We start from the raw sequence: 71089 nt of genomic DNA, 5'->3' as shown, positions 1-71089 counted from the left end.
GCTGCGGCTGGGTCAAGTGGTGGGAAGAATCAACGTGCCGCAACATGCCGGTTGCCTCGTCGTACACCACTACTGGTGACCCATCTCTGTGAGCATCCGGAACACCATCCTCCCTACTGACTTCTGGTGGATTCTGCTGATAACGCTGGATGACTGCCTGCGGAGCCGATGGTGATGGAGGTTGTACTGGAGATCTCGCGATCGGAACAAATGACCCTAGGGCATCCCATATCTGGTGGCCGGATTCCAGACAGGTCCAAATGGCATCCCTGATGCCCCCTATGGCGCCGATGCTGGGAACGGCGATGGCACGGTGTACGCTGGAGCAGGCTGGTTTGCTGTCTAATTCAGCAAGGGTGCTGCAGCATTGGTGTTCTAGAGTAGCACAGTAGCACAACCCTCACTTGATATCTGGATCGGCTGAGAAGCCTACTATCCTACCATAGATGGATTCATCCCGCTTCCGACCAGAATGCTCCTGGGTAGCCCGTACGCTGGACCGTGAAACCCCTGAGAGCTTCCACCATAGAGAGTGTTGAGGATGGCGTTGTGCACGATGTTGGTCATTACTGCCGTTTGGTTGATCAGCGCGTGATTGAGAGCCTAGTCGATCATCTCTGGCATCATTCCTGTGTCTTCAGCAATGGTGATTTGATGAGAAGTTGGAAGGGCGTGCTTCTTGACAGGTTCCCCTTTCCTAGTACGGCTGAAGGGTTTCAGGCATAGCAATCTGAACTCTTCTACAGCCCTTGCCACCTCGCTCCTCTGATCTTCTTGGAGTTCACTCTCTGTGTTCTCGATGATGTTGTGATCTGAAACTTCGGCAGTCTTCGGTGCAGACATGTTGAGGCTTTGTATGGTCCCACCGGGCATGCCAAAAGTGTGTTGACGCAAAAATCAAGAGACGACTCCCGTGCACTAACACACGAAACCCAGGAGAATCTGCTTCACTCTTGTTCGGGTTGTATCCCTATCGATCCATGGCGTGCTAGTCAATCTGACCTGTTGATTGACAAGGACAGGTAAAATATCAAATACAAGAGCAAATCAGCTGGTGTTCCAAATCACTCCACAGGATGTATCGGCAAAGCTGCCAACATGAGAAAAGACAGTCGGCTAGAATAGCCGATGTGGATGTAGTAGATGTAAAGGAAGCATAAAGTACAACCTAAATAGTACTGCGTGAACAACACTTAAAACAGATCTAACCGGCTGTGTGACAGTAGATTAGTATGAGAAAATACAGAAAAAGCTGATTGGAACGTGTTCTAAGCTGGATAACCGTGATAAAAACTAAAACAACAAGATTTAACAAATAAAACTTGCAGATCTAAGTAAATATCAATAACTTGTGAATAAATTTAGACGAAATGATAGCGATGCGCCCGAAGTTAAAGCCTAGGAAGTATTCGGTAAATGTGGAACTTACAGTCTAGCTGGAGATCAAAGCTATGCAGCCCAACTAGCTGGAAGAACTCGTGAAGAAAAGAAAACGATGGGGAAGTCGCCGACTTGAAAGTAAATTGCGAAAATAGTAGATTTGTATTGATTGTGATGTGTATGTCTTTCTAGACCTTACAAGACCCCCTATTTATGCCCTATACATCAAGATTTCTAATCCTAGTCAGTTACGACAAATCATAAGATCTATCTCTAAAGAAACAAACTTTCTAAATAACAATGACTCGCACAGGAGTCAAAAATGAACTTGGCCTCTACCGGCCAAAACCTTCTCCTCATCGGCCGAACCTCCAACATTTCCAATCAGCTAGAACCCTCCTGCTCGCATCGGCTGACTCCATCAGCTACGCCTCCATCATCTCCCATCGGCTACGACCCTGTGATCCCATCAGCTACGCCCCTGTGATCCCATTGGCTAGGCTTCTGCCTTACTCTATTGGCTAAACCCTCTGCAACCTTATCTACCGATTCCACTATGCATTGGCATCTCTGCTTCTTTTTGATGCCATCTTTGATGTATGTCAAAAAATGGTGTCAACACCAGCTATGCACCATCCGGTGGAGAGGTAATTGCTTTATACATCTCATTCCCCTTTATTTCCTTAATTTATTATAACACTTCATATCTATCCAGGAAAATGATATTGAAGCTCCTCTCATGAGTTTAAGTGGTGAGCCGATTGCTTATGCTCCCTCCCACAATAGATCCAATCTTGGGAGCCAATGCCCCCCGAGTTTCTGATCTACCCAAGGCTTCTATGGCAGATAAGCGTAAGTTTCCTTCAAAGCTATTGAGCAAAAAGAGGAAGGCCATTGCCTCATCAAGCACATCCCCACAACCTGAATCCCTATCAGCTTTGGTAATAACTGATAATACAATCTCCTTTCATCAATTCACTCTCTATATTAATACTTTCTCCTGATTGGTCTTTGTAAATAAATTCTCCTAGAGAAATCCTAATGCCACTAATCAATGATACAACGGTAGATCGCCAACTAGAGAATGCACCAATGGAAGAAGAAACCCATATCCAACTGAAGAAATTTGTAACAAAGGTATAATCCTGACCAACTTTTTCTGCTCATCATACTTGCACACTAATACCTTGTTTTTGTTCAGCTGGTTCTGGGAATATCGGCTTCAGCAATGGCATCAGCATCGGCATTGGCTCCTCCCTTGAATACAGAAATTGCAGAAGATAGCATTGTGCCGAGCTGACAGCAATTGTCGATTCAAGAAAACATCTTGGTAATATCCATTTTACCTATAAAGAATAGGCCTCTATCCAAAACATGTTCTGATTCAAATCCATTTACAGGAAGAACCATCAGCTGTAGAAGGACCAAATACAACTCTATCGGCCATGGAATCACTAGAATTACAGCCAATGATGAAGAACCCCAAGATGAAATTCCAAGAAATCCTGCTTAGGTATGTAGTTCTCATATTTTTTGTTTGAGATCCCACATTCTCGATCTAATCAATTTTCTCCACAGCCTGCCAACCCATCTTTGTTAGATTTCTTTTCATTCAACATAGAAGAATTTGTAGATGAAGAAGATACCAGCTCAAGCCATCCAAGCACAATATTAACCAAATATTAAAGATCAGCTATTAGTTATTCTTCAGTTGCTTCGTCAAGACACATCAGCACTGCTTGAAGATGCTGAGCCGATCCAATGGTTGCACAGGCAAATCAGGACCCAGCTAACTGAAGACTTGGTAGCAACGTTGACTCCTGCAGTCTTCATCGAATCATGCTATTTCCAAGTCCAGGAAGCTAAGAAGCATATAGCCGATCGGCAAAGTTATCAGCAAGCTACGAATCAATTTGAAACCAATCGTCTGAGGGCCAAAGAGCTTAAACAACAAGCTGATGAGCTAGTTGCCTCTTCTCTTGCTGCAGAATAGAGACTGAAGGATCTTGAGAAAAAATGGGATGAATTGATGAAGGAGCTGAACCAAATTGAGCAGGATATCGTGTCAGCAAGAAATCAAGTTGACCAATATTCCGCTGCTATCCAGAAGAGCAAGGAAGAACTACCTAGCTTCATCAAACAAGTTCGCAAACAACATCAGCAAACTAATGAAGTTTCAGGGTCTGACGAAGAAGACCTTCAATTAATTGCTGATGTTGACAAAATTCGCCTGCGTGCGATAGAGGTCATTGAAAGGGCCTTGTAAAGAACAATTAATTTACTTTTGAATTCGCCTGCAACCTGTTATGTAGTTACCTTGCCCTTTGAAAGTGACCTTTCAATGCCGTCTTTACTTTTCCTAACCGGATGCAATGAATTTCTTAACCACCCTAGGCTAGGCCAACCATCACAAGAACACTATTGACCTTGGTGAATTGCAAAAGTTGAAAGATCCCTGCCATTATTCCTCACGAGCTCTCTATGTTTCCTTGACCACACACCAATCTTGCTATAAATGGACCACCAGTGCTAGCACTCCTCGCAACCAAAAACCATGGCTCAAAGAATAAAACTTGTAGGCTGGAAGCTCATACTATTTGAAGCTCATAGAGGATTCATGATCACCAGATGCTAGAAGAATTCTTGTGAAATAGACTAGGATGCTCCTTGCCTTCACAACCTCTTATGTGAAGCTAGGCGGTCACGATGCAAAAAGAATCCTTGTGATGTACCTTCATTACCATCTCCAGCGAGCTTCTCGAAGATGCCGAAATAGAGGGACTCCACCCCTTGTAAAACTTGCACTTCATCTTATACCTTCTTTGTATTTTCGTTCTAAAGGTGATATCCCAAGATATTGGCTATTTGGAGATGATGAATACAATCATCGGCTTTGTAATCCACCAATATGAAAAAGTTTGCACGATAAAGTTTATTCTGATGTACTTAACTTTTATCAGTAATACTCTTTAATGAAAACTAATTTATTTATATATTTTGTTGTGCTAAAGGGGATATCAATAGATATCAGCTATCTAAGGCGATGAATTATTCATCAGCTTTTACATGCTGTCAGCTTTGACCCATTATTAATGAATATTACGATCTAATAGGTCAGCCGATAGAAACGCTTGCACTTGCATTACGCTTCCTCTTCATCTGCTCGACCCATCTGGAACAAGAATTTTGCAGCATCCATGAATTCATCCTCTTCCCAGACTTTTCCAGATAAGCAGCGTACTTTGTTAGATTTCTAGAAAGGAAAATCGGCTGCATCAATGATAGCAATTTCATCGGCTAGCATGATTTCCACCATATCGCCATCTCATTGAATTAATAGCTGATGTATCGTGGACGGGATATAGCAATTTGCATGAATCCAATCTCGATCCAGAAGAAGATTGTATGAACCTTTGCCATCGATGATGAAAAAGGTAGTAAGTAGGGTTTTGCTATCAATCGTCAATTCGACATTCAGGACCCCTTTTGCTTCTAACCTCTTCCCTTCAAAATCCTTCAAGACCATGTTTGTCTTGATCAAATCCTCTGGAGTCTTCCCAAGCTTGCGGTAATTAGCACATGGCATTATCATGACAGCAGCACCACCATCAACCAATAGCTTGGTCATTGGTCGACCATCAACATGACCTTCAGGTACAAAGGCTTGAGGTGATGGTGTCTCTCTTCCTCCAGTTTCTCAAATACAGCTTGCTGAGCCTGCAACACCAATTGGCTAGCTCTTCTTCATCACTATGATAAATCCCAAACTCAGCAGGTAGAATAAAAACCATATTAATTTCAGCCGATACCTCCTTGCCTTTATCAGCTTGCTTGACACGCCATTCCTAGTTCTATTCCTTGTAGTGAAGGCGTTGGACCCTCCTTCTCTAAGTCTTGGTTAAACCTTCTAGACACCAATGCTCTCCAAGAATTAGCTTCTCTTGATTGATATGCTTTTTCCTATATTCAACAATGATAATAGATCTGCGCCTTGCAGGGTAACTCAGCCTCTCATGCACAGATTGTACTTCCTTCTATTCATCTGATCCCTCGACTACACGATGGTACCTTGATGACTAATACTCCAACCATTCGTGCACCGACCAACATTGTCTCTTGGAATCGCGATACTCTTGATATTGTGAGCTACACTCTGGGCAATTAACAGCTAATGTTATACTCAACTTCTTGCTCTAGCAGTACTGAAAGAAAGGATAGTTCCAATGTGACTCAAATTTGCTCCGGTCATCATTTGTCCTAGCCTCCCGAACATCCTGTCTGTGCTGGTACTTGTTGATCAACATTTTGGAAGTCAATTTAGGATTTTTACCATCAGCTGGCTTCAGCCTCCTCAACTTCTTGGCCCCAGCTTACTTTCTTATTGAATTATTCAGCTGATATCTACACCCGTGGATCCACCATGCCAGATTCTTTTGCCCTCCTTGATGTAAGCAGGATTGATCAAAGCCTTGATTCATCTTGCTCATCAACTGGTGCAGCCTCCACCATATTGACCGCTGGGAATGAATATTTGTCAACCTTTATCGGCTTCTTATTGTCATCAACTTTTTGCCTCCCTTGTTCTGTAGCCATTTGAATCTGTTGTCGAAACACTTTGCAGTCATTAGTATGATGCGTAACAGAGTTATGCAACTTACAATACTTCCTCTTCTTAAGCTCTTCAGCCGATGCTATCTTGTGACCTAGAGGCAACTTTATTTGTTCCTCTTGCAACAACAGATCAAAGATCTTATCGGCCTTGGTAATATTGAAGTCATATGTCTCTGCATTAGTTTTAATTCATGGACACGAGGCTGGCTTCTTGCTCTTGACCCATTCTGCTACACCAATTTCTCCCTCTACGTCGGAGTCCTCATCAGACGAATCATATGCGTTGAAGTTGAAGACTCCAAACTTGCCCCTACGTGTGTTCTGGAATCAACTCTCATGACCTGAGACCTTATGCACCAGATGTGCTAGGCTTTCAAAGTCTTGAGGGAAAAACTTCTCTTTGATAGGATCCAATAGTCCTTGCTAAGCCAATTCAACCATCTATCCATCGGTTAAGAGTATATTATAACATCTGTTGCACACATCCCAAAACCTCTGGACAAATGCAGCTGTTGTTTCCCCATTTCTTTGCTTCAACGTCATAAGATCTGTGAACTTCATCTCCTGGGTTTCCATATAATAATGCTTATGGAATAGTCTTTTCAAGTCTTCCTAGTTGTCGATGGATTTGGGTGCTAGAGTCAAAAACCACATGGAAGCAGGCCCTGCCAATGATAACGGGAACATTTGCACTTTAAGAGCATCCATGGTAGCTGTCGGTGTTTTAGACCGGCAACCCACCTAGGGGGTACCCTAGGTGGTCTTTTGTGCGGTGAGTGTCGTCGAGAATCAAGGAGTCGATGGTGGCGCAAGGAACACGATTTAGACAGGTTCGGCCTGCTAGATCACGTAATACCCTATGTCCTGTATGTTGATTGCATTGAACTTGGATGAGTTGAGTTGTCTGGAGGGTTCCCTGCCCGCCCTTATATGATCGGGGGAGCAGGGTTACAGGGTCGAAACATAGTCGGGTTTGATAAAGAATCCTACTCGGCCTAGATGGAGTAGTTTCCTTACATATTCCGACTAGTCTTCAAGAGTCCGAGTGGGCCAAGCTCCTCTGCCGCGTAGCCCCCGAGGCTTTGATCATGTCTGAGTACGCCCCTGAGTGGACCGCATAGGGCCTACTCATGGGCCTGGGATGTATGCCCAACAAGCCCCCGATTATTTTGTAGTAGAGTAGAATAGTTCCAAGTACTCAAAAGTCGTTATCCAAGTAGATCTCGGTGCTTACTAGGTGGTTGTGATGTCTTCGAGTACTTGAGTATTGTCGCGTGGCTGGAAGGTACTCTGCCTGTCTCTGCTTCGAGTTACTTTTGCCTTGGAGATTATATGGCAGTGCGATGACAATCGCACTCCATATGGAGTAGCCCCCGAGCCTTAGGTTGAATCGAAGAATCAGGCTGAGGGTCAATCCTATGTTCTGATTTTTGGCTTTTAGTAGTCTTCAGAAAAAAGAAAACTTTGTCCAATGGGTATGGTATCCGCAGCCCCCGAGCACTTAGGCGATTATTCGTGGTCGATGAAGCGGTCAATCCTCTTGATTTGAGTAGCCGTTGGATATTATGGTGATAAATCCGGTTTATATCTGATCGTTGCTTAATTGACGCTTGGAATCCGGAGGTGATGGCGATATAACAGGGCGGGCCCGCTGGTGGTTTAGCGTTACGTTCTTTTTTAGCAGATATATTTTGTGCGCCTTTTTCCTATTCATCTTTGAGCTGCCGCCCTTTCGAGTGATGCCGCCGCCATTGTTGCATTCTTCTTGCCCTTGAGTGAGATCTGTTGCTGATCCTTCTCTTCTTCACTTCCCCCAAGGCTGACTGATGCGCATTAAGAAGATGGGGAAGAAACCTGAGAAAACTCAAGGTCAGGCCGCGGCTGGAGGTAAGGTGAGATCCAAATCCAAAAAGGGGAAAGATCTCGTGCTGCCGGTGCTGAAGTGTGGCCCCACAAATTAGGTTGTGCCGCCGCCGCCATGGATCACCTGGCAGCACTCTGTGATGAGGTAACCCGCGGTCTAGGCTTCTTCAATCAAAGCTTCAACTTGAGTGGAGGCCTGCTTTTGGCAATGCGTGGCAGTTCGAGGAGCACCTGAAGGAGACTATTATGCTTGCACATTTTGTCGAGAGAGGATTGGCAGTGCCCACTTCCAACTTCTTCAGAGGTATTCTCGGGTACTACAACCTTCAGTTAGTTCACTTGAACCCCAATGGCGTGCTTCATATGTCTATCTTTGTACACTTGTGTGAAGTATTCCTGGGTGTCCCTCCTAGTCTTGAGCTTTTTAGAAAGTTATTTCGCTGGAAGCCGCAGCCTAGTGCGACTAAGACGGAGGTTTTTGGAGGGGCCTGTTTTCAGCTTAGGAACTCGAATGCTTATCTTGAGTATGTTTTGCCTGACTCTCATGGCGACTGGAAAAAGAGATTGTTTTATATTGGAAACCATGATCCTGTCTTACCAGTAGTTACTAGTCATGCTCCGAAGCATGCGGAGAATTGGGTGAGCGAGCCTGAGGACACCCCCTGAAATTGCTAACTTGATGACTTAGATTGCTGAGTTGAGATCATCGGGTTTGACTGGCATTAATGTGGCCGCCAGTTTTCTTAAGCGGAGAGTTCAGCCTTTGCAGCAGCGAGCTCGCTCGGGCTCGGAGTACTTGGGTTTTGATGACCTGTCACGGATGTCCTTTGAAGACATATGTGATGATGACGTGGAGGCATTGCTGGGGAAGTTTTTTAGGAACTATCAAGGGGTACCAGTGCTTCCAGGAGTTCTTCGTCAGTTTCATAGTTGGTATGGGCCAGGAGAGGTATGTTCTTTTGCTTGACTTGTATATTTCGAGACGTGGCAAAATTTTCGAGTAACAATTTTGTTTTCAGTCCCGGGTTCTTTTCGGCTTCTTGCCACAGTCTGAGGGAGGAGAGATAGTCGTGGCTGACTCTGATGATGAACCTTCTCCTCCTTCTAAGAAATGGTGAGTAGTCCGAAAGAAAGCTGCTGTGTAGCCTGTTTCGTCGTCGAGTTTGACCCCTGAGGGGTCACAGAGTACCAAGGTACGTGTTTGTTGTATAAGGTAATTTTTTGAAGAATTTGCCATTGAGCAATGCTAATGTTTTAGCTGATTGTGAAGGCCGACGACTCGACTGCGGGCGGCAACGAGGCTTCTTCTGGTGAGGTAGTCGCTATTGCCAAGGATGCCATTGTTAGTATCGCAGCTGTTGAAGAGTTGCCGGTGGGGGTGCCGCTTGTAGACTCGGGAGCAGCCTCCGAGCCTACGGCCCCGGCGCCGTCAGTTACCGAGTTGCCAGTCCTTTGACAGGTTGTCGTGGGTGCATCTTTTGAGGTGACTGACGTCGCGAAGACACCGGTGATTGCTGCTGGTGCTGTGTTATCCGATGTTATCGCCAGTGGTGAGTTTTTCTGACTATTTGGTAGTCTGAAGTTTCATAGTCTCATCCTTGATTTTTTCAGGACTTGGCGAGAATATCGTACCTCTGACTGACCCTGTGGTGCCGAGTACTCAACCGGCAGTCACTGAGAAGAAACATGTGCGATTGCCGCCGCGGTCATCTCGATGAGTTTTGTGTAGATCTTCCTTTGTGTTGTATTTTTTGATCTTCTGAAAAACGGATAATGATTTTGCGTTTTGATCCAGGGATGCTGAAGATACCATTCCTGTGGACGCAGAAGTGGAGTCTGGTGTTCCGACTACACTTTATGGTCCTTTGGTTGATTTAACGATGGATGACGCACCCGAGGTTGACACAAACTGTCTTGGTATCACTATTTCCATGCTTCAAGAAGCTATCCGCTCAGTGGAGAACCCTGCAGTCCCTTCGAGTTCAGGGGGTGTGCGATCTTCAATGACTGTTGGTGGTACCCTGGCTTTAGTTGATATGACTAAAGTGGATGAGGTTGGCGCACCAGGTATCTAGTATGAATACAGGTGCTTCTCAAAGTTGACGTATTGTATCTTGTAATGATTCATGAGTATCGTTTTTGAGGGGCTGTCTTCGGTGGAGCTCCGGAGCCTCAGATTGCTAAGAATACTGAGGGTCCAGTGCTCGAGCTGCTGTCGGAGTCGGAGTTTCGGAGAGCTATCCAAAGCTTTCAGATGTGTGATCTTATTGTATTTTGACTGTTTTTTGCTGAAATTTGACGACTTGCTTTTTGATTTGCTTGCAGGATCTGTATGACAGAGCCCAAAGGAACGCTTGAACCCTCCAGGAGCGAAATGACACTGTACAATGAGTGGTGCAGCTGGAGCAAGAATGTGGTCGTCTTACAGAATCCCTGAAAGTTCATGAGGAGGCTGCGAAGTCTTTTGCCATAGAGCGGAGGGACCATGAAGTTTTGCAAGAGAAATTGGAGAATCGCTATAAGTCCTTGAACAGGAAGTATCAAGGTGAGTACTCGTGAACTTTGAGTATTTTTGACTTATAGTCGAGGGTTCTGATATGTTTGTTCTTTGTTGCAGAGCTTAAGAGAAAACAGGCTGTTGTGAGTAGTCAGCTTCTCGATTGGAGGAATGCTCATGATCGGGTAGCTGATGAGGCTAACCGTCTTTGGGCATCGCTGGCTGAGGCTCAGGCTGCATGTGAGCATTAGAGGGACAGAAAAAATCAAAACGGAGTTATGCTTGCTATGGCCATGGTGGCCTGTAGAGACCATGGTAGGACTATAGGAAGGCTTTGAGGCGAGCTCCAAGAATTGACTAGTGCTGCACAGGCCGTAGTTAATGCCATCGCTCCTCTTGAAGATGATGCTGAGCCTCGCTCACTAGTTGAGCGGCTGAAGACTGCTCCGGATAAGGTTGCTAGCCTCTACAAGGCTGTTTGCAAACAAGTCCTTGCGGTGGTTAAGTCATATTACCTGAGGGAAGATTTGACAGCGGCTGGTGATGGTGTTGCTCGGAACTATACAGAGGATGCTTATGTGCAGTATCTTGAGGAGGCTGAGCCGATTACTTCGAAGATGTCTGAATTTGTATTGTTGGAAGAACCTTAGGCCTGTATAGTCTTCGAGTTGTAACTTGCCGAGTACTTTGTTGGATTACGCAAGACAGTTTCTGAATTTTGTTTGAAGTCTGATCAATGATCTTGTCTTGGCCAACATTGGTAGTCGGCATGAGCAAGTCCGAGTTTTAGCTGAGTAGTCGTATGGTCTGCTGCACTCATCAATTATTGGTGTTGATGTTGAAAGTATTCTGACCTTCTTTGCGCTTTAAGAGGGGTGCACGGGTGAACTATAGACTTTTGTTTTTTGCGGTTGAATGCCTTCACGTGAGTGGGGTTGGATAGCGTCTGGCTGACTCTTGTCAGTGCTTTAAGGCTTGTCATCACAAGAGGACAGTAACTCCCGAGTAGGTAGTGGTTGTGGTGCTTGGCTATAAATAGACCACTGGGAGGGTCGTCCAAGGCCGTGCTTCTTCGTAGCGATGGATTGCTTCAATTTGCTGTTATTCGATTGTAGACATCTTTCAAAGAGTGTTCTAGTGCTAGAAGATTCCTCGTAGATTAGAGCCACCTTCCCTCCACATACTCTTGCGCTCGTAGGGATAGCCGCGATGCTAGAAGAATCCTCGTAGGAGGGTTTGTCGCATGCCTCATCTTGCAGCTCATGATCCAGCTAAGTCCGTGCTGGAACTCGCAAGTGATGGGTGATGAGTACCACAGTCTTTATCCGGCTCTCTGATTAGAGGTGGAGGTGTGGCATGTAGTGTGGGACGGCTCGCCAAAGCTAGCAAGGGAGCAGTCTTTGTTCTTTTTCTCCTTTATGCAGCGCTGGGGATTCATCATTGCCGCTGTCGAGGTAGCGACGGTGAAGGAGTTCCTGGTGTTATTTGGGAGGAGGACCTTGATGTGGCTGCATTTTGCGCAGCTTCCTTGCGTGTGGGCCCTTCCTTTTGATACTGCTTGCACTTTGTTGTTTTAGTAGTCGCAGGGCCTGTGTATCCTTGTTATATTGTAAAAGCCTGGGGCTTATGTGCAAACTACCAGTAGGCAGTTGTTTGTAGTCTTTGTTGTGCTGTTATATTGTATTTTGAGTGCCCTTACTCTGTTATGAGTAATCGTATGTAACTTCAGAAATTGTCCCGTCTAAAGCATTATTGAGTTTACTTGATCATTGTGTTGGTTTCGAGTAAAAAAGAACTAAAAACTGTTTCTCTTGGAGTTGAGAACTTGTACTGGAGCTTCAGTTCCTGTGGGTACTTTCTGCGGTTTGTTGATGAATTTGGAGGCTTGATGAGATCAAGTTGTGGGACTCGTAGTCGAAGAGCTCGAGTAGCTGTCGATAGCTTGTAATAACTTGTAGGTATCAAGTCAAAGCGTTGGAGCTTGTCAGGCCATGAGTGGCTGAGAATAGGGGTTTGTTTGAAAAGCTTGGGGCGAAGGCCCGAGTACATGCTCTGTGGTCTACTACGGGTAGTAGCGACAAAGATGTTCTATATTCCAGGAATTTGGTACTTGTTCACCTGAGAGTTCTTGTAGTCTGTATGATCTGGGTCCTGTGACCTTGGATATGATGTAGGGACCTTCCCATGGTGAGTTGAGCTTGTGCAACCCTTACGTGTCCTGAATTCGTTTGAGGACCATGTTGCCTAAGTTGAAGGATCGCTCCTTAATATTGCGGTCGTGGTAGCGTCTTAACCTTTCGAGGTATGTGGCTGATTGAATTAGGGCTACGCATCTTGTTTCTTCCAGACTATCCAGATCCAGGCGTCTTGTTTCTTCTGCTATTCCTTCATCATATTGTTCGACTGTAGGAGATTGCCACATGACGTCCGCGGGTAGGATAGCTTCTGATCCATATACAAGAAAATAGGGGGAGAACCCGGTAGACTTGCATGGTTGGGTTCGTAGTGACCACATGACATTAGGTAGTTCTTTGAGCCATTTGCCTCCTTTTGTGTTGCCGATGTCATGTAGCCTTTTCTTGAGTGCTTCGAGTATCATGCCATTGGCACGCTCGACTTGTCCATTGGCCCTTGGGTGAGCAACGAGACGTATCGGACATCAATTCCACTATTCTCGCAATATTCCCAGAAGTTGTGGTTGTTGAAGTTGGATCCCAGGTCGGTATTATTCTGTTTGGGAAGCCATAACGATGTACAATTTAATCCAGGAAGTCGAGGACTCGGTCTGCCTTGGGGCAAGTGACGGGTTTGACTTCGATCCATTTGGTGAATTTGTCGATGGCTACGAGTACTCGATTGAAGCCTCTTGGTGCAGTTGGTAGTGGCCCTATCATATCTAGGCCCAAGCAAGCGAAAGGCCATGTTGGAGGGATTGTGATGAGTTTGTAGGCAGGGACATGTTGTTGCTTAGTGAAGAATTGATAGCCTTGGCATTTGCGGACCAATTGTTTTGCATCGGCCAATGCCATGGGCCAATATAAGCCTGCTCTAAAAGCTTTGCCTACGATTGTTCATGAAGATGCGTGGTTACCACAGATCCCTTTGTGTATTTCTTCTAAGATTTTTTGGCCTTCCTCTCGGGTAACGCATTTCATGAGTATCCCTGATGATATGCTTTTCCTGTAGAGCTTGTCTCCGACTAGAATGTAATTTTTTCCTCGTCAGGAAATTTGCTCGGCTTGATTTTTTCAGGCAGTAACTTATGATCTTTGATGTAGTCGACAAAAGGTGATCTCCAGTCGACTTCTATCATCATGATCTCCCAGTTGGTTTCGGCATGTTTCATGACTGGTGGTGTGACTTGTTCTGGTATGGATGGTTTATGGAGTTCGTGTACAAAAATTCCTGCTAGAAATTCTGCATGAGTTGAGCCCATTTTTGATAATACATCAACGGCTACATTGTTGTCGCGGACAACATGATGAAATTCCAAGCCTGAGAATTTGTTTTCCAATTTGCGGACTTCTTTGCAGTAAACGTCCATGTTTTCCTTGTTTCGATCCCACTCGTCATTGACTTGGTTAATGATGACTAGCGAGTCACTGTATACTAGTATTCGTTTGATTCCGAGAGAGATTGCGAGACGAAGACCGTGTAGTAGTGCTTCGTACTCGGCTTCGTTGTTTGAGACTTCCCAAAAGATTTGAAGGACATATTTGAGTTGGTCTCCTTTTAGGGAAATTAAGAGTACTCCTGTGCTGGCTCCTTCGAGCTTGAGGGAACCGTTGAAGTACATAACCCAGTGCTCTGGCCTCTCGACTGGTGTTAGTACTTGATTTTCTGTCCATTCTACCATGAAGTCGACCAAAGCTTCAGATTTGATAGCTGTTCTTGGTTTAAAGTCTAAAGATAGAGCTCCGAGCTCTACTGCCCATTTGGAAATTCTACCCGTGGCATCCCTATTGTGAAGGATCTCACCAAGTGGGAACTCAGTGATGACTGATATGTTGCGTTCTTGAAAGTAATGTTGCAGCTTCCGTGAGGTGAGCAGAATTGCGTAGAGCAGCTTTTGTATTGGGGGGTACCGAGTTTTGGAGTCTGAGAGTGCTTCACTAATGAAGTAGACAGGTCTTTGGACTTTATAAGCGTGGCCTGGTTCAGTCCGTTCGACTACTACTGCGGTGCTGACAACGTGAGTGGTAGCGGCTATGTATAGCAGCAAGTCTTCATTTGGGGATGGAGCGTGAGGATTGGTGGTTTTGACAGAAAGTCCTTGAGTTGTGTCAAGGCTTTGTCTGCCTCTTCTGTCCATTGAAACTTATCCTGATGTTTGAGAAGCTTGAAGAAGGGTAGTCCGCGTTCTCCAAGTCTCGAGATGAATCAATTGAGGGCTGCCATGCAGCCTGTGAGTTTTTGCACATCCTTGATGCCAGCTGGTGCTTTCATATTTGTTATGGCGGATATTTTCTCCGGGTTGGCCTCAATGCCGCAGTGGCTAATGATGAACCTGAGTAATTTGCCGCATTGGGTGGGGTTAAGTTTCTAGTGGAAAGCTCACAGGCTTGAGAAGGTTTCTTCCAAATCGATGATTAGATCTTCCTGGTTTCTTGTTTTGATGACTACGTCGTCCACATAAGCTTCTATGTTACGATGTAATTGTTTCTCGAAGCACATCTGTATAGCGCGCTAATAAGTTGTGCCCGCATTTTTTAACCCAAATGACATTGTTTTGTAGCAGAATGCCCCAAACAGAGTGATGAAGGCTGTTTTGGCTTGATCTTCTTCTTTGAGGCTTATCTAGTGGTAACCTGAGTAGCAGTCGAGAAAACAAAGTAAATCGCACCCAGCAGTGGAATCGACTACTTGATCGATCCTGGGTAATCCAAAAGGATCTTTTGGACGATGTTTGTTGAGATCCGTGTAGTCGACGCACATTCTCCATTCATTGTTTTTCTTGCGGACGAGTACAGGGTTGGCTAACCAATCAGGGTGAAAAACTTCTTTGATGAACCCTGCTGCGAGTAGTTTGGCTAGCTCTTTTTTAATTTCTTCTCTTCTGTCTTGGGCGAACCTTCGGAGGCGTTGTCATTTGGGGTAGCTTTGGGATCAACATTTAGAGAATGCTCAATCAATTTCTTGGGCACACCAGGCATGTCAGCTGGTTTCCAAGCGAAAATATCGTGGTTAGCCTAAAGAATACTGATGAGCGCGGTTTCGTATTTGGGATCTAGCCCTGTTCCAATCGGAGCTGTCTTAGAAGGGTCGCCGGTCTAGAGATCAATTGTTTTGAAGTATTTTTCACTTGTTCGCTTTACTTTTGTCGACCCCAATTTGTTTTCTGGGATTTTGAGTTCTGTCAGATGAAGTTTCTTTGAAGCTGAGAAGACCTGTTTCATTAGGCTAGGTGCTTGAGAGGTTGCTGCAATCTCCACGGCTTCGGTATCGCATTCATAAGATCGCCTTAGGTCTCCTTGTAGCGTTAATTCTCCTTTGGGCCCTAGCATTTTGAGTACCAAGTAGACGTAATGTGGTATAGCCATAAACTTAGCCAGAGCTGGTCTTCCGAGAATGGCATGGTAAGAGGTTTCAAAGTCGGCGACTTCAAATCTGATGTACTCGATTCGGTAGTGTTCCTTAGTGCCAAAAGTTACTGGTAGGACGACTTGGCCTAGTGGTATGGCTGCATTTCCTAGTACAATCCCGTAAAAGGGGGAGTTTGTTGGACTAAGCATGTCCGTGATGTCAAGACACATTTTTCTTAGTGTTTTGGCGAGGATGACGTTGAGTCCGCTTCCACCATCGATGAGTACTTTGGTCAAGTACTAGGGGGAATCGGCCTAGTTCTGAGAAACTTGTTCATTGGTCCCTTCTGCTGAAGGTTATGGGTACCTCAGACCATTTTAGTGGTGTTGGATCTGTTGGTTCGATGGCCATAATTTCTCTAAGTACCAGTTTGTTGGATCGTTTAGATGTAGTATCCGGGATTCCGCCAAAGATTATGTTGACTATTTTGGAGGCGGTTTGGAAGTCTCCTTTGCCTTCTTCATCCTTATCGACTTTGTTTTTGCCCTTATCCTTTTTCTGATTATATTCTTTGGGAGGTGGCGGTGCGGGTAAATCTTACATTACTCGGTGCATGCTATAACAATCTATTGCTGAGTGTTTGCTGTTTGGGTGCCATGGGCATTGTTTCTTAAGTAGTTCAGTGAAGGTTGGTCCATCGTCGCGCTTGCGGGATCCTTTCTTTCCTAAGTTGTTCATGGAAGCAACGGTGTTGTCAAGTTTGCATTTGCGGTTTTGATTGCTCGAGTAGTTACTTCGAGTATCGGTATTTTGGTTCATGTGTTGTTCGTGACTATTATTGTCGCGCCCGCGGTTGCGATGGGAGCCGAATCGCTCACTCTCTTTATCTTCTTTGTCTGCCCATTGTTGTACCATGACTTTGAGGTCTTTGACGATGACTTTGAAAATCTAATTTTTCTTGGCGAAATCCTCCGTCTCTTGCTGAAGAAAGCTTTCGTCAAGAGGTTCCTTCTCCTGGATGCTGATGATGTGACGCTGAAATGATCCAGCGCCGTCGACGATGCAAAGCCAGAATCCAAAAACAAAGGTTGTGCCCGCCTCAAAGATGAAAGCAGGCTTGATTTTGACAGATACCATCGAACTCGCGTGGAGAAACTTGGCGACTGCCCCTAACTGGTGTGCCAGCTGTCGGTGTTTTAGATTGGCAACCCACCTAGGGGGTACCCTAGGTGATCTTTTGTGCGGTGGGTGTCGTCGAGAATCAAGGAGTCGATGGTGATGCAAGGAACACGATTTAGATAGGTTCGGGCCGCTAGATCGCATAATACCCTACGTCCTGTATGTTGATTGTATTGAACTTGGATGAGTTGAGTTGTCTGCAGGGGGTCCCTGCCCGCCCTTATATGATCAGGGGAGCAAGGTTACATGGTAGAAACCTAGTCGGGTTCGGTTACAGAATCCTACTCGGCCTAGATGGAGTAGTTTCCTTACATATTCCGACTAGTCTTCAGAAGTCTGAGTGGGCCACGCTCCTCTGCTGCGTAGCCCCTGAGCCTTTGATCATGTTCGAGTACGCCCCTGAGTGGACCGCATAGGGCCTACTCGTGGGCCTAGGATGTATGCCCGACAGTAGCTGCTTGTCCACACTGGACCAAGAATTGGTTCACGTGTTCCCTTGTAGACATGTTGTCTTCTCCAGAAAACTTAGCAAAATCAGGAACACAGTACCGATGTGGCATCGCCACTTGATCAAACAAAGCGGGGTATGGTGACTGGTATGTATAAGATTGCTCTTTGGGTTTTAAGCCAAACTGATTCCACATCACCTCAACAACCTTTGAAGCCCAATCCTCACTGCCTCGTCCATTCCCCTATGGCGAATGTGGAGAAGCTTAAAGCACAAACCCATCCACAGCTTGTGGCTGGCGAGTATCAAACACCTTGTTCCCATCAGATGTGAAATCTGGCTATCTTGGTAGTGTTGAGTATTGATCCATAGTCTGGATAGGAATCAGCCCTGGCCTTTGTTGATTAATTGGCTAGCCAACCATTGGACTGACCGTTGGCTGTCCCGCCGGCTGTCCGGAAGATGTACGTGGTGCACCACCTCCGTAGCAAGACATGATAGACGTATACCTTTTCAAGGAATACTTGCCCGACATAATGATCCACAACCTGCTGGATCATCTTCTGGATCTCATTCGCTAATACGCTAGTTGGACTAACCAGAGCATTGTTGACCAAAGAGGTGATCTTGGATTGAAGCTCAAGTTCATCTTCCCCCTCCACCTGAATTTTATCTTTCAGTGGTGGCACTTGTCCTGGCAGCATTGGCACTAGCAAAGGATGCTTCTTGTGAGCCCTGTTGCGGTTTAGGCTGAATGATTGCAGACAAGCTGCTATGAATTTGTCCCTAGAGTCTTCAACTGTGGCACCTAGCCCAATATGGATACAGCCCGGTAGTGGCCTATGAGCGCAGGTGCGCATGTTTGGAGCCAATTTATAAGCCTTTATCTACTAGTCATAGCACCTTCGGGTTAACCCTTTTACACGAAGTGAGGACGAAAGTGTAAGCAAGGTGCTATATGTACGCGTGCCCACCCCTCGGTAGGGATGGGCGGTGTGGCTTTGGAGGACGGGGTATTACATCAACCTCTTTCCTTTGTTCATCATCAAGTTTCTCCATGGTGATCTCAACAACAGTAAACTCCTTGGGAGCCTTGGGATCAACTTGGTCATCAACAGGCTCGCAGGCCATCTGGTCGGAGTTGAGGCAACGACAAGCACAAATGATATTTGTTAATTGTTTGTCCCACCGAGCGTGCCAAGAGTGTGTTGACACGGAATCTAGGCTTCTGGCTTCTACGTTGAACAACATGGAGGACTTCGGAGATCTGCTTAACTCTAGTGCATGCTCCAAATCGGCTCGCGAGTGGTGCAAGGCGTGCCAGTCAATTTGAATTGAAAATTGACAAGGTAAATATTAAATTCCTGAGCCGATCGGCAGCGAGGCCTTTCGAACTCATGGGTAGGCATGCTTGGAATAAACACCATGACAGATAGGTTTTCAATGTAATCATGCGGTGTAAATAAATAGAAACATTAATTGCATGTACCATCAGCTATATTAGGCGATGGGCTAAGATAATGTATTATAAAGCAACAGCCATAAAAGGAGCCCTTATCAACCATGCGCACATCAGATAAACTAACAGATTTAGTTAATATCTTGATAAGTGTATTAAACTAAGATAAGGTAACACGAATGAGAGGGTATTGACATCAATCTATTAATCTAAAAGATTAGAACATAGCAACAAGGACCTCTTGCCTACCACTTATAGAATGATTAAGCTAACAGATCTAATCAATGTCATGATAAGGGTATTGAACTTAGACAAGGTAACATGAATGAGAGGATATTAACTTTGGCCCATTAACTTAACAGACAAGCTTGTGGCAGCAAGGCCTTGTATGCACACTTATCAGCTCAATGATGTCATCACACTTCTATGAGATGTGGATAATACCCAGCCGATGCATCGACTCTCAATAGTAGCATTCTGATATTAAACATCCGATGGCTAGCAGTATGAAGGGTAGGAGTAAAGATCTATCGGACCTAGCATATGCAAAGCAATAAAAGAATGCAAGATATAACCAGCCGATATGATCAGATAACTGGTGAACGCTTAAACAGGGTCAAGGAACCAATGAGGACAATCTAACCAGATCTAAGCCTTTCGATAACTGTGAGTGCTTGATAAAACTAAGAGATCGATACGATGCACTTAATAAAACCAAACAACTCGATAACTGTGTGCAACGTCGAAGACAAACAAAATATTGGACAAAGCCTAGAAAGTTCTGCTTGCAATCCAAGATTCCTCGATAACTAGCCACACGCATGAATATCAGAATATAAGACTTAACTTAGTAAGTTTTGATAGAGCACGTGATGACCGGGTGATGGTACTTGTAAGCTCACCTGAGATCGAAGCCGATGCAGTCGTGCGTGCAGGAAGGAACTTGTCGAATCTACTCTACTCCTACTCCTAGGATTTTGGCGGCGTGGCGTCGAAAGGTTGTATTGATTGATTGATGATTATTTGTTACAAGGCTCATGGGTTTATATTTATACCTTGGAGAAAACTAAAATCCTAGTCGGTTATGACATGAACCATAATAATGAATCTAAAAACTACTGAAGATACATCTCCACATTTTTCCTTATTTGGTGGAGTTGATTTCGCTTCAGATTGGATCCCCTCGGTCTTCTATCAGCTTCTAGAACCCGATCGCCTATGGTTGGCCTTGGCCAACGCAGGGTCTTCAATGGCTCTTTTCGTTCTCCTTCATTGGCTATTGAAACCTTATCTTCTTCGGTTGACTCTAGTCAGAAACCGGTGTCAACACATTGATTAAACATATCACTTATATTACTCGGTGGAGATTAGCCAAATCTCATATGAACGGCAAGCTAGAGAATTTGACATAATGACACTTGAAGAAAAGATGGTCGATGGACTCCACTGAACTAAAAAAACTACAATATTTTTGTTGCTATTCCAATTTCTCCTAGCAAGGTTAATTATATTTTGTTAAAATAACACCAGTTTTTAGATATCACATGAAGATATTAATCTTTAATGGTATTCTCATATGCCAAATTTCCTATGTGACTCTAACCCTACTAATGACGAGGTGTTTATACATAGAATGAACGATGAATGAACCATTTTTATGAAGGGTCCAACCAAAAGCATCTCTCCCTTTTCCTAGGTTGGCATGTATAATTTTGCCACCAGATTGTGCCATTCTAGTAGCTGAATCCTCACCAGTGATCTCCAAAGGAAATATTTAGTGGTGTAGCCTTGAAGACATCAGCCATTGTAGCGTGTTTCTTTCGCACAATGTGATACAAGTTAGGATACTGAGACTTTAACGTCCTGTTTCCTAACCATCTGTCCTCCCAAAATCTGGTTTGTGCCCTAGACATAACCTCGAAGCGTCCCAAATTGAGGAAGTCCTCCTTGACGCCTCCTTCCCATTCTCTCTGCAGGTGCCTCCCTCATCGCCTGCATGTGCCTCCCAGCTCGCCGCTCCACGACTCGCCCTCATCCCCCTCTCTTCTTCCCTTTCTCTCTGAAGCCACCTCCCTCATCACCCGCACGCGCCTCTCGGCTCGCCGCCTCACCACCGAAGACCGCCTCGCGCAAGCAGTTGACCTGAGCTTAAGAATAGCGGCGAGCATGGTCCACCACGCTGGAGCTGCTCGTCATCGCCACTATGGCGGCACAGCCCAAATTAACCTAGCTAAAGTGCACTTAAGTAACCTAACACGTGATCATGCACCTTAAACAAGTCAACTTAGTTGTCTGTGAGATTGCATCCGATAAACCACATATACAGGATCGAGAAGCATTTCTCACATAAAGGTGAGTGGTTACAGAGATTACAACATTTCCATCACATTAACATAGTTCAACGATTTATTACACCAAAGTTTAGAAATTCAAACAGAGTTTGCACGGTTCCCAAACAATGAAGAAGTAAAATATGGGAAGCTAAATGTTGATACATAATACCATGATGAAGCCGACCATGATATCAATTCCTACGATCCTCGCTGTCTCAGGACGGTTTCCACTTGTCCGTCCAACCTGGAGGGAGTTGGGTCGGCCGAGTCAAACTGGCAACCATTTCCTCAAAATCAGCGCTACCTGAAAGTATAGCCACAAGCAAGACTGAGTATACTAATACTCAGCAAGACTTAACCGTCGGGTGGTAACTACTCCACCAACTCCTAGACATGCAAGGATTCTTGGCTGAGGGGTTTGTTTTGGCAAAGCAGCTAAGTAGGTCCTTACTTTCAAGTTTTAGCATCAGGTTCTAGTTGATTATCCAGTCTAGGTAAGCACCTATTCTAAGCAAGCATGTTTGAATGGCAATTTAATCAAGCATCAATATTATTCATCATCTTTATTTCACTTCTTACTCAGTGCAGCACAGTAGTCAAGGAGTCTCAAACTGTGAGAGGCAAACGATTCGAATCGAGTTTTTAAACCTTGCAAGGTGAACCTAACCCCACGACATCCGCGTACCACAACGGGTCCACTTCACTTGTCAGCCCTCCCCATCAATCCCCAGGCACGTGGCCATAGCCCACTTCCCTTGGATACAATGCCCCATGGTCTCGGAACATCGCCGTACCATGACTGCACTTGTACCCACATGGTGCACCAGAGGAAACTCCGTTCCAGAGAGAGTGAGGAGTATGCCCACGTCCCGGTTCAATCAGGTACTAGGCTTCCCTATCCCATACTAGGTATGAAATTAGTACTTTCAAACACTTGACTGCGAACGCTGACACATTTTGACCTTAGCAATTTCATCACTAGACAGACGGGACAAAACCACCAAGCCGGAACCAATCCTGGTCCCGTTCGTCATCCTTATGGTTATAGCAGGAGCAATCAACCAACTCCTATAAACTCGCGAGTGACAGGAAATCACTCGACTTTTACCGAGTCCTATTTAGCATTGCAACTACTAAGCCTACCATACTAGTGTTCAACCAAAGGTACCTAAGATCATGCAACTACGCTTTCATGCAACTCCTATAAACTTAATGCACAAACATAACTAGCATAAGTAGTGCATAATTTAGAAATCAGGGTTATGCTCCGGGGCTTGCCTTCCTGAACTATGTTAGTGAGAGAGTTGATGGCCGCTTCTAGGATCTCCTGCTTAGCCTCGATAGGGTGCAGCTCTGCAGATCCTTCCTCTGCAGCAAGTGTCAACTCGTAGGTCCCGTCTGCGAGGTTCGCTTCTACACGAGATGCATATGCAATGTTCAAGTTTCATAGGTTTGCGAGCAAGATGCATTTCAAGTTAAAAAAGACATATTAAGTGCAATTACCACTATACTTAGATAAATATTAAACTTTATAAACTAGATTAGTAATTTCATGTTTTAAACCTCGGGTGTATTTGATCGTGATTGTGTACACATATAACGTTTTACAACTTAGACTTCACAAGAAAGGTGAGGTTACTCTAGGGTTCCTCAAGGTTCATTTGGAAAGTTATCCTGTTTCTGAATAATTTTTTTTACCTCTTCCAAGTTTCTATTTTAACCTTACTATTACTTAATGTTTTCTTTTATCCATTTAAACTGGTTCATCTTCCAAACTTTATTTCCATATTCAAACAGCAACAAATGACACTGAGAATTTAGTAGTAACTCAGCCATGTCATCACTAAGTTACTGTAAAAAATTTGGGATGCATTGAACTTCCGCAAAATTAATTAAACTTAAAACAGTACCCTATGGCAGATTATAGGGATCTATTTTTAAACTCCAGCTCCAACGGCAGTTTGACTCTGATATTTTTACAGGAGGTTACACTAGTGTGGCAGAAGCTTATGTGATTTTTCATTGATTTTTAGTGAAGGACATCTATTTCCATATTTTTCTATGATTTAAACTTGTATAAAAAGTTAAGCCTCTTTTATCAAGTTTCATTCAGTGACTGATATTTTTCTCAGCAAAAATGTTTCATAAGTGATTTAACCTAGGTGGTTTCATATTTTTCTCTGATGGATTACATTACTTATGCAAAAAGAAAGATTTAATCCTAGATTCCAAAGATAAAACCTAAACTATGAATTTAAAGTTCTGGATTAGGCTTTAAAGTATTTTTCTAAGGTTTAACTCACTGAAACAAACATCTCAGAGTTGGATTTGTTATTTTTGCATTTTTCCTTGATTTACTATGCATTAAAAAGCTTAAGTAATAAATAAAACCTAGAGAAATACATTTAACAGTGATATGTGCAACAATAATTTTTATGTGAAACTTCACCACTCACTGAATCTAACAAAAGTGGTTTGGCATTTTTCTAAGTTTTCTACAAGTCTCTGTGCATTTTCAAAGTTCCACTATTAAACTGCCATTTTAATTCAAGTTGATATTAACCTTGATTTTATAGTGACGAGCATTTGACAAATGTTGAAATGGCTTTGATGTCATTTTGGGATTCATGAAGCTCTTGTGTCTTTTGCTTGACTCTTTGGTTGTCTTGTGGGATTCATCAAGGGGGAGATTGAGAAATGGCTTTGATGGCAACCTAGAATTTTTGTTTGGAGCTTGCATGATCCTTTCTAATATCAAGTTGCCTTGTGTTTGCTTTTAATTGGCTTTTGGGCACTTGAATGAGTTATCTTTTGCTTTCAAATCATCTTTTGTCAACGCACTTATCAAGGGGGAGATTGAGAGACCAAGTTGAAATGTGCCTTGGTCTATTTGTGATGAGTGATTGACTATATGATTTGAAGCTTTACCGGTTGAGTCCATATTCCATATATGCTTAATTATGCTAACGGCTAACCATAGGTGTGTGTTGTGTCAGTTGTGTTGTGGTATTTGAGTATACCGTATGTTGTGTGTTGTGTCTCTTAGCTTGTGATGTGCAGGTGTAGGATGCGACGTGGCGGTCAACGGCATGAGGTGAAGGTCAAGAGCGAAAGGTTCATGCCGATGTACTAGGCCTGTGAAGCGTGGACACGAGTAGGCTTGGACTGAGGGACCCAAGGAGTTCGGGCGGAGTCATGGGCGACCCACATGGTGCACGGAAGAGCAAGAGTACATGGATGGTGATGGAGACAGCATCGATCGAGTCAAGCAAGATGGAGGCAAATCGAGTAGGCGGCCTGGGAGCTGGGAGCGAAAAATTTGGAGGCGTGGAAGGCTTGGCAGAGGCTGGGCACACGTCGACATCGGTGAGTCATACCTTGCGGGGCGTGCAAGAGGATTTGACCGGTTTGGCCTCAAAACTGGGGGTGAGTCACACCAGGTGGGTGTGCAGAGGGTTTGGATGGTTTGGGCCTCAAAACCACCACGCAGGCAGGTTTGCCGATTTTTGCCTCAAAACCGAGGGCGAGTCTGGTGCGGCCGGATGACGTCGAGTCGGAGGATGCGTGGCACCATCGCGAAGCTTGCATCGAGACAAAGCTAAGTCGTGAAGGCGTCGGGTCCGTCCGATGAACGAAGAAAAAGTTGGACGGTTTTGCCCCTAGGGGTTTTAGAGTTGTATGCTTAATGTAAGGGCATTTTGGACATTGGCCAAATGCCTATATATGTGTAGGAGGGCTGTAAAGGGCAGCCATCTCCTTAGGCTTGTTTTGGTGGTTGCTACTCATTTGTTTGTGAGAGCTTTGGGAGAGAGGATAAGGGAGAGAGGAGGGATCTTTGTTTGATCTTTTCGCTATCCTAGGTTTGATTGTGCTAAGTAGTGGCTTCTAACCGAACATGGTCAAGTAATCCAAAGATCTATTTCGTGCCATCTTATTCCATCCCTTTTGGATTTGCAATTTCCATTTGTGTTCTTCGCGTTCTTGCTTCTTCCTCTCCGCTCCCTTCACATTTTTGTTTGATTCGTGAGTTGTGGAGTGTTTTGAGTCAAACCGATTGTTTGGAGATGAACTAGGACATGAGTTGAACCTTTCCACCAAAGAAATTTGATTGAAACCTCATGAGTTCATAGATCGGGGTGATTCAAATTTAGGGGTTGAAAAAATAGTGTTCTTCACAAGATTTGGAATTCCCTTTGATTTACAAATCTTTTGGGGATGATTTCTTCGGAGAATCTTCTTTACTATGTTGTGAGGCTATGGTTCAAATTTCGTAATTTTTGGAGCTTGTTTGATCCAGTTTCAGATTTTTCTTTCCTCCTCACGCAGGCTGTTTTGGAATTCCGAAATCTCCTGACCTAATTCTGGAAATCTCCGAACCTCCGGAAATTTTCAAAGGTTTCTCCAGAAATCTCCGCAGGTCGGGAATTTTCCAAAGGTTCTTCCTGATTTTTCCGCACAGAGGTGTTAGTTTTCAAAGTTTGCCTTCCGAAGCTTGTTTGGAGTCTTTCTTCCGCTATTCTCAAATTGGGTTCCTAGCATCATTCCTAGGTCCATTAGCTTGTGCATAGCTAAGTGGACTTGATTTTGCTAGAAGAGAGGCTTGTGGGCTTTTAGCCAAAGTTCTTGGAGAAAATTTGAATTGGCTCCCATTCACCCTCCTCTGGTCGCCTTTCCGGTCCTTCAAATTTAGCCGAGACAACTTTACAAGCGGTCCCTTGAATCTTTTAAACAAACGCGAAAAGGCCCTTACATCTTATACCAAGGCCCCTGGACAAAATGAAGACGACGCAGACTGGTCCTTGTGGCAGCCGGCGGTGATCTCGACTAAAATCTGGCAAACTTACGGCCTAATCGAGGGAGATAAATAGCCGAGATCGTGCGCGTGCTCACCTCGAGCAGGGTTGAGGAAGACGGCGGTGGCGGTGAGGGCTCGAAGAAGGCGAACGGCATTGGGGAAGGAAACACGGGTGGCGGTGGCAGAGCTCGAGTGTTCCGACACCGGCGACGTCCTTGGAGGGCAACAGGCGGCAGGGAAGGCTCTGCGGGGCTGCTGGGAAGCAAGCGGGGGCGGTGGCGAGCGGCGGCGGTGCGTGGGCAGATGCTCTCCACGGCGGGGTAGCGTGGCGGCTTGCGAAGCAGAGGAGTAGGCAGGGGGTGACGACGCAGGTGAGCTCTTGGGCGGCACAGTCCTGGCTTTTATAGGCTTGGGGAGGTGCGAAGGGGCGAGGCTAGGCGAATGCTGGCGCCGGAGGTGGCTAGAGGTGAGCAGGAGAGGAAGGCCGGACGGCGCCATTGGCCAGCAGTGAGCATTGGCGGAAAGCAGCAGGGCTGCGGGGAGAAGATCTCCCAGCCATTGGCTCAACGCGATTGCAAGCGCGCAAGAGTGGCTTTGTCGGGCGAGCAGATTGGCAGAGCTTGGCGCGCGAGTTGTTGTTGTCAAGCAGCGGGTTGGCGGAGGCAGCTCGGCCAGCGAGCGGCGACGTTGTGGCGGCCGACGGAGCCCGCGGGCACGTGCGGGCAAAGCGGGGAATGGGCGAAGGGGATCGCGTGCCAGAGGATAGGATCAGCTCGCTCTTCTACTGGCGGGTTCGAGCACTACCTTGTCCCATCACGCCGGAGATAGGGGCGGTGAAGCTCACCAGTGAGGGAGGGACACGCGGCGGCAGTGCTCTGGGCGAAGGGGGCGACGCTGTTCAGGCGAAGGGCTGGGTTTGGGAGTGGTTTTCTTGCAAAAATTTCAAACAAAGTCGAAATTTTCCCAAACTATGAATTGTTTTCCTAAGGTCCAGCTTCAACTTCTACAAAAGGCGTAGGTTAGAAATCAAGCTAGATTTGAAGATACAAGGCTTCAAAGTTTGGTGGAACGCCTAAAGTTCAGACTTAGTTGATTTTCATGTTTTGGGCTGAGTTGACTATTTTGGCTAACTTTGACTCGAGTTTTGGAAAGGTTCTGGTGAGTTTTGGGCCCAGGTCAATTAAGTGAATTTGTATTACACACTCAGGACCCCAACTTTTACAAAGGGCTTAGCTTGAGTTCAGTTTAAATTTGTGCGAAAACCTCATGCCAAGTTGCATATTTTTACTAGTTCAGCCTTGGGGCAGTTTGTGCTGTTTTTGAAGTTCTTGCTGACTTTAGCCTAGGAGTTGAGCATGTTCTAGTGTGATTTAGCCCAGACTCAAGGTTGTTATTCATAGTTTACTCTAAAAATTTTGTAAAAGCTCCAACTCAAGTTTAGCTCCAACTCAAGTACAGGTCCAGAATTTGAAATAACAGGAACTAAAGTACCCTACTCAGCACTATTTTCAATACTTAGCATTTTTTAAATGAGGTTGATTTGCCACTAAATTTAAAACTAGTTTTTGAACCTCTTCCTCTCCAAATCACTCAAAGTGCCAATAAGAAAAGTTGTTTGGTTCGTAAAGTTCTACAACTCTTAGATTAGCAAAATTTTAAGGTGTTATATGAAATTTCAAAATTTGAATTACCCCTAATTTGAGCTTCTAAAGGGCATTTTTGACCTTTCAAGTGCTAGATCAGGCTTCTAATCACTTTATCCAAGCTTAAGCAAGGTGAATTTAGCTAGGGTTGTTACAGCCACTATCAGACTGGCCCACCGTGATGCGCCCCCGCTGGCCTAGCCCACCCGCTGCGCCAGGGCGGCCTCCCCATACAATGGCCGGACCACACCGCCGGATTCGCAGTGACACCGTGCTAGGCCTGTGCCGCATCGGGGTTGCGCTGTCATGCAGTGCGTCCTTGGCGTCAGGGGAAGGCAAGGTTGTGGCATGGCGGCACCTCCTAGATCTTTTCATAAGGTCAACAGCGAGAGGCGGGTCAGCCTCCGACTGACACTGAGAATGGAATTCGGCAGCCGAGACCGCTGGGTAGCTCCCATCGCCTCCATGAGGAACTGCGGTGCCTCCATGCCGCCGGCTACGTACCATCACTTCCACGAGGGAGGTGGCGCCTCCACGCTGCTAGCCGCCACCTTTGCACCAACAAGGCCTGACAGGATTTTCTCCTCACAATTTCTTCGATGGGCCGCCATGCCGGCACGCATTCCACACCTCTGCCTCTCCCACGATGCGACACTGCTGCCCCTTCCCTACAACAGATTTGAGGTCAGAATGCTGCTGCTCTAGTTCATTCTCTCTCTCTCTCACTCTGATTTTCCGTTCATTTTTCTTCTATTTTCACTTGGTAATTTGTAACTGCTGTACCGATATTATGTTCCCGGTTTCTTATGCATAATTTGTTCCATGTGGCCATGTAAATGAATCTAGGCATAAAGATAAGGTATATACAAAATGACAATTAATATTGCTTCCTTTTATTAATATTGCATTCTTCAGATCCTTCCTGCGTCCAGACTACGTTTAGAGATATGCTTTACCCGCGCCTAATCATCTACCGTTTGTTGCGGCTGTAGTTGCTCTGCCGGAGATGGCGTCGGGCGGATTTCCATGTCCTTGCGCAAGGCGTCCGAGATGAGCAGGTTCGCCTAGATCTTGATACCTGGGAAAAAAATAATGGGTTTCTTTATGGTTCTGTGATTTTGGTTTCAGTTTTAGGGCTGACAAATGCTGGTCAGGGGGCTGCTTGGGTCTCTTTAGGCAGTGGTGGATCCAGAAATGGGCTCCGCCCCGGGCTAATTAATATAAGGCTTAAAATCTTACTAGTCATGCACTACTAGATATAACATATATTTCAAAGAGCACAAATAATTATATAATTCTCTAGATTTCAGTGTTCAACCAATAGAATCAAACAATACATAGAACATTGAAGGTAGAAAAGTACCAAATTAAGAGTCTTCCATGATAAAAAAGAACCATACATGTCTTCATGAATTAACACCACTTCCACTTGTTCCAACGTCCTCAATTCTACATAAAAAGTTTCAACATCTCAAGCCTATATAAAGCAAGATAACATTATGTATTGAAATAGACTAATACAAGTAAACAACACGCACCTTGAGCCCTCGTTTGGCAAATTCATCTTACGATTTCTTAAGCCTTGAAAGTGCTTTAGAATTTTTTTCATCTTCAATCGACGCAAACAAATCTCGCTCAATATAGCACATCATGATACTATTCAGCCAATCATCATTCATTTTATTTCTTCGTTCAGTCTTGATAATATTCATAGTAGAGAAGGCTCTTTCCACTGTTGCTGTTGCCACCGGCAAAATCAATGCAAGTTCAATAAGATGATACACCAAAGGAAAAGTTGTATCTCTTCCAGTCTAAACCATCTTCTCAGCAAGGTTACCAAGATCAATACAAGTGTCAAAATTATCATCATTTCTGACTTCATCAATGAATATACGAAGGTCACCCGCAAGCTTTATGCAGTCATAATCATAGAAGTCATCTTTATAAATCTTAGCAAGCTCAACTAACTTCTGTACTTCAAAGTTGGCAAAAGAATCCCTCAGATCAACACAAGCAACACATCTCAAGAGTTGAGTTGATCTTTCTGAAAATTGATTGTTTAACTCACAATAAACTTGATCAATCACAACATTGAAAATTCCATGATGAAAATGATGGTAGTAACTCACTAATTTAGCACCACGACATCTCGAATGACCTCTAACTGGTATCATATCTTCCATATTAGGAATTTCTATGTTGTTGAGGAGGCAAAACTCCTTTACCTCTTCAAAAAGAGCATCCCAACCATTTTCCCTCATTTCATTCATATTTCTCATCACAGAGCCAATTAATTCTATTGCACGAACAATGTTTTGATTTTTCTTTTGCAAACATTGTGACAAGTCTTGAGTCATCCCCAGTACTCTAATCATAAGATGTAATATGAACACAAATTCAAATGACTCCATTCTTTGAATCAATCCAGAGGCTGTAGTTTTCTTTTCCCCATTAGTTCCATCTTCACTAATATTCTCCAACACCTCCAGTACAGAGGACCACATGATCATAAGACGTGCCAATGTTTTGTGATGTGTACCCCACCGTGTATCACCAGGCCTAGCAAGACTAGTTTCTTTGTTTTTCCCTCTCCCAGAAAAAATAGCACTACTATCTAACTACTCAACAAGCTTATCATGATGACTTTGAAGGAGTTGATCTTTCCTCTTGCAAGAAGCACTAACAATATTGACGATTGAAGTGACATAATTGAAGAAATCAAAAGTTGAGCCACAACACTTGGCTACAGAAACTACCATAAGCTGCAATTGATGAGCAAAACAGTGGATGTAAAAGGCATATGGGTTTTCGTTCAATACCAATCTTTGTAACCCATGAAATTGTCCTCTCATATTTGAAGCTCCATCATATTCTTGCCATCTAATCTTGGAAATAGATAGACCATATCTTCTAAGCATAGTATTCAATGCTTCTTTTAGTGAAGTTGATGTGGTGTCAGAAATATGTTCAATGCCAAGAAACCTCTCAATCACACTTCCTTTATCATTGACAAACCTACAAGAGAAAAGAGAAAATAGTGTTACTTGAAAGCAGCAAAACAAAACCAATGAAATAACCAAATGGAGAGGAGGTATATACCTCACAACCACAACCATTTGTTCCTTAATAGATGCATCACGAGCCTCATCAATAAGCACCGCAAAACAACAATCTCCTATTTCACTTTTAATTAACTCACTTGTCTCCTCTGCACAAGCCCTAGCCAAATCTTTCTGAACCATTGGACTACTCATTTGATTATTCCCTGGAGCTTTTTCACCGGTCACAAGTGCAGCCTTAGCATCCTTCTTTCTGTGCCATTCAAGTATCTCCATAAAGTTCCCTTTATTTCTTGATGTTTTAGACTCATCGTGTCCACGAAAAGCTAAAGCTTGCAAAAAGAGAAATCTAGCAATGCCTAACATGATACTTAAACGAGCTTTATATGCCTCCTCTTCTGCTGCACTTGTAATAGTCCACACATGTTCAACACTTTGCCTCTGATTTTTGAAATCAAGTGCACGTTTTCTTGCATTGTAATGAAAGCCATCAATTGATTGAGCATGCTCCTTGAAAAAATTCTTTGCATTCTTCCAATTTCTAAACCCAACTTTGGTGAATGTATCATTACTATGAAACCCAGCTTGTTGTGGCTTAAAGAGATAGCAATAAAAGCAATGAGCAGCATCCTTGGCTACACTGTACTTTAACCATTCAAATTGATCAAACCATGATCCAACAAATCTTCTTGATTGGCCTTTACCATCTTTTTTCGTTTTTGGAAACTTATGACCAGTTGGCCTATATGGACCTATTTGTAGATATGCTCTTCTTGCCTCATCCCTAATGTCATGATGAAAATCATCAATTGGCTTCCTTTCTCCTGGATCAGCAACTATATCTCTCATATCAAGTTCAATCCGTGGTCTTTTTTGCTCAACCCGGCTCTTTACACTTTCGGCACTACTCTTTTTAGCATAGTATTTCTCCATTCTAAGTTATGATTATGAAATGTTGCAATTGCAAACTAAGAATCAAATACTTCCTGCTCAAATCAATGAAATCAAATATTCATTATCATTACTTTGCACAGAAATAGCATAAATAGACTAGCAGTTATGTAAAAGTAGTCATGGAGCAATTTCCAAAAATGTGGCATATCGGAGGCCCGGAGCAAAAAAACAGGGGGCCAGGCGCCGGCGTGGCCTGGGGGCGCCGGGCGTGGGCGCGCCGCGCGCGACCGGCGAGACGGCAACCGGCGGTGGCCCGGGGGGGCCACCGGCGTGCCTGGGGCCTGGGGGCGCCAGGCGTCGGCGCGCCGCGCGCGGCCGGTGGGGCAGCAGCCAGCGGGGGCCCGGGGGGCGGGCCGGCGGCCTGCCAGCGGGGGCGTGGCCGCACGGGGCCGCGGGTGGCGGCGCGCGGGTGGCGGCGTGCAGGCGGCCGGCGGGCGCTGGCTCCCTGCCGGCCGCCGGTGGGGGCACGGGGTGTGGCCGACGCGGCGACGCCCGATGGCCGACGGCGAGCTGGGGCGTGCGCTGGTCCTGGCGCTTGGCGGCGAGTCGGGGGAGGGCCCTTAGGGGGCGGTCGGACGGGTCACGGGTCACGGGAGGCGGGAGCAGAGCAGGCAGTGCTGGGGCGACGGGAGTTGCTAGGCTGCCTGGGCGCCTGGGCCAACTTCTCTTCGAGCTGGGCTAATGGGCCAAAAAGCCTTTTTATACTATTTTTATGAAGGATTTTTCGACTACTCTTGGGCCTCACAGCCCGGGGTCCAGATCCGCCCTTTAGGTGTGGTCAAGAACATGTGTAGTTTGTTTCAGGTTTGCTTAATTAGATGGTTATTTTGAAGTGTAGCTAGGTACTAATAGTATAAGAAGTTTAGGGCATCAACACGTACAGTTACAAGGTGTAACTTTGACTGTCAGTTTATATAAAAAAACATTCTTGTTTCAAACATAAAAGTTACATATTGTGAAATTATGAGCACCTTAGCCCTCATTAATCCAATGAATGTTGATTTACATGGCTGAAAGCTTAACAATTTTGCAGGTTACGTTTAGAAGCAAATATAGGTACTCCCTTCATGGAGAAGGATCACATAATGGTTTTCCAGCCCTGAGATAAAAATGCCTAAAATGAGAAGATACTTTAATGTATTTGCCTGATCAATTTATTGAAAACTTTCCGTTGCAAAAGAATGTGAAATGTGAATCCAGTCACAACAAATACCGTTAGATTATTTGATGTTATTTCAGTTTTGTCCCTCATCGTAGTCGTAGTACAAGTAGTGTTTGCCCTGGCTCCATGAATTAATTAATGTTTTAATTCTCCCAGACACTTTATCAATTTGCACGCCTTTGTAGTAATTGTAGAGATGCACATTTACCCAAAGAACAAGTACCTCATGTTGTAGATTATCAGGTCAGCCAAAGGTGTCGCCTATCAGGATGTCTTCGAGAGGCTGGTACGTAGTTTGAAATGGTCATTTGGTGAGCTTAACTTGCTGAGTGTAGTTATGCAAATCTTGCATTTTTCAATGATTATATTTGCATGGGAATATATTCCAATTGTAAGTTACATGGGTGATGGAGGAAGCAATGCATAACTGATTCTAAACAAGGAAGGCTACAGTGCATACTTTTTCTTAGGCAAAATTAGATCCATACCATTAAAAGATCCAATGTATAGATATATACCATCAAAAGATTCACCTATAGCTATATAGCATGAAAAGATTGAAAGTTACAGCCATTTACCACTCAGTTTGCTTCCGTTACCATCATCGTTAGTTTTATATTTTTCTGCCAATACAGTATTACAAATTTCCAATTTTGCCCTTCTTGCGAAAAACAAACCAACGATTCAACGCAGGCACGCAGTAGCACAACCCAAACACACGGACTCTCCCGACTCGTCTCCGCGCGATGGAGCAGGCGACCGCCGGCATCCCGGTGGCGCGCTCCCCCAGTTGCGTGCTCGCCCCAGCGGTGGCTGCCTCCTCCGTCCTCCCCTCCACATGTTCTGGAACGGTAAAAACCTTTTCCTCTGTTCTAAATTTCTACAATTTCTTGCAATTTATACCTAGTTTGCTGGTTTGGGGGATAGGGGAAGGGGTCGAACACATGGTTTGCAAGGGGAATAAATGAGCGGTTTAGGACCTGGAACTATCGTCAATTGGTTCTTACTTTTTTTTCTCGTTTCCATGTATTTGTCATAATACTGCTGGAATGAGGATGGATTGTCGCCGTATAATCCTTTTCTCAGCAAGGGTACAATGGCCATAGTTAACATGGAGTTTACAGAAATGGTAAGCTGCCAAGAAGTGTCATCTTTTAATGGTATATTTCTATAGTCGAATCTTTCAATGGTATATATCTATACATTGGTTCTTCTAGTGGTATGGATCCAATTTTACATTTTTCTTACTATGTGCAATATTAGAAATTTATGTGCAGAATTAGAATAATATTCACTTCTTGGTGTAATGAACTTTATCTGTTAGATAAAAGTCCTCAAATGATAGTTTCACTACCAGAGAACTTAGATCCCACCCCTTTAGTCTCGGTTTAATTTCGGCCTGGGAGAAAAGGGAGTGCGCCACGGTAGGCTGGAATAGGGCACACCTTTACTCTCGGTTCTTTTTTTGCAACCGGGACTATAGGCTACCCTCTAATCTCAGTTAAAACGGCCATCCTTTACCCCAGGTTGGAGCCACCAACGGGACAAAAGATCTAACCTTTTATCCCAGTTGTATTTACCAACCGGGAACCGGGAGTAAACACCAACCGGAACAAAAGCTCTAATCTTTTGTCCCGGTTGGATTTACCAATCGGGATAAAATCTTATCTACAGGAGGGACCACTCCTCCAGCCCGAGTCACTCCACTCCACAAAGACAGAGAAGCTCATCCTCTCCATGGCGCCGAAGCAAGCCTAGGGGAGGTGCTGCTGAATTTTTTTTCCTCATTTCCGTGGGGATTTCACTCATCCAAAGTGTTGTGAAGGTTAGCTACTTCATGCTCCGTTCATTTATTGTTGTTAAGCTTTGTTTTATACTTAGAGAGGGAGAAAAATGAGTTTATTTATTGTTAAGCATGTAGAGGATTTGTATTTATACATATTTTTGAGCTACAATGTGATGGATAGTTTGAATGTGAGGGAGAATGGATAGTAAATGTGAGGTAGAATTGAGATTATTTCAATTTTATGTATTAGGGAAAAATTAGAGTAAATGTGTTTTTAATATTTATAAATTAGCCATATAAATTGTAGGTGTAATTTCATACTTTAGTACTTTTCAGACAGAGGTATGGAATTAGCCATTTTTGGAATAAGTAAATTATGTGGAAAATATTAAATTTTTTAATAGTTTAGTTCTTTGTAAATTAAATATGAGCTAAATAATTGGTGCATTTCTATGTAAACTTTCAGCAATATTTGAGTTTGCAATACTGATGACCTCGATCAAGTGCTTAGGGATGCACACAGAGATTGCGAAACTCAGAAGGAAGCATCAAAGTTGCAGCGCATGATAGATGATCCTAGGAAATTGCTATACCTAGATTGCCAGGGTGGCCACTAAAAGCTGGGTACCACACTAGAATTTAAATATAATTGCTAATTAAATATATTTTTGCATGTTTGAAATATGTAAAGTTTTAATTTTTTCTTCATGAAATCCAGCGAAACCCAGTGAGATCCGATGCCTACAAGTTCCACCGATGAGAAGAAATAGAATAAATTTCCAAATAGAAACAAAAAGAAATAGTATAGAATTTATGACTAGTTAAAACTTATTGTAAACAAACTTGCTAATTTAATATATTTTTGTATGTCTGAAATATGTAAATTTCTTATTTTTTTGCTTCCTGAAATCCAGTGAAAATATAAATAGAATAAATTTTCAAAAACCAATTGGGAGATGAAAAACAGGAGAAGGCCCCCATTTATCCCGGTTATAAAGTAGAACTGGTATAAAAGGGTAATTTTCGATTCCTTCCTGGAAGTACCCATTTATCCTGGTTGATCATAAACCGAGATAAAAGGGGGGGCCTTTTATTGCAAGTGATCATAAACCGAGATAAAAAGCCCCCCCTTTTATCTTGGTTTGTATTAGAAACTTGGGTTAAATGTCCTTTAATTCCGGTTTCAGTTACAAACCGGGATAAAAAGGGGGCTCCTGTATAAAAGTAATAGCATCTTCTACCACCCCCCCAACACCTAGCGAATTTTTCGCTCGTTCTCGTCGTCCTTGTCCCGCCCGTCGCTGGCCTCTGCCATCGCCGCTCCCTGTCACCGCCGCCAGCCCATCCTATTCGCTGGCCTCCTCCGTCTCTGTCGCCGCCACCATCATCTTCGCCCGCAATCATCACCAGCCTCCTCCTCCGTCCCTGTCGCCGCCGCCGGCGCGTCCATCCCCGTCGTCGTGACCTCCACGCGTGCCCCTCATCAAGCGCCGGCACCACCTCCTCATTATCATCGTAGCCGTCCCCATCGCCAGCTGGCCAGCCGCCTCCCCCGTCGTCGCCGCGCGTCCTCATCGCCATCGCGCCCCCCTCCAACTCTGGCCGTCCCCCTGAATTAATTTTTAAAATTTGGTAGATTAGATACAAAATAAATTTTGTATACATTTAGGCCCGTTTGGATCATTGCAATTGTTTGTGGAATATAGTTGTATACTTATAATTAATGCTTAGAAATTAATTGAACTTTGGTAAAAAAAATTTAGCAATTTTTGTTGAAATGCTTAGAAATTAGTTGAAATTGTTACATTTTTTATATTACATCTTGTGTAGTACATTTTGTATACTACATTTTGTATGTTATATTTTTTATATTACATCTTGTGTAGTACATTTTGTATATTACATTTTGTATATTTCAAAAATTTAGTACATTTTGTATATTTCGAAAAAAATTGTTGAAATGAATTTTTTTTCATGGTTGTTCTATATATGATTTCATGTACAAAGTAGTTGAGATTAATGGCACATGACGAGGCCAGAAGGTATCTAATGGAGCGGATTACTGCTGGTGATAGTAGTTCCAACCTTCCCATAGCGTACACCAATGAAGAGGGTAGCCAAGCAGACATGTTTCTCAACTTGTTTGCCGATGGCAATGAAGAGCCCGAGCCCCAGCAAAACATTACCGTGGCAGAAGGTTCCGACGAGGTATAGATCATATTTTAACCCTCTCTATTATATGATCTTATTCATCATTACTATGTACTAATTAATTAATGAATCTTAAACTGTTAGCCCTCATGATCGACGAACCATCGTTCGAAGCCCCGAGGCCCTTCCAAGGTGAAGATTGGAACAAAAAAAGGTATCATCATGGAAGTCACAAAAGAGGGCAGGCCGGTTGCTCCTGAAAAAGTGGCAACACAGTACGTGAGTCAGACCGGGACAATCGTAAGGGAGAACGTGCCTATCAACATAAGGGAATGGTAGGGCAAAACGACTAATCCATACGCGCTCCAGAAAAGGATATGCTGTGGGAAGAAGTTAAGAAATATTTCACATTTCCCGACGGATATATTGAAAATGATGTGAAAGCGTGGACAGTGAAGAAGATGGCCACATAATTCCAGACATTCAAGAAGATGTTGGATACCACATATATTAAGAAGGGCCGAACTCCAGATTTTACTGTGTATCCACAATGTAAGGACCACTGGGAGGCATTTGTACAATACAAGAGCATCGAAGACAGTAAGAACAAGGTCGCCAAGAACACAGGCAGTGCTAGGGGGAAGGAGTACCATCATAAGCTAAGGCGAGGTGGTTACGCCAAAGCAATTTCCAAATGGAACAAGATGGAAAAATGCTTGATTGATCGGGGTATCGTACCAGGAACAATTGATTGGCCCGAATGATCAAAAAACTGGTATTACTCTCATGGAGGTGAGATAAACCCAGATGATGGGACGCTGGTCTTGGATGAGCAGTTACGTGAAGCGGTCACAAAGCTTGATAAGATTATTAAAGATGTTAAGGATGGGACGTTGACGGTGCGTGAGAGAATGATGAGCTCACAATGGTCCTCGGGAATCCCGAATACCCAGGACGTACCCGAGGGTTCAGGCTTGTTCCATGGAAGTTCACATTCCGAGGCGACTTGGACATGTATACAAGCCAAAACCGAAGAAAGGAGTAAGAAGATGAGAGGTTGCGGCGCACGATAGAATCTAAACTGCAATCTGTAGAAGTAAGAATGCAGGAAGGAGGCAGTAGTCGAATGGCCGACGCAGTTGCCAGCCCTTCTCAACACCTCAGGAGCAGTTGTGCGTCCATAGGGCTCTCTGAGCCACATACGTCAGGATTACCCGTGGAAGAGCAACTATTCCCTGTGGATGCCATCACGCAATGCACCACATGTGAGTTGCATACACCGATTGGCAACCTCAGCATTAAGGTACGTATACATACATAATATTTATGCACCAGAGCCTCGGGAGTGCCTTGGCAATTTGAAGTTTAAGAACTTCATTTCTTTTATATATCCAGGTGGCGTACGGGAGTGCCTTGCCAATCCTGCCAAATCATATATGCCATGGCATGGACATTCCACCTGGCTATGCCAATGTTGGCGTAGAGAGAATCACTGATAGCCAATTTGAAGGCCTAGAGCTCAACTTCCCGGCAAGTGACGGGTCAACAACACTAGGAGAAGTAGTTCACGGGGTCATTCTATGGCGCAAACGCTACATCATCATCCCCGGCGTGGAGGCACCTCCTCAGAGCTCAAGACCACTCTCCGCAAATCCACAGCAGTGACCATCTCCTCAAAGATCCAGACCATCATCTCCACCACAACCTACTCCACGATCAAGGTCTCCATCTCCACCACATCCTGGTGGTTGGAGCGACGACGACGACAACAACACCACTCCACGATCACCTTCGCCGGGACTAAGAGCACCATTTAAGAAGTCGCAACTACCACCTCCCAAGCCAAGACAGCGTAAGAAGAAAACAAAGGAGCCTGAGATGACTCCTGAGGAACGCTGGGAGGCAATGACTCATGAGGAACGCTGGACCGAAATCCGAGTGCAAGCTAGTGAGTGGTTGAGGAAACAAAGGGAATTAAGAAAAGCAAGGGAGATGGAGCCACCGCCAGTAGATTGAAGAGAATTACATAGATTCATCAAGGCGTAAGAACAAGCCAAGAAGAGTCAACCACTACTATCGAACTATGAACGGGCGTTAGTCAAGGTTGATGAGAAGAAAAAAAGGAAAAAAGTCGAGCTGCCAGCTGCACCTCCAAGTGAACCGAAATGGACCTTTGAGCTAGGCAAGCCTATGGTTAGCCCTGATTCGCTAAAGAAGCTATCAACGAAGATGTATGAATTACATCAATGGTACATGAAGTTGTTTGCCGACGAGAGGAAGATGTTGGGCCTTAAGATAAAACCAATAGATTTTCACGATGAAGGCGAGGCAGTCCTGTGGCTACGATTCAAGGATATATATGAAGTGTACCATCATGGTGCCCTAGACGTCTCTCTGATGAGCGCCTGGACTCTGTAAGTGTTCATTTATGTCTACATGTAAATTTTAGCTCATATCATTTTTTTGCATGCGTCGCCGTACTAAATAATTTCATCTTCCATTTTATGTATGATGCCAATTCGGACGTGCCAACATGAAGCGTACCTCCATATTGGCTTCATGGATCCATCCGTAGTGAACCAAACCCAGATACGAGATTTTTCAGACAAAACGTTGCTAGCAGTATACAATTCCTTAGACAGACAAAAATTAAAGGATCACATACTACTTCCATACAACTTTAAGTAAGTGTGTGTATACCGTCTATTTTTGTTTTCTTTCTCCTTAGCTGATTAATGTTAGTTATCTCTAATATATATAAACATTTATGTACGCAGCTCCCACTGGATCTTCATTATTATTGACATTGATCGAAGTCACATCACTATCTTCGATTTGTTAAGGAGAGATCCGAAGGAGTACCAAGACGTGCAAGACACGCTAGACATGTAATAATTCTGGACCTCTATCTCTATACAAAATTTTGTTTCCTAAATTTTCACCTAACACTATATCATTCATTATTTTAATCTGCAGAGCATGGAGAGAATTCATCAGGGTAGACAGATCAGGTCAATTCGAAGAAAAACTTACATGGAGAACAGACTTCCCGGTACATATGAAGTCTGCACACTTTGTACATTCTATAGCGCGAATATTTAATAACTTAATTGTTTTTCCCCACTAAAGTGCTTAAGATAGGAACCTGGGAATGATAATCTATGTGGCTACTATGTCTGTGAGCACATGCATAATTTATTGGGACCCAAGACCATCAAGGCCACGGAGCACGAATTTAAAGTATGTAAAATAAAATTATTAATAGTTATTTATTTTCTACAATTGTTCGTGTACAATTCACATATATGCATCCAAATTAGAGATGTGGAATATTCAATTGGGACTCTTGAAGAAGGAAAGAGTAGCGGCAATATGTGAAGGTCTCATTGGATTCGTGGTGGACGAGGTGGTAAATCCACAAGGAGACTTTCATTATGATGGATGAAAATTAGACGCTCCCAGCACCTCGATGGGAAGATCATCGTAGATACATATATATATATATAGTTTGATTTAGTTTGTATATATATATAGTATGCTAAGAATTGTATAGTATTTGTATGAATACTTATTTGATTCATTTAAATACTTGTTAGGTACCTGAATGGCGCTGTATGCACGCACTTTAATCCCGGTATGCATTCCTAGGATCCTCCCATGATGGTGTTACAAACCGGGACTAAACGGGTCTGTCCAGCGCCTGGCGTGGCAGCCCCGTTAGTCCCGGTTGGTTTTACAAATCGGGACTAAAAGAGGGTCTTATATCCCGGTTGAGGGACCCGTAATAAAAGACCCTCCTTTTATCTCGACGGATTAATCCCGGATGCATTTTCAGGAGATATGCAGCCTACGAACCGGTACTAATACCGAGTTCTCTAGTAGTGTTTTGTAAATGTATATGTTTTTCTGGACAACTATATGCCATTTTATCATACGCCATGAAAATTCATGTTTCATGAGTTGATAATTATGATAGGGTGCGCATGCATCTATCATTTGAGATGGATGCACTACTAGGAACCTCAACTTTAGTCCTGGTTGGCATCTAGGATATAATTTTTGAGACGAAGGAAGGTCTTTACCTGGTCGTTCAACTGGGACTAAAGGTCCACTTTAGTTCCGGTTGGTAAAACCAACCGGGACTAAATGGGCTGCCATGCCAGGCGCGGGACGGGCCCCTTTAGTCCCGGTTGGTTTTTTCCAACCGGGACTAAAGCCATGCATCAAATTACAGGCGCCTGTGCGCCTGCACAGCGCCTGTAATTTCATGCATCACGTACCCCTTTAATTACCCTTTAGTACTTAAGACTTTTTTTAATGAAATCAAACTAGTATTTATAATATACAATTCTTAGTACACTATACAATTCTTAGTATACTATACAATTCTTAGGATATTATACAAATCAAACTAGTATTTATACAATTACTATATATACAAATTTTGTCTCGGTCATTCCTAGGTCATTCCTAGGATCCTCCCATCGTGGTGTTGCTCGGTGCGTCTACTTTTCGTCCATTGTAATGAAATTCTCCTTATGAATTTATCACCTTGTCCACCAGGAATCCTACAAGACCTTCACATATTGCCCCTATTCTTTCCTTCTCCAAGAGTTTTAGTTGAATATTATACATAGAAATATACGAATATTACATGAATAATTAAATATAAGGAGCTAAAAAATAGTTAACTATTAATAGTTTTATTTTACGTACCTTCATGTCATGCGGCGTCGTCCGGCCCTTGGGTCCCACAAAACTGTACATGTACTCACAGACGTAGTACCCACGTACATTATTCCTAGGTTCCTATCTTAAAAAAAATAATTTATGAAGTATTCGTGCTATAGAATGTACAAAATGTGCAAACTTCATATGTACTGGAAAGTCTGTGTTGAATGTAATTTTTTCTTTGAATGGACCTTTGTGTTTCAGTAATTGTTTCCATACGCTATGGATTAAAATAATGAATGATACAGTGTTAGGTGAAAATTTAGGAAACAAACTTTTGCATATAGATAAAGGTCCAAAATTATTACAAGTTTAACATGTCTTGAATGTCTTGGTAGTTCGTTGGTTTTTTTCTCAACGAATCGAACAGTGACGTGGCTTTTATCAGGCTCAATTACTAGGAGGATCCAATGGAAACTGCGTACGTAAATGTTCATATTAGAGCTAACTAACATTAATCAGGTAAGAAAAAAGAAAACAAAAATAGACTATACCCACACTTACTCAAAGTTGTATGGCAGTAGTATGTAACTCTTGTAATATTATTTGTCCAGGAAATTGTATACTTCCACCAACATTTTCTCTAACTGATATTATTGGTTAACTAGGGATGGATCCATGAAGCCAACATGGAAGTGCGCTTCTCTGCAGCACGTCTAAATTAGCATCCTACATAAAATGGAAGACGAAGTTAGTAGGATGACGCATGCACAAAAAATAATAATATGAGCCAAAATTTACATATAGATAAACGAACACTTACAGAGCCCAAGTGCTTATGAGAGAGATGTCAAGGACATCCTAATGGTATACTTCGTATATATCCTTAAATTGCAGCCACAGAACTTTCTCATCTTTGCCGAAAGAATCTATCAGTTTTATCTTAAACCTTTTATCCTGGTTGGTACCTCCTTCTATCAGTTGTAACGACCCTTTTGTCCCGGTTGGAGTTACCAATCGGGACAGAAGGAAGGCGCCATCGGTTCGAAAAATCTAGCCGTTACAGCTGGGACTAGGGGGGCTTTAGTCCCGGTTGGTATTACAACCGGGACTAAAGCTCCCCCCCCCCCCCCCCCCCGCCTGCGCGCGGGCCTACGGTGGCGTGCCACTTTTAATCACGGGCTAAATTTAAACCAGGACAAAAAGGGGTGGATGGAAGGTGAGCTCTTCAGTAGTGATGGAACAAGTGATTGTATTGTTGCTCTTCTGTTTACTTGTATTTGATTGTTCACACGATAGGGTGCGCATCGCACGCCGAATGTTCTAGTTACATAAACAGTTCAAGAGGCTCGATAAAAAAAAATGAAGTTCACAGACATCTGTTACAGACTCCAAACCACTGAATACTGTTCAGCTTATTAGGATTGTACACATGCTGTACGTTTATTTTTGTGAGCACAGGTATGCACCAGGTCATCTTATTACCATTTCGTCTTGTCTCTGAAATTGTTACAGTAGCCACTGTTCAAATTTTTGCTTCTTTCTGGTAGAAGCACGATCTTTCTCTCTCAGGCTTCACAACCGGAAATCAGAAGTCTTCTTCCTGCCATCCAATCCAGCGGAGTAGTAACGTGAAATATAGTCTCTCACAAGTGTTTCCTTATACAATGGAGGGTTCTCCTCGGACAGCAGCTCCTTGATTGGACCATACATTCTCGTGGAAGCAGGATGAAAATGAGTGCTGAAGAAACACGCGATCGAAACTCTCGGCTCAGCATTCTTCGCTACGACTCTGTGCTCCACGCTACTGAACTTGTCATTGGAGATCAACTGAACGAACATTTAAACATATAATTAGTCAGCCTCAAACATGCTGAGGCTTTTCAATTAAAGCTTTGTTTCTCCCAGCATACCTGCAAGAGATCAGCTATGTTGATGATGAATGCTCCAGGGATCGGTGTAACGTCGACCCAACGGTCCTTATGGAGGATCTGCAGGCCGCCTATTTCATCTTGCAGAAGTATGGTCAGGAAGCCAGAGTCGGAATGCCGGCTTGTGCCAATGGCGAGTTCAGGCTGGGGGCACGGAGGGTAGTAGTGGGCAAGTATAATCTGTCCCTGGTTGCACTCTATATCTGTTAAGTAGCTCGGTTTGAGCCCAAGAGCCTCGGACAGCACCTCGAACAATCTGTCTCCCAAATTCTTCACTTGTTTGGCGTATTCAAATAGCGCATCTCTGCAAATCATCATACTCCTATATAAGAACTAGTACTATGGACAAAATGCCAGATTAATTAATCAAATGCGGTCTATGCCGAGTGAGTCTACCTTATGACCAGAAGAAATATTTCTTCTATGATACTCGGCATGATATAAGAAATATTTCTATGACACTCCGGATCATAGAAATATTTCTTCTCGTAGTCATGGAGTAGTGAATAAGCATTTAAAGATCAGAGCCATTCTGGTAGAATATCTTTGTTTTGTTCGCTGGTTCAATGCTTTAATATATTTATATAACAGATAAATAAGGAAGAGAAGTTGGCGACCTGTCACATCGCCCACTGCATCAGCTGTTGTGATAAAATGACATCATTTTCTTCCGAGTGATAAGGCATGAGGGAACACTATCTGATTGCTAGAGATTGTGAGGAAGATAGGTGCTCAATCAACTAATCACTGGGTAAGAAATCGGTGCTCGTAGCCTAAGAGAGGGAGGGGGTGAATTAGGTAACTTAAAAACTTAACATATGGTCTCTACTACTTTGCATATAAGTAAACTAGATCATTCTATCCTAGAAGTGCATTCTATGGTTGATCTAGTATGAAACCCTTATCCCAAAATAAATTTTGCAACCTAGAGTCAATCCTAGCAAGATACTACATTAAGAAAGTAAAGTCACACAAGTTGCAAGTATGAAATGCGGAAATGTAAGAGGTTATGATGAAGGGAAGCAAACTTGACAGGATGACCGTGGTATCGGTAGGCACTAAGCCACCACTAGTCCACGTTGTTGAATCACTCAAATAAGAGTATGCTTCCCGGTCACCAAGTCTCTCCCAAGGCACCCCTTGACTTGCCACAAAGGCTTGGCCACTAAGTCACATACCAAGTTACTCGGTCACCTTGATGCCGTTTCCACTAAGAAGCTTCTTCACGAAAGAAGGGGGTCTCCACGTCCCCTGCACGCTCCACACCAAGTCGGATGGTCGAAGACTTGCCGGTAAGCCACCAAGGCTCCAAGGCGCCGACACACCTCTTGTACAGCGGTTGCTCACTCTAGAACCTGATCACAAGGTCGGCACACCTTGCACTCACTTCTCTCTAGGCCTTTGATGGATCACTTAAGCACTTTTGGTAGAATAGATGTGTTCATGATGAGTCTTTGCCTTCAATGCATCCCTGGACCCTCCAGCAACTCCAAATGGGTGAGTGGTGGGGGTATAAATAGCCCCAAGGGCTCAAAGAGCCGTTGCTCCAACGGCTAGTAAAAAAGGATATCATCGGATGTTCACATGGTCTTTTTTTGGCCTGCATCGGAACATCCGGTGCAACTAGCCCTTGGACTCCCCGCGCCCAAATTCCTTAGAAACTCATCCGACGCTTTACCTGATGCTGCCATCGGATCACCGGTGCTATTGGGATTTCTTCGCCTTTCAAGCCTGCCCCTCAGAATTCATCCGATGCTACTAGAAATGTGACCATCGGAACATCCGATGGTTGACTTTGTCTGAACTTCTTCGCAACGTACCATTTACTTCGACGCTTGCTTCGACGCCTTCTCTGGGGGCCATCGGAACATCCGACGGTACTGATTTTTCTGTGTCGAATACCGCGACATTCACACCAAAGATACCGTCACTTGGATGGTCTAGAATTATTCTATCTTTGGATTTTATCTATCATTTCTATGGTTCAATACCATAGAATAACCCTAGATATCATGGCTTGGTCACTTAAATACCAGCTTGGATACTCGAACACAACGACTTGGATACTCGAATACCATGATTTGGATGCCAAGAATACCATCATTTGGACCTTGTCATGATTTAGTTTGCATTTTTGGGACCTATAAAACCTATAAGGTACATGCTAGACAAAACATTAGTCCCAATGATTATATTATCACTCAATCATCAAAATCACAAATTATGGCTAAACGAGGCCATGTTCGCTGTGCACTGGCTGGACACGATCGCCAAATCACGCACGTTCTAACCATGCTCATTTAATTAATCCTAGATCCTAAAAATATCCTATGATAGGGAAGAGGCTTCTAAAGATCAACACATCCTCTGTAGAACATCTCTGTGTTGTTCATGGTTCAGTCTTGTGATTATTTTTTGGCTAATGGAAAAAAAGTTCCGATCTTTTACATCATCCACGGCATAAGCGCATTGTTGCTTATTGCATCATGGGTTGAGCTGACGCCTGACGGCATCCTTTTCTTCAGGTTCACTGAAATGGGAACACTATCAGATTCCTAGAGATTACGAGCAGGACGGGGGCAGGCACTCTGAATCAACTAATCACAGGCTGTATGCGATCGCCAAATCACGCACGATATAATCATGCTCATTTAAATAAGCCTATCTTCTAACAATGCTCTAGAGCCCGGATTGACAAACTGCAACTTTGTTTTAGACTAGTCTCACCGTGCACTAGTATTGACCAAGATTTAATATTGGAGTGTACTAGAGCGAGAGGGAGCACGCTCACCGGCAGCTCTCCGGCAGCTCGTCGGCGGCCGGCGGGTCGGGCGCCATGCGCAGGTAGAGCGTGTCGCGCCAGTTGGCCACCGGTGACTGGTACAGGTCGAAGTTGCAGTGGTACTTGACCGCCTTCCCGGGCTCCCGCGAGTAGAACCGCGCCTTGTCGCTGCCCTCCCCGCCGTCCGCGTCGTGGAACGCCCGCACCGCCGCTACGGCCGCAGTCATCGCCTCCTTGGGCACGCCGTGGCCCGTCACCTGGAAGAAGCCCCACTCAGCCGCGGCGCGGCCGACGGCGTCCACCACGGCCGCGCGGTCGCCGCCGAGGTCGATCATCGGGACGGTGGCCGAGGGGCGTTCTTGAGGAGCCTGCTGGTGCTCCTCCTCCTCCGGGTCGGGGAGGCGGAAGATGCGCGGGACATCCGTTGCGCCAGAGGCGACGAGGCCGCGGACGCCGGCGAGGGTCGCGTCCAGCGCGCGGAGCTCGGCGGTGCGGTCGTAGGCGGCTGGGGCGATGGACATGGTGACGTCGTCGTGCTGTGTCTGCCTGTGTGTGGTGGTCTGGTGGAGACGTGTAAGAGATACCGGGCGGCGTGTTCGGCTTGTGCTTATGATTGCTCTCTCGTTGGTGATATTTTTCACCATTACGTGGCAAACTCATCCGATGGCATGCGCAAATCTTCGTCTTCTTGTCCTTTATTTCCGCCTCTCTTTTTTTTTTTTGACGCCCTGCAGATACTGGCGTCAACCATGATGTAACCGTGCCAGCTTCTATTACGGGATGAAGTGAGCCGGCCTGAGTGAAATCTCAAATCTGTGTCCCTTTTCAAATTTATTTTAAAATGGAGTCCTATCAAAGCTTTAGCATAAATGGATCACCAGTTCATTTGTTTAGACTTTTAATTTGTTTAGACTTGATTAGGTACTTGGTTCTTCTTTAATCTGCATCTTTGGAACTTTATTTTTCAATTCTTGAATGCTTGATTTAACATAGCTGATATGGATGAGCGTATACTTAGTTCTTCTTTAATCTGCATCTTTGGAACTTTATTTTGCAATTCTTGAATGCTTGATTTAACATGACAATATTGCTTCGGTACTTGACGAGCTCTGCTTTTGGCATTTGGTTTTCAGTATGTCGTATAATTTGTGTACTCTCGTGCGAATGAACTGGGTTTATATTTTTATTGTCCGTACAGCTACGATCCTAGTGCTTTATAATAAAAAAGAAATCAAAACATGACGCGCATAATGCTTTATAATAAATGGGAGATGTGGTTTTGATCTTGGGTTGCTGCAATCAAACTACTTAAACTCAGGCCAATCAATTATTGATCGACAAGTGGTTTTGATGTTTTTTAATACTGATGACTTTGGATATCTGATGAAGATGAGCGGACTCGTCTTCAACGATAATGTTTCATAATATTAGGCGGAGGCTTCGGAATCTCATGCCAGCAAAGATAACGTGCTTGGCCTGCGAGATGTTACGTGTGGTTTTGATCTTGGGTTGCTGCAATCTTTGGTTGAGCTATCACTTTTGCAAAAGTAGTTGTGAGCTGGGCTGTGGAAAAAGCTGATGTAGGTTGTAGGCTGTGAAAAGTCTGAAAACCATTTGGTAAAACAGCTGTAACTTTTTGAAAACACTTACGAGCGGACCCATGTGTCATTCACAGTTCACCCCACTGAACTCTCTTCCTCTCTCACTGACAAGCAGACCCCACTCGTCAGTATCTTCTTCTTCCTCCCGACGCACAGATCGATAGGAGAAGGGAGGAGGGGAGCCGCACGTGGCTCCGGTGGCCACCGGCGAGGCCTTCCCGGCGGCCATGGCCGGAGGAGCTCGCGCCCGCATCAATCCCTTGAAGGACGCTCCCAAGCAGGACACCGCTGAAGTTGAGCTTTTCGTTGCTGGTTTTTGCTGGCCCCTTCATCCTCCTCGTCCTGCTCCGCCACCGGGGGAGGGGGTGCCGGCCATGAGCCCGACGAGGCCGAGTCCTCCTCCGCGTGCAGGTGCAGGCGAGAGTCGCGCTTGCTCAGCCGCTGGGTCGCGCACCAGGGCGAGGAGGTGCTCTCCTCCATGGACCGCGAGGCCGAGCTCCTCACCCTCACGCGCCTCCACCCCATCTCCACCCTCGACCCCTCCTCCTTCCTCCTCTCCTTGCCCACCACGCCACCCTCGCTCTTCCAGATGTGGCGTGAGCTCGAGCACCGCCGCGTCGACGACGACCAGCCCTTCGACTGCGAGCCCTCCCTGGACACCTCTGACTGCGACCGTGTCCGCCAGATCGCCACCGCCACGGCTGCCACCGGGGAGTGGCTTGGCGAGACTGAGAGGCAGAGGGTCAGGCTCATTAGAGAGGGGGCGCCGCCGTCGGGAAAGGAGGAGGGGCGCCGCCGCCGGGAGAGGACGAGCGGTGCCGGGCAGGGGAGAGCCGGCGGGTGAGGGAGACGGGAAAAAAAAGAAGTGAACCGGTACAACATAACCAGTGGCAGTGGGTAATTTCTTCCAACTCATGAAAGTCAAAGCTCCAGAAAACACCTCCTCCCCTTGCTGTGAAAAAAGAACTACACGAAATCAGCTTTCTCTGAAAGCCAATGAGTATCCCTAACCCCTTTGGTTTGGCTTCTGGCTTTTTTGGAAGCCACAGCACCCAGAAAGCCAAACCAAAGGGAGCCTTAAACTCAGGCCAATCAATTATTGATCGACAAGTGGTTTTGATCTTTTTTTAATACTGATGACTTTGGATATCTGATGAAGATGAGTGGACTCGTCTTTAACAATAATGTTTCATAATATTAGGCGGAGGCTTCGGCATCTCATGCCAGCAAAGATAACGTGCTTGGCCTGCACGTTCTATTCTCTTAGTTTCATGCCAGCAAAGATAATTAAGTTGCGTGCCACTTGTACAGCGCACCTTTCCAAGCATGATCACGTGTATGTGGAGCTCTTTAAAATGAAACGGTTGCAATTTCAACAGACGCGGCTCATCATGATTATATTTGTCCTGGTGTGACTAACGCATTAGTATAATTTTATGAGGTCCTGATTTCTGAGATCTCACAGATAACATGGTACGTTCGCTTTGCTAGCTGGAAGGGACGCAATTGTGAAAATATTGAGAGACTAAATGAAATAAGTTGTTTTAATAATTACATATGTAACATTTTTTTTTGTCAAATGGTTCACCGATTTATATTCTCTCTAGTTTTGTGTTACGAAGCAGCATCTGCAGGCAGCACAAGTCAACAAGCTATATAGCTCAGCACTAGTCCTGCACTGCTACCCGTCGCTGCGAGAAGCTAACAATGGAAGACTCGTCGTCGATGCTGCCGCGTTTGACACCACGGCGGATCCCAAAGAGGCCCCTCAATGGCGTTGGGAGCACCGGTGAGTACGGAACCGGCCGCGGGGTTTTCCTCACGTGGCAGGATGTTTCGGTAACGGCTGTCGATGAGAAGGGGAAGCACAAGCTGATTCTCGACAGGGTCACCGGCGGCGCGCGCCCGGGCCAATTGCTGGCTCTCATGGGAGCATCCGGCAGCGGCAAGACCACCCTTCTTGACACTCTATCCGGTACTTCCTCCGCTTGCCCTTCTTAACAATCTATCTGGTACTTTCTCCGTTCCAAATTGACAATCTATCTGGTACTTCCTCCGTTCAAAATTTTCAAAATTAGAAGTCATTTCACAGTCAGTAAAACTACGCATTTCTTGTTTTCTTAATTAAACGCAATATTATTATTCCCTACGGATTTGTGTAATGCGTCGAAATTGATTGGCATTCGTCAATTCACAACAGTGTAGGAGTTCGGGACTTCATGGTCACAAAATTTCATATGTTTCTTCGAAATAGAAAACTTAGAGCAGGTGAGGTGATCACTATTCCCCCTTGAATACAATTGTAGGTAGACTCGGGGTAGACATGAATGGAACAGGAGATATCTTGGTCAACGGCCGACGGGAGAGGCTTTCCTACGGCACCTCGGTACGACCTGAAAGCCATCATAATGCTCTATTTCTTGAATGCTATTGAAGACCTACATGACCCAAGAGAGATGTTATTTCAGGCATATGTAACCCAAGAGAATACGTTGATGACCACGCTGACGGTGAAAGAAGCCATCCACTACGCCGCACAGCTCCAGCTGCCGGGATCCATGCCGCCGGCAAAGAAGCTAGCGCGCGTCGACCGCATCATTCGGGAGATGGGGCTGGGCGCTGTGGCCTGCTCGCGGATCGGCGGCCGGGTATGCAAGGGCATCAGTGGCGGGGAGCGGAAGCGGGTGAGCATCTGCATGGAGCTGCTCGCGTCGCCGGGCCTGCTCTTCCTCGACGAGCCCACGAGTGGGCTCGACAGCGCCGCCGCGTACCATGTCATGGCGCACATCGCAAGGCTCGCCCGGACCACTGGGATAACGGTGGTCGCCGCCGTTCACCAGCCGAGCGCCGAGGTGTTCGACCTCTTCAATGGGCTGTGCCTGCTAGCGAATGGGAGGATGGTGTATTTTGGACGAATTCCTGAGGCAGCTGAGGTTGGTATTGTCTTTTTTTTTCGGGTAGTACTAGCTGTCTTTTAACCCGTGACTATTCCCTATTAAGATTGGCAGCATATCCTCTTTTGCCTTCGAATCCCGCTAAGTAAGAAGTCAATTAATACTGGATAGGAATTTGACAAAAAAATATCATATATAACTTTTTTTTGGAATTTAAATAAAGGAGTTCTTGTATGCCTGTCCTGAAATTTGAATACTAGGGAAGGACTTGAAACACTCACATTCTCTCGTAAATATATATTTCTATAGTTGTGCCAAAACTAGGTAGAAGGCCAAATAACATATTTAGTTTAGAATGGATAACATGGCAATCTCTACTCACTTCGTCCCATATATGCTGTTTTAGCTTTTTTTTTAATTCATAGATTTTGCTATCCACCTAGATATATAGTAAAAGCTATGGATCTAGAAAAGTCAAAACATCGTATAATTTTGAACGAAGAGATCACTATTCTTTTCCTCCATGTGTTATGGACCCACACCATATGGGAGCTCTTCACTGCTCATGGCTTTACTTGTCTCTCTCCAATGTTAGTTCTTCACCGACAATGGCTTTCCATGTCCCTTGAGGAGGAATCCTTCTGATCACTACCTACGAATTATAAACAAAGATTTTGATGAGGTATATACCTTCTTGAACCCTATTACAAAATGGTTATATTATCTATTCCCTTGTTCCAAATTATATGTTATTTTGGCTTTTCTAAATAAATATTTTTTTATTATATATCTATATGTAGTTTATATCTAGGTGCATAGCAAAAGTTATGTACATAAAAAAACCAAAACAAGCAATAATTTCAGATTGAGGAAGTACAAATTTAAAAAATATATAGTCTTTTCATTCCAAATTATAAGTTGTTTTAGTTTTGTCCTAAGCTAAATTTATCTAACTTTGACCAATTTTAAAAAAATATTAGCATCAACAATATCATGAGGTACATATTACGTGATAGATCTAATGGAAGTAGCTTGATGTTATAGTTATTTATGTATTTTCTTCTACAAACTTAGTCAAAACTAGAGAAGTTTGACTTGAACAAAACTAGAATAATTACTTATAATTTGGAACATTGGGAGTATTCATTTTTATATAGTATTAACGTGATGTGATCGAACAGGAAATATCCAGTCTCGAATCTCCAAGTGCAGCTGAAGCAATTGAAACTCTTGTTAATTCTTTCATATCTCTCAACAATTTGGCAACCAGCATGCAGGCAATGGGGACAGAGAATGATGTATATCCTTTAATTCCTTCAAATAAGGTTCCTTTTGCTAAACACATAAAGAGCTTTATTTGTTATTTATTCTTTGCAGGTTCTGCCATTAATTAAGGAAAGGCAAGCTGGTTTCTTTACCAAATTGCTTGTGCTTACCAAAAGATCGAGCGTGAACATGCACCGAGACATAGGCTACTACTGGTTGCGATTTGCAATTCTCTCTTTTGTTAGCTTCTGCATTGGCACAGTTTTCTACAATATTAGCGACACTGGTCTTGGATCCATCCAAGTAAGTTATACAATATATTATGTAGCGGAATCCAGAAAACAAAAAAAAAGTAAAAACCAATAACTATTATAAAATGCTATACATATATATTACAGGCTCGAATATCATTGATCATGTGTATAACATCAATATTGACAATGGCTTCACTTGGAGGATTCCCCTCTTTTGCAGAGGACATGAAGGTGTTATTCTAATAAAACACTTCAGTTATCCATAAGAAACTGAAATTCTGCAGTTCCATGGTAAAAAACTTTTTTGTTTCGCAATTCAGGTATTCCGAAAGGAAAGGTTGAATGGGCGTTATGGTGCCACTGCATTTGTGATCTCCAACACACTCTCATCAGCTCCATTCTTAGGACTTAACTGCATAATACCAGGTGCAATAATATATTATATGACTGGTCTCCGACGAGGAATAGACCACTTCATCTACTTTGTGGTAGTATTGTGGGCATCCACAATGCTCGTGGAAGGCCTGATGATGATTGTTGCAGCGATTGTGCCCGATTTTCTTCTTGGCATCGTCATTGGATCCGGAATACAAGCGCTACTGTTGCTCGGGTGTGGTTTCTTCAGGCTCCCTAATGACCTTCCAAAACTTGTGTGGAAGTACCCGATGTACTTCATCTCCTACCACAAGTACGGAATTCAGGGATTATACAAGAATGAATTCCAAGGATTAACATTTGAGGACCAACTAAACCGTAATGGAGTTCTCTCCGGAGGTGACAACATACTAAAGAACTATTTACAAGTGGAGATAGGCTACTCTAAGTGGGTAGATCTTGCAATAATGTGTGCAATGGTTATAATCTACCGGGCAATGTTCTTGGCTACGATAAAGTTGACTGAGATCCGTGGACCGATTATTAAGTGCGGAAGGATGAAAGTCTAATGGTGCTAGCTAATTTATATTTTATATTTATTGGCCAATCAATTATGGACGCAAGGAAAATACAATAATTGTCCTTCAATCTTGTTTAAACCAAAATTAAATTTGATTTTGAATATGATAATTCTTTCTGGGCTATCATAAATTTGAAATCGTCTATGCATTTAGCTTGTAATTTAATGATGTTACTTTACGTTTGTGGTAAACCTAACAAATGAATCTTTGAAATCGGCTATACATTTAGCTTGCAATTTAATGATGTTATTTTATGCTTGCTACCAATCTAACAGCCGTGCAGGGTACTCACCCTACTTCCTGATCTACGGATCGGAAGCCGTCCTCCCCGCCGATGTCATGTGCAAATCTCTAGTAGTCAAGTAATACGAGGAGGGTGCGGCAGAAGAAACAGGGTGTTTAGACTTACTGCGCAACACTCGTCCAGTCAGCAAGGTACCTTGAAGGAATTCGCCGCTATCACGATCGCAACATCAAAGAACATTCGTTCAACACAGGTGACATTGTTCACAAGCGTATCCATGACATCAAAGGGCTGCACAAACTAAATTCATCTTGGGAGGGTCCTTTCATCGTTTCCAAGGTCACTAGACCTGGATCGTATGGGCTCCAAACTCTCACTAGCGAAGAAGTCGATAACTCTTGGAACATCGAACACCTGTGTTGATTCTACCCATAGTTTACATACTCATGTAAATTGGCCATTAGCCTCAGTTGTATAAATTATAATTCAATAAAGCAGAGTTACTTTTCGTTGTCAACGAATAGTCTCTGCCTAATTGCAGCTTGCAAAAGCAAATCTTGCCGAGCTATTCAGCTCCTTCGGGAGCTATCACCCAACTCACGGCTTGTATTCACAAGTCTGCACACATATCGTTTGGGTTATTCAACTCGTTGGATAGCAGCAACTTGCGAAAAAGAAAGCTTGTGCATAAAATTCCTGAGTTTGTCAGCTCCTTTGACAAATCTATCTATCGATGGCCTTCGGAAAAAAAAGAAGTCGTCAAGCAACTTGGGAGTTATCTATACTACCCGAGATCTTATCTAGACAACTCTGTCTAGCCGCAACTTGTAATAATAAGTTTGCAGTTCCAGGCCTTCGGAGCACAACACCCGAACAACCCAGAGAGATTGCAAAGGTAGGCTCTAGTTTACGAAGTCCTGAAGAGTCTACTTGTCTAAAGAGTCTGACTACCCAGATACCCGAGTACTTGCACTCTACAAAAGAGGTCGCATCCTAACTGTAATCCACATCGCGGATCTAAAGAGGCTTACAAGAGTAGCCTTGTGAGCAGACACTGACGATTACCATACGAGCAAATATTAGGGTAGTTCGTGAGATGCACTAAACTTAAGAATCTAAATAAGTTGACAAGCAAAATAATTTGTGACAAGACTTCAAATAATTTACTTTTCATTTCAAGGTTTGTTTATATTACAATAACTTAATGTTTCTTATAGCTACTCAAGGTCTATTTGATCGGCTACTTCCTTGGCAATAGCATCCATCTCCTGCAAATACTATTGGAACTGCTCATCCGATCAGTCTTCAACGATGCCTTCCGCCACAGGAGCCAAGTTGGCTTGCGGGTAGAAAGACTTCACCATTGCCAGCAGCTGCTTGGATACGGACTTTGCCATCTTCTGGATGTAGCCGATGATCTTCACAGGTACTTTCTTGAGTATCTCCGTCAAAGGACGGGGCTCCACGCCTTCTTCTGGGGGCTCCACCATGTCGGCCACAGGCTGAATGGCTTCTGTCAGCTCTTTTAGAGCAAGTTTGGTTGCCACCAACTCAGCCTCCCGCGCTCAAAGTTTTGTCATCAGATCCACCAGTTGGAGATCTCTGTCGATGTGCAGCTTCTTTTCCTTCTCCAGCTTGTGCTCTAGAGTCTCATACTTCACGGTCAACTTGTGATGTTGATCCGTGACTTGGTAGTACGAGTTCTACCAATCCATGCCGCGACCCTGGAGATCTTGATTGTCCTTGGTGATCTCTGCAAGAACAAAGGCAAGGAGCAAGTTAGTATAGCCAAGTACAAAATAGTACTCGAAGATAGCATAGAGATAACACGTTACCTTCCACCTGTTGGTTCAATGTCTTGTTGCGCCTTTGGAGGCAGTCCTTCTCCTCCATGGTTCTCTAGATGAGATTTTGATATTCCGTGATTTGCCCATCATACTTCATGAGTATCCGGGAGGTGTATTATCGCTCCTTGGCTAGTTCCTGCTCTAGTGCTTGAGCCTGCATGATGGTGTCTCCATAACCTTGGATCATTATTGACTTCTTGCAGGAGCGCTGGATCAGTTTCTGCAAAAGCAGAACAACTACTCATATCAGGAACGAGTACCAATTTCAAACTTGAAGACAACTCAGAGGAAGAAGACTTACCTCTATGAATTTGCCTACACTGTGATGCATCTCCATAACCGTGGCCTCCATCTCCACGATGGCTAGAGGGTCCGCTATTAGTTGGATCATTTGAAGATGCAAGGGAGGCCTTGCCGTGACTAGTCGATGGCGCCACCTCGGATGGCGGGACGACAGCAAGCCAACAACCTCAACATCAGCTTCAGGCTCGGGGGCTACAAGTGCAGCCTCGACTTCACCAATGGCCGCTGCCTCCACCTTGACCTCTAGCTCCACCTCGGCTTCTGGATTGAGCATGAGGGCTACCAACTCTTCCACCACCACGGAAGTCCTCACCGCAATGGGCTCGACCACTAGCAACTCGGGGGCTGGCACTACAACAACGTTAAGCGACGCTATGACATCATGCATAAGGGTCACACAAGGGATACCGCACCTGGAGCGATTTTGAGCACGGACTACTCCTCTGGTAGTGGAATTGAGGGCTCCAAGGCGAGCTCTGAGGTTAAGGGCTACCGCCATCAGCTCCAGATTTTGAGCTTGGCCCCCAGATGTCCACACTGGCGGATTTCTTGAAACAAGACAAGTATCAGAAATACACTACATAGTACCATCAAGTTACAATTAGTACTCGAGTACTTACTTGGTGGACCTCTTTATCTTGATGGAGGGCTCAGCTCCCAGACGCAGGGACTTGACGGTGGGCGATGACTTCTTCAGTGCAACTCGTTGGGTCGCACATGGATCCTTGCCAGCCTTGTTGTCATCTCCACCCCTTGAGTAGTCTACACAGGGATGGGGTTGGCCCTGGCAACAGGAGGCTCCTCGACCTCCTGTATCGCTGGCAGCTCCTGCTGCACGACTTCAGTAGTCGTCTTTGCCACCTCTATCTTCACCTCGACTACCTGCAATTCACCAATGTCATATTCAAGTTAGACATGGCAAAAAGCAAAATAACTTACAAGTACTTAATCCCCAGGATCCTATCCTTCTTCGAATGTTATTACCGGAGGTGGGACTTCATCGGCGGATGATTTCTTTACCACCTGTTTGACGGCGACAGTACGCGTCTTCTTCAAGGGTGGTGCCAGTCTGGCTTCCAAGTCGTCCTTAGTTTCATGCTTGGACGTCCCGGAAGACGACCCCGCCTTGTCGGAAAGACGAGGCTTGACAACGAACTTTTCAGCAGCTTCTGACTCAGAGCTACTGAAGAAGGACCAATCCTCCGAATCTTCCTTCTCCTCCTCCTCCTACTCCTCGATCACCTTCTGTACAACCACAAGGGACTGTACACATGGAGTGACGTCAGCTCCAGGTGAAGGAGGGTTGAAGCAGTACAAGTGGAGTTCTTCCTGCAAACAGAAGACAAGTCAGTACATTGACAGATGCCAAAATTAGTACTCGGGAGCTATAGATCAAGGTACTTACTTGGTTTGGTGGATTGGCGGCGCATTGTTCTTCATGATGGTCGGGATGCCCCTGACGTGCTTGAAGAAGCACTTCAGTCGTGCCATCACTTCATCCATGAAAAACTCTTCCGACATCATCCGCGATGGATCATTGGAACCCGAGTAGTCATACCCCATGTGCAGCGTAGCTGCAGGGGTTGGACACGCCTCCTCATGAAGCTAAAGACCACATCGATGTCGTTCAGACCTTCCCTCTTGAGAGCGGCGATTTTCTCTATCAGCTCCGATAGTTGGAAGCTGTTTGTAGTACTCGAGTCGTCCAACTAGTGGTTGTTCCGTACTGGGCGATGGCCGGTCACCTTGGGAAGACAGGGGTCATGGTTTCCAATATAGAACCACTGTTGCTTCCAGCCAGAATGGGAGTCTACGAGTTCATAATCCAAATATTGGCCCTTAATCTACTCCTGCAGTTGGATCCTTTCCCCCCAGAACTTCGGTGTGGTCCATCCTGGGCTGGGGTTTAACTCTGAAAAACTTCCTAAATAATTGGAAGTGTGGCTGAATGCTAAGGAAAGCTTCACAGAGATGTACGAAGATGGTGACGTGCAAGATTGAATTGGGATTAAGGTGGACTAGTTCCATATTGTAATACCTCAAGAGCCCACCGAAGAAATGAGAGGAAGGCACAGCCAAACCTCGTTCAATGAAATGCGCGAAGATGACTATCTCATTGTTGAAGCTCTCCATGGGCCACGGGTTGCCGTGGACCTCCCTCTAGTAGATGAAATCCTGCTCTTGGAGAAGATTGGCATCCACCAACGCTTGGTGTCCGCCTCCTTCATGATGGATTTCTTCCAAGCATAGGCCTGATTCGGCAGTGCTGTTTGATCAGTCTTGCCGTACTTTGGCTCCAGCAGTGGTTGCCTTCCGCTTCTTGGTTTCCGCTAGCTCCAGCAGTGGTTGCCTTCCGCTTCTTGGTTTCCGCCGCCTTACTGGAAGATGCTTTGTGCCATTGCCACTAGGGTTTTCTTGCGCATAAACACGGGGGCTAGAGAGTGGGAAGGATGGCACTCGAGCTCAAGAATGGCAAGTAGCAGCGCTAGGGCTATAGTGCGAGAGACGAATAGGCAGAATGGCTCGGGTGAAATGGAAGGGATAAATTCTTCCGTTATTTATAACCACGGCACAGTTAACCGAGTGGCAAAAATTACGGGGAATATTTCGCTTTTAAAAGCCCTCAGTTATCGCTGGAACAGTTTCCAATTTTTTCGGAAGAGATAAGGTTACTGTTGGTGAATGGTCACATTGACCAATGGTTGATCCTTATGCCCAAACTAGTCGTGTAACAGCTCGGGGCTGTGTGCCACGTGCCGTCGGCTAAAAAGTTTTTTCTTTGGGTTTTAAGGTGAAAGAGATGTGAAATTCCAAGATTGATCCTCATCCTGATTCTTCGATTCAACCTAAGGCTCGGGGGCTACTCCATATGGAATGCGATTTTCATTGCATTTCCATATAATATTCGAGATTGAAGATTAAAGACCAAGTTAAATGAGCTTGAGTATCTTCTAGCCACATGGTAGTACTCAAGTACATTTGAAGATCCAATGCAATGGAGTACTCAAAGGAGCACCACAAACTAGTTGGAGACGTCTAAAGAAGTACTTGGGACTGCTACATTTGACTAAAAAGTACTTGGGGGCTTGTCAGCTATACATCTATGGGCTCACCGGGAGGTTTGGACAGTCCTAAATACAGGGTTGTACAACGAGACGTGTCAGACATGGAGACTACAGTGCAGGACAGCGTGGTCTATATGGAGGACAATAACTAGTGGAGGACAATAACTAGTCGAGGATTAGGAAACTACTCATAGCAATTAGATTAGGACTCCCTAATCGAATCTGACTAGTATTCTTGTAAATAACTAACCTGTAACCTTGCCCCCAACAATATAAGGCGAGGCAGAGACCCCTCCAAACAAGTCAATCAATACAATTGAACCAACACACATGACGTAGGGTATTACGCGACATAAGCGGCCCGAACCTGTCTAAATCATGTGTTCGAGCTCACCATCGAGTTCCTGATCTCGGCGAGCCACACGCATAAAACACTACCTCGGGTACCCCTTGATAGGTTGTCGGGTCTAAACACCAACAATTTTTTAGCTATCTTTAAGTATCATAGCAGTTTTTAGAGATAACAATCCATTTTACATAAGTTGCTAGAGGTGCTATAAGAAGGTCATGTATTGCAAATTGCAATACACGAAGTGTGAACTATATTGGAACTCGATTGTATATACCCTGCCCTTTTCATTCGTTACTGTTTCGTTACGAAAACCTTTGAAAAACTATTACTCCACCGTAATATATAATTTATAAAAATAAAGTTGATATTATGCTTGTTTTATAGGATTAAAAAAACTTACTCATGACTATAGTTTTGAATCACATAAACATTGTTACACTAATAAAATAATTATAAGTTAAAACTATATCTTAATAAACAAAATATAGCCAGTAATAAGTTGAATGAGGGTTCTTGTTCTTGGGTTCTCCCCCTCTTTCTCTCTCCCTTCTACATCTGTGCGGCGGCGGCGGCGGCGGCGGCGGCCTCTCATCCCCATCCAAAGCGAGCAGCGAGCAGCCTTATCTGCTCTCAGTCCTCACGTGGCCACGCCGAAGACCAGAGCAGAGCTGCGCCGCGCCCTCGTCTGATTCTGAGGAAGGATGGGGTCGGAAAGGGATGAGGAGGGTGGGGTGGGGGAACAATCCTCTGTAGCGGCCGGCGACGAGCCAGATCGGACGGCGGCGACCACGGGTGAGATTCATGACTACCATTTCGTCTCCTTTATCTTTTCCCTGCGCGCCGCCGTTGTTTTCCCCCATCTCTCAAGACCAGTCACCTCACCTGTCGTCATCTTCCTCAGAATTCCTTCCGAGCATGGTGAATCAGGAATGGGACAAGGCGGGGTGCACCGACGAATCCATCCAGAAGTGGACGGCGGCCGACGTCTTCCGTCCAGGCGAGCTGATCGAATGGCGAATCCCCACCACAGGTGAGACTCCGTCGCCGTCCATCCTGGAGGACCAGTTTGTGGTCTTGTCTCTGAATCACATAATGTGCGGCCTGAGGACGGACGCGAGCGATTTCCTGGTCAGAGTGCTCGAGCACTACGACATCGAGTGGTCTCACCTCACCCCGAACTCGATTACCGCACTGAGCATCTTTGCCCACCTGAGTGAGGCCTACTTGGGTGTGCCACCGACGGTGGAGGTGTTCGCGCACTTCTACAGGCTCTACACCAATAATAAAGGAGAAACAGTCACACTCGGGGGTGTCTACTTCCGGCTGAGGGACAAGATGAGGAGGAGTTATCCGGTTTACTACTTGAAGGCCTCACAGTTCGGGTGGACTTCTCTGTGGTTCTATGCAAAGTTACCGCAGAGCTGCAGATTGACCTTCAAGGGTGAAACACTGAAGGAGACAAACAATTGGAAGGATGTGTTGCTTCTTTCCCCTGAGCAGGAGAAGCAGGTTCGCCAAATCGAGGAGCTGAGCAACCAAGGGTTGACTGGTGTAGACATTGTCCACGACTACCTCAAGCACCGGATAAGCCCTTTGCGCCGAAGAGCGCATTTGTCGTGCAACTACACTGGTCCAACAGATCCCACCAGGGATTCGGATAAAGGTGCATATGCTAATTTTACTAAATTTGCCATTATCTATCATGACAAAACTGCTTTTTATGTTTGATGAATTTGATTGAACTGTGGATATAATTTTTAAAGGCATTGAGAACCATTAAAGTAGTGCATGCTCACCATCTGTTCTTTTATCCTTTTATTCCAGCATTGATGTGGTATTTTGTAGCTATGTTTTAGTTATTATTTTGATTCTGCAGTATTTACATCATTTGTTGAGTTGCTCTTGTTACTGAATTAATAAGTTAAGTATGAATAGCATAGAGATCTATTACAACACACTACACCAAACTGTAGTTGATATGGACTCTACTTTTTAGTGCAACATCTGAATAGCTAACGAGGCCTAAATGTGTCTAGTCCAGATACAACTGACCACACTGTTTTCTAATATAGTTATGGCTTGTGAATGTTTTTATGCGTGTGCTTTTACAGTGGGATATGGAGTTTTTTTCCTTTGTAGGTTAATGTAGGAATTCCTAGTTTCTCCAGCAAGGACTAGTGAGGACCGTCCAATTAGCACAAATAAAGATTTCATATCTGGTGAAGTTTCTTATGTCTTTCCCTTATGTAGACATTTCTGAGGAAGACATTGAGAGCAGGCTAAGCTACCTTCTAGACCTTAAGAAGACAGGGCAGAAGGAGCCCCCAAAGAGACCTAATGTTCCAACCAGCCTGATTAGAGCATCAGTCGATCGAGCCAATCAACCTATCGTAAGTACTGCACCAATTATGTCAAGGGAATTTGTTAATGCTTTCCTTACAGTTGGACCAATTTACAGGGCTTGCTGAATGTTCTGCCGACTCTCAGAGCTAAGAAGAAAGCAGTTGATGAGCTGACAGCTCCAAGAACAGCTCCAAGAAGTATTAGGAAATCTTCGGATAATGATCTTGCCCCAGCATCCCCACGAAGATGCACAAGGCAATCTGCTATTACCAGGAAGGTACCTCCAGCTCCTGAAATTGATTCTTCCGAAGATGAGGAGATTCCAGAACCAGAAGCCAGAACAACTATAACAACTGCAGCTTCTCCGAACCGGGGCGTGGAGCAGAAATCTATAGAGAACCCTGCTGAGATTGAAGGGGGGAAAAGAGTAGCATTGGTGAAGCCTATTTCCTCAGGTGGCAAAAGAAAGTTCTTCGCCTCCCCTTCTGGTTCTCAGAGAAAACCAAAGTACTCATTTATTTCCGCTATGGCAAAGACCAGGTAGACCTTGAAACATATTTATGTACAAAAACCATGTCTTTAGAATCTGACTGAATCGTTCACGCAGGACACCATCTTCGGACACTGGTTGTATGAAAGGGACTTCCTTGAGAAAAGAGGCAGCAGTGGCCCTGAATCCTCAGTCACCAGGATCAACTCGACCCTCACCTGCCTCTTCAATGGAAAAGGGTGAGAAGAGAGCGCTGTTCATACTAGCTAATGTGGTCAACCAGAATAATGTGGCTGAGGACTCTGTGTCGAATGCACTCCTTGACCAGCGTGTTAGGGATGATCCTCCCAAAGAAGCCGATCCTACACAATCTATTGCTGAGAGAGTTCAACACCAGGAAGCCATTAAGGAATCAGCTCCCATTGCGGTGCCTAATCCAGAGGAAATAAACAGTGAGGTGATATGGGAGAGGATGCAGAAAGTTTACAGTGAAGTAAGTGCAAACTCACTAAACCTTCTTCATGGCCCTTTTCTCAAGAGCATGCAAAAAAGCTTGTTCTAGAAGTTCCACCCATATAAGAGTTTTTCTTGAACACCCATCACAAAACCGGTGCAATGCAATCTTGATAGATTATTACAATATACAAGATTAAAACGACTACCTCAGCTTCAAACCCGGACTGATTACAAGGGTTTAATCGACCCCTGGAGTTCATCGCTCGCCGTTGCACCTGGAGAAGCTTTTGTGCTAAACACAACCAAACCTATCACACATAAACACAACCAAACCTGTCACACATACAACAGAAACAAAACTCGTTTACCATCCCCTGTATTAATACCTCTGTGCACCAGACAGTTCATTATCCAAATTCCTTTCTGTGGCGCTAGTCAAACAAATAGTTCACATTTTAGACGTGTCCTGAATCTTCCATAACATTTTGGCGCACAGGAAGTTTTTCTTTTGCAGTCCCTAGGTCATAAGAAGGCTTAATAAGCTGAGCAAGCTGAATAGTTGTCTTGGATTCCATTTCTAGAGAAAGCAATCCTCCCTTTGCTGCAATTGTATTGCACTAATGGTTTTTCATAGATTCAGATACCTTTAACTGACAGTCCACTTGTTATTACTACCCAAGCTCTGTTCAGTTCTCACTGTTGAATCATTCTACGTTTGTTCAACTTTGAAAGACCGAGGCAGTAATTTCAGGAGCCTGACATTCAGCAATAGTTTGTACTGAGCCACATAGATATTAGCATTGAACATTGCCGTAGAGTTTTTGTCAACTGAGAGAAATTTGTGAGATTACTTTGCGAGACACTTGATATTATGGTTGAGCATAACCGTTCCTTGTATGTTACCTTCTCTGTAGTTTCTGTCTTCGAGAGAGACGACATTTTCTGAGCTTTTAGAACAAGCAAAGAAGCTGGTCGTGGCAAGCAAGCACCCGAATGATGAGCACATAATGCTTGAACAACAAGTGAAAGGTAAGGCCACAATTTTTACAATTCACTCTACATGATGGGTTATCATAATCCATTATCTTCTTTGCTTCTTTTTCTGTTAGACCTCAAAGGAAACATAAGCCTCTTAAAAGACATGATGACGAAAGCCAAGCAGGAGACATTAAAAGGAATAGAAGAAAATACAAAGCTGAAAGATGAGATCAGAGGTAGTAAAATCTTCTCTGTTCTTTTAAGTTCAATTTTCCATTAGGCTAGTATTAATATTTGTGCTTTCATGCGCAGACCAGAAGAAGATGATCGATGAGCTAAGTAAGCAAAACGAGTCAACCCAGGAGTCCTTGGCTCAAAAATACGCAGAGGTGAACCACCTCAAAGAAGAGGCTGCTCAAAAATGCGCAGAGGTGAACCGCCTCAAAGAAGAGGCTGAAGGGCTCAAGAAAGACAAGGAAGAGCTGCAATCACGTGTCTCACGTGCCAATGAACTTCTCCAGCTCATGACGAGTGCTTTGTGCCAGGGAAAGGGTGCTGACAACAGGCAGCTTCCTGACTTTTGACGCCTAGAACTTCAGAAATGCTGATAGCAAGGATCGAATCAAAATTTCATGTTTTGTGCATCTAGCCCTAGGCTAACCGATTCAGCCAGCGTTTGGAGGTAGACAAGGTTGGACTCTTGGAATGCTGGACTGTACTCGTATGTATAAATAGCATCAGGACTCCTATTGTCGAGTGTACGGGGAACTTTGTGGTAGATCTGTTTAACCACCTGGGTGCTTAAACGGTGTTTTAATTGTAAGCGCAAGTCCTTTGTGCTTAAAGAAGAGTTTTGGTAAGTTTCAGGCAAAGTTCAAGCTTTGAGGCTCTCTATTTAGAGGTTTCCAATGTCATCTTGAGCTGAGCCTTATACCAAAGTTTAAGAGCTTCGGGATCTTAACAACTTTGCTTTAAGGAGCAAGTTTGAAATCTGCCCCGAAAGCCTTCAGAATCCATGTCAAAGTTCCCCAACTTGGTCAACTCAGCCTTCTTCAGCAATTCCGGCTAAGTCTGAAAATCAGCCCGAACGGGTGCCTTAAGGCGGGATTATCTTTTGAAAGTTGAGCAGAACATCAGAAAATCCCTTTTTAAAAGTTGGAGAACTAAGTTTCTACAACAATTTTGTTAATTGGACCTTGTCCAATTCACCTCCGAAGCTTTTCAAATCTGCAGCTCAAATCAGCCCAGAGCTCTGAAAACCAGTCAAAACCGCCACTTTTCTCTAAGTCCTGAAACCGACATTCCTCCAAACTTTGGAGCTTTGAATCTCCAAATCCACCATGTTTTTGAACTCGGTCAAATTACCAAAGTTGGATCTTGATCTGTGTACTACAACTCTTATAAAGAGAGTCAACATGGCGCAGTTTGAAATCGGGAGATCAGGAGGCTTGAAGATGGGCCTAGCAAAGGATCTTGCGGATCTGTCGGTCAGACAGCGCCATAGCACGCCTGCGCCGCGCTCAGAGCGTCGCCGCCGCATGGCGTGACCTTGCTGGCGAGCGCCGCCTCGCCCAGCCGCCGGCCGCGACAAGATGGGTCGACGCGCCTCGCTCCCCAGTCGTGCGCGACGACGACCCGCGGTCCTCCGCTCTGTCTCGTCTCGTCTCACCCGAGGCCTCGCTGGCCGCGCCAGGTGCACTGCCCGCAGCTCCGCCGTCGCCCCGGCCACTCTGTGACCGAAGATCGGCCGCTACCGCGCCGGTGCCGTCTCGCCTCCCGCGCGCATCTGTCCCACCCGGATCTCTGGCCGCGCGCCCCAACACCTTCCGGCCCTCTCGTCACACCCCAGTCGCGCTGCCCACGCGCGCGCCCGGCGACGCTGCCGTCTCTGCCAACCGCCGCGCAGGCCATGACAGCTCCTTTCTCCCGCCTCGCCAGTAGCGTGCCCCGGTAGAGCCGCTAGTCCCGCGCCTGCTTGCGTCACACCGCTCGTTCTGTCACCTCGCCTGCAGCGCCCTCGCCTACAGTGTCCTTCCCTCCCTCCAGTCCGCCAATGGCGCCGCCACCATTAATGGCTGCGACCATACACGCGTGCAGACCTAGCAAATCTGCGTGCCCAGCAAACCCGCTTTGCACCCAGCCCCAAATCCTTGCTGTCCAACCAGGCCAAGATTGCGTTCGAGCTCGCCAATAGAGGCGCCGACCAATCGCCGCCGCGATAGAGCACTTCTTCTCCCTCGATCTTATCCTCGCGCACGCTCGAGCTCGTTTCCTTCCTCCGAACACCTCCGCGCATCTATAAAAGGGGACCGAAGCCTCTTACCGGAGTTCGCTTCGCCACCACTCGCTCAAGTTCTGCCGCCGCACACTCCTCTGCTTCGCGCTGAGCTCCCCTTTCGGCCCAACCCTGCACCTTGCCGACCCCACCAACCGCTTCGCCATCCTCTCGCGCAGCTCTAGAGCTTGCTTGTTGTCCACAAGAAGCACCACCGCTGCCGAAACGCTCCCAGTTCTCGCGACGCCGACCCGAGCTACCGTCGTTCCCCGTTCCGCCTCGGCTTGTTTCTTCCCAACCCCGAGACCTTGTCAGTAGGACCGAAGGTGAGCTGCCGACCCCATTTCATCTCTTCCCGGCCCTGAATCATCCGCGGAAGCGATCGGACCCTGTCCGCCTTGCCCGAGTGCTGTCCGCCTCGCCCGAGTGTTATCCGCCTCGCCCGAGGGCTCGGTTGTGTCTTTTTCTTTTGACCGAGGGTATTTGTGTAAAATTTTGAGGACTTCTCTGTGTTAAATCTGAGGATCCCGGTACATTTATTCCTTAAGTCTAAGGGTCAAATCGTAAGTTTTCCCCGATCCGACTCTTTTAACTCGTTCGAAATCAACAGTAGCTTCGAAATTACATCTTAAATCGAGGAAAAATCAGAAAAATATGAAATCACTTTGGTTGGAATTCTCGTTCTGAGTAGAATCTAATAAAGTGGGTTTCACACCTTTTCCTATAGTTTTGCTATAGGTTTGGTTTTAAATCCTTGCAAATACTGTTGAAATCATCGTCTAAGTGTCTTATCCTTTCATTGCTTTTCGTGTAGAACTGAACCTCACCGATGGCACCTACGAGCTTCATCTAGCGCCGGAAGACGAAGTCGTAGCTGAGCCGCCGCCTGCAGGAGTCGAGCCCAAGCACACCGAGGACCAGTTCGCTACCGCCCCACTTGAAGGCAAGCCCCGGAGAATAACCTAGTTTTTCTAAACTTGTGCATGCCTTCTATTGTTATGTGTGCGCATTTACGTTCCAGGAGTTGCTTGAAACCGTAGATGCATGACTTAGTTTCCCTTTGATCTGAACACTAGTATGATAGGCCAAGTAGTTGCAATGCTTAAATCGGACTCGGTAAAAGTCGAGTGATTTCCTGTCACTCGCGAGTTATAGGAGTTGCTTGCTCTCCTTTTTGTTACAACTATAAGGACGATGGACGGGACAGGGCTCTGTGAACTATTTTGGTGGTCAGTGGATTGCCCCGTCTGTCTACATGAAATTGGATTAAGGTCAAAAGGTGATGGTGTGATCAAGTGTTTGAAAGTACTAATCTCATACCTAGTATGGGATGGGGAAGCATAATACCTGATTGACTCAGGACGTGAGTGGTTCGATCCACTGTTCTGGAATGAAGTTCCCTTGCGATCGCATGTGCTAACAAGTGCAGTCATAGAACGGCAGAGGCCAGGTTTGTGGAGCCTTGTACCAAGGGAAGTGGGCCCAACACGGGTCTGGGGATTGATGGGGATGGCCGACAAAGGAAGCAACCCTTCGTGGTGCGCGGATATTGTGAGATTAGGTTCACCATGCATGGTTAAGAAATTCGAATCGATTCGTCTGCCTCTGACAATTTGGGGCTGCTTGATCACTATACTACACTGAGTAAGAATGAAAGATGGTGATGATCTAATATGTTTTCCCTGCATTAATTGTTTGGAAACTATGCTTGTTTAGTATAGTTGCTCACTTAGATTGGTAATTGAACGTAGAACTTGTGGCTAAAATTTTGAGAGGAAGGACCTACTGTAGTCGCTCTTGACAAAAACAAACCCCTCAGCCAAAAAGCCTTGCATGTCTAGAAGTTGGTTGAGTAGTTACCACCTGTCGGTTAAGTCTTGTTGAGCATAGTTTCTCAGCCTTGCTTTTGGCACATCTTTCAGGTGATGTTGATGTCTCTGAGTTTGCTACAAGTGGCACTTGGCCTTCCCAGCTTCCTCCTGGATGGACGGTCGAGTGGGATCCCTCCTCGGACAGTGAGGACGGGAACCATTGATGTCATGATCAGCCTCGTCGTGACATCCGACATCGGCGCTAGTCTTCGTTTGTTCATTTCCGCTGCTTAAGAACTCTGCAAACTATGTTTGAATTTCGAACATGATGTTGTAATAAATTAATGTACTTATTTAATTTGGATGATTTATTATATTCTCTGGAACCACTCACCTTCGTGTAAGCTATGCTTTCTCGGTCCTGTGTAGTGGTTTATCGGATGAAATCCAACGGACTGCCAAATTAACTTGATTAAAGCACGTGATCGCGTGTTAGGCGATTTAATTGTGCTTTAACTAAGTTAATTAGGGTGGTTCCGCCACAGCTGCTACTAGAGCCAGGTTAGCAGGATAGAGAAGACAATAGATCTTAAAGACCTCTTTCTAAATAAAATTTGCAAGAAATGTATTAGAAAATTCTCGTACGATCGTTAAGGATGAACTTAGTGCGAGAGGCCCGAGGGGAATTTTTTGGTTATTTAAGGTGGCTATTAGCTATTGGTTATTTTTCTGACTTCCAGCACTTCGCCCACGTGTATCATACATGCGCTGAGTTCTGCATCACGAGTATGCAAGGGTTGATAGGGAGTTCTATTCCAAAGAACCTATCATCGCGGTTGATTTCGCCCACGTTTATTATACGTGCGCAAGGTTCCGTATGATGATTCATGCGAAGAGTGGTATGGTTCGATTCCAACGAGCCTATGATCACGGTTGTATAAGCCCACATTTATGATACATGCGTATGATTCTGCATCACGAGTATGCGAAGGGTTATATGGTCCTATTCGAAGGGGCCTATTTCCACGGTTGTTGCGCTATCCATGCAGCGTTAAACACATGGGTGCCATTTCTATAGCGAACGGTAATGAATGGAGACGCTTTCGTGAGTGCTGGCACGAAAGGTTCATGTGGTTGTGTTTTTCTGCAGGTACACTAACCGCGTTCACGTAGGGAAACGATATTAGAAACCCAACTAGATATTACAGGGAGCGGCGTAATTGTTGCCTTGCCACCGGCACTAACCACGTAAGTCCAAAAACCTTTTGGCAATTGTTTTGGGTTGAGAGGACGATATAGGTCGTGCATGCATCATGAACTAAAATCAGTGAACCCAATCCCTTAAATCAACCTTGCCCTTGTGTTTAAGCTCTTCTTCGCGTTAAGGATTTTCTAGCTGCCTTTTCAGCATGTACCACCTGTCAAGGATCTGAGTGTACCACCCTGTTAGGATCTGTTTTCACTCCACTTCTGAATACCAAACTTGTTGCTAATTATCAGAAGGGAATGTTGGTAAAATTTGGGAATTTTGGATGAGTACTGGTGGAGTAATGAGCTTTTTATCTAGCCTACCAAAATCTGTTTTTCATCCCGAGTTTTAATCTCATGTTTCTCTTATCCATCTTTGGTTCCAGATGGCTGCTCCTGGGCACATGATGCGTGGTGAGGATGGAACCTCCCACTCCACGTGCCTACACTTTGAGGGTTTTCCTACTATCTGGTGGGACACCTTGAGGTGGTTTGGGTACCAGTCGCCGCCTCTTTATGCGGGACGCGAGTACCAGGAGCACGGAGTGCAGCGGTGCAGCGTGCGTGTGGTCGTACCTCCACCCCCAATGCAGCCCGAGTGTCCCCAGCTTGAGGTTTCAACCTATGGTCATACCCTCGAGGATACTTGGGAGTCCGCTGCCTTACAGGCTCTCACCCAGTTTTGCTGGCTACACCCCTTGGAGGTCCTTTTGGATCCGATTGGCTTGTTCCCCGCTAGGGGCAGGCTGGACATAGCTTGGCTTGACAGGGTGAACAACATGGGGGTGTTGGCAACCTCACACCCGCTGGTCACCATCTCCACCACGACGTGGTGCATGACTACGTTGTACCGACTGGATGAGCTCCAGGGAAGAGCTATGGCTGTCTTGGCTCGGATAGTTGTAGACACCCAGGAGCATCTCAATACCACCAAGAGAGATTTGGTGGAATAGTCGTATTAGCTCATCCAGAGGGGTATACAGATTTCTGAATTACCGAGTTGGAAGAGGAGGTGACCGACATGGAGCATGATATGGTATTGCTTGCTGAGGAGAAGCTAGAGGTTGAGATGGAGCTCGCTGTTGCCAATGCGTACTTGGATGAGCACCACGCCGAGATCAATGCCATCCAGGCGCAGGAGCAGCAGGGGGAGAATGACCCTATGGAAGAGGAGGAGGAGGAGGAAGACCCCGAAGAGATAGAGGGAGTCTCGAGCATGGATTTTGAAGTTGGTGACGCCCCTTCTCCGACGCATAGTGTTTCCTCCATGGGCAACCTAGATGAATTTTAGATTGTGGAGGTAGTGAGTTGGTCTTTTGTTGTACTCCTCGGCAACCTAAAATTTTGGATGGTGATGTAATAGGTTAGCCTTGAGTTGAGTACTCTTCCTATGTTAAGAAACTTGTCACGAAATGATCTTGGTAGTGGTTGTCTTGGCAGATTCAGTTCCTGTTTTCACCTCGCTTTCGCTTCCACTTCTGCCCACTTTTGGGACGCGCTTTGAATATCAAAGTTGGGTTAAAACTTGTCCTGTAGCCGCTCGTGAAATTTCAGCTCTTTTGGATCTGTCAAACTTGGCCCACCTCCAGCAAAGGTGACCTCCGCCGACTTGGCCCGATCCCCGGGTCACAGGGTCGGACGCGCCCGACCCCTCGTAGCAGGTCTCCGCCTCGCCCGACCCCTCGTAGTAGGTCTCCGCCTCGCCCGACCCCTCGTCGCACGGCTCCGTCTCGCCTGACCCTGGGCGCTAAGGGTCGGACGTATCCAGACCCACGGGACAGAGCTTCGCCTCGCCCAAGGATGTGCGCGGACTAGCAGACGAGTGCAAGGATCTTGTGGGCCCCCACCAATCTTGTCATAAGTGCAACCGATGGGACTCAACAGCAACCATCCAAGCCTTACGTGCATAGAAAATAAATTTACTTGCCGGAGTCTTGACCCGTGATTCTTGACACCGACAATTGGCACGCCAGGAGCAATCAAATTGCTGGCTGAGATGGCAAAAAGAGAGATATGCATCTACTCGATCAAGGATGATACTGCTATCTTTCTCACTATTGGCAAGATGGATGCTTGTGGTTTTACACATAATGTTTGTTCCATATGATTGAAAGTTTCGGATTATGTGGCTAACGGAAACGTACACTCTTGCAGATGGTGCGCCTTACCCGCTCTGGATCGGTCCTGAGTGGCAGTTGGGATAACCAGGCACCCTCGCCACCACCGCCCTGTTGTGTTACGAGGTAGGCTACACTAGCGCAAATCAAAATTTTCTACCGCATAAACCAGGAAAACTGCCGTATAAGGATCACGGGATTACCACTCCACGCACTGGTGCGGAAGATGTAGATTCGCGTCGATGCAACGAAGTCGATCAGCGTAGTCGTACGTAGTCGATCATGTCGACGTCCAGTAGCTCCTCAGCAGCTTGTCCACGTGCAGCAAGATTGCCCTCGTGCCGCGGCTCGTCGTGGCTCGT

At 45.0% G+C, this 71089-nt stretch overlaps 3 protein-coding genes and 1 pseudogene across 5 annotated transcripts; 2 read left to right on the top strand and 2 right to left on the bottom strand.

Annotated features, from left to right (window-relative positions):
- Positions 1 to 29137: 29137 nt before the first annotated feature.
- On the bottom strand, positions 29138 to 36273 carry LOC140223413 (uncharacterized; annotated as a pseudogene).
- A 6476-nt stretch (positions 36274 to 42749) lies between these two features.
- LOC117864422 (1-aminocyclopropane-1-carboxylate oxidase homolog 1) lies at positions 42750 to 46886 on the bottom strand. The gene is made up of 3 exons (XM_034748528.2): positions 46237 to 46886; positions 43428 to 43749; positions 42750 to 43344 (listed from the first exon to the last, which is right to left on the bottom strand). Exons 1-3 carry the CDS (start codon positions 46869 to 46871, stop codon positions 43090 to 43092), a joined length of 1212 nt encoding a protein of 403 aa, XP_034604419.1. The 5' UTR covers positions 46872 to 46886; the 3' UTR covers positions 42750 to 43089.
- Positions 46887 to 49440: 2554 nt separating this feature from the next.
- On the top strand, positions 49441 to 53420 carry LOC117863044 (ABC transporter G family member 1). 3 transcript variants are annotated; one of them, XM_034746619.2, is made up of 8 exons: positions 49441 to 49803; positions 50135 to 50214; positions 50297 to 50761; positions 51318 to 51404; positions 51904 to 52020; positions 52100 to 52291; positions 52387 to 52473; positions 52563 to 53420. In XM_034746619.2, the coding sequence occupies exons 1-8, from the start codon at positions 49536 to 49538 to the stop codon at positions 53184 to 53186; spliced, it is 1920 nt and encodes a 639-aa protein (XP_034602510.1). In that variant the 5' UTR covers positions 49441 to 49535; the 3' UTR covers positions 53187 to 53420. The 3 variants fall into 3 exon arrangements, with proteins under 3 accessions (XP_034602510.1, XP_034602511.1, XP_034602512.1); XM_034746621.2 differs by having other exon boundaries at positions 49664 to 49803; positions 50029 to 50214; XM_034746620.2 differs by lacking the exon at positions 52387 to 52473.
- Positions 53421 to 59528: 6108 nt separating this feature from the next.
- LOC117864331 (uncharacterized) lies at positions 59529 to 64170 on the top strand. Its single transcript, XM_034748390.2, has 8 exons — positions 59529 to 59801; positions 59911 to 60672; positions 61260 to 61399; positions 61468 to 61892; positions 61960 to 62335; positions 63213 to 63327; positions 63408 to 63512; positions 63589 to 64170. The coding sequence occupies exons 1-8, from the start codon at positions 59711 to 59713 to the stop codon at positions 63858 to 63860; spliced, it is 2286 nt and encodes a 761-aa protein (XP_034604281.1). The 5' UTR covers positions 59529 to 59710; the 3' UTR covers positions 63861 to 64170.
- The last annotated feature ends 6919 nt before the right edge of the window (positions 64171 to 71089 follow it).

The sequence above is a fragment of the Setaria viridis genome, chromosome 7 (assembly GCF_005286985.2).
Source record: "Setaria viridis chromosome 7, Setaria_viridis_v4.0, whole genome shotgun sequence".
NCBI classification, from domain to species: Eukaryota; Viridiplantae; Streptophyta; class Magnoliopsida; order Poales; family Poaceae; genus Setaria; species Setaria viridis.
Note: the sequence above shows the minus strand (reverse complement) of the source record. Positions and strands in the feature narration are given on the sequence as shown.

Excerpts from the sequence above, each read along its gene's own strand:
- LOC117864331 (XM_034748390.2), top strand. The coding sequence starts at position 59,711 with ATGGGGTCGGAAAGGGATGAGGAGGGTGGGGTGGGGGAACAATCCTCT. Across the intron at positions 59,802-59,910 it reads TCGGACGGCGGCGACCACGG|AATTCCTTCCGAGCATGGTG; the intron begins GTGAGATTCATG and ends CATCTTCCTCAG. Across the intron at positions 61,400-61,467 it reads ATCGAGCCAATCAACCTATC|GGCTTGCTGAATGTTCTGCC; the intron begins GTAAGTACTGCA and ends ACCAATTTACAG.
- LOC117863044 (XM_034746619.2), top strand. The coding sequence starts at position 49,536 with ATGGAAGACTCGTCGTCGATGCTGCCGCGTTTGACACCACGGCGGATC. Across the intron at positions 51,405-51,903 it reads TAAACAAAGATTTTGATGAG|GAAATATCCAGTCTCGAATC; the intron begins GTATATACCTTC and ends GTGATCGAACAG. Across the intron at positions 52,021-52,099 it reads CAATGGGGACAGAGAATGAT|GTTCTGCCATTAATTAAGGA; the intron begins GTATATCCTTTA and ends TATTCTTTGCAG.
- LOC117864422 (XM_034748528.2), bottom strand. The coding sequence starts at position 46,871 with ATGGTGAAAAATATCACCAACGAGAGAGCAATCATAAGCACAAGCCGA. Across the intron at positions 43,750-46,236 it reads GAGCTGCCGGAGAGCTGCCG|AGATGCGCTATTTGAATACG; the intron begins GTGAGCGTGCTC and ends GATGATTTGCAG. Across the intron at positions 43,345-43,427 it reads ACATAGCTGATCTCTTGCAG|TTGATCTCCAATGACAAGTT; the intron begins GTATGCTGGGAG and ends ATGTTCGTTCAG.